This window comes from Ciona robusta, unplaced genomic scaffold (genome assembly GCF_009617815.1).
Source record: "Ciona robusta unplaced genomic scaffold, ASM961781v2 AP042741.1".
NCBI classification, from domain to species: Eukaryota; Metazoa; Chordata; class Ascidiacea; order Phlebobranchia; family Cionidae; genus Ciona; species Ciona robusta.
In genome coordinates, this window is record NW_028323120.1 from 168,049 (window position 1) to 228,996 (window position 60,948).

The following is a 60,948-nucleotide window of genomic DNA, read 5'->3' on the forward strand; positions in this document are numbered from 1 at the left end:
TGACTGGTTTGTAACTACATTTTAAGATTTCTTTGAATTTTGTAGTTTTTAAACACACTGCAGCAGCAGAGCATATATAATATAGCTCCTGAGTTCTGACGATATACTTTACTAAATCAAAGATCCCCTCATGGGTGCGATTGTAAAATCTTACACCGGTAAACATTCGTTACTTAAACAGTATATAAACACATCTATAAATAACCAACTGTCTTCTATATATTAAACATTTATACTGTAAACTGCTAAACATCCGAGAAAACACTATTTATTGCGATAATTCGTCAAATAACTCATCAAAACTGTCTACAAATCGTACAAGCGCTGCAAAACCATCCGCCTCCAGTTTCAAGAGAGGCGCCGACGGTGTCCAGGCCTGTTATAGAGGGCGCCATGTGTATTTGTGTTACTTGCAGCATAATAACCAACTGTCTTCTATATATTAAACATTTATACTGTAAACTGCTAAACATCCGAGAAAACACTATTTATTGCGATAATTCGTCAAATAACTCATCAAAACTGTCTACAAATCGTACAAGCGCTGCAAAACCATCCGCCTCCAGTTTCAAGAGAGGCGCCGACGGTGTCCAGGCCTGTTATAGAGGGCGCCATGTGTATTTGTGTTACTTGCAGCATAGACATCTTAACAATAATAGACTGTGAACCCGGGCGCTTATTAACAGACAAGTCACACCCTTGACTGAATTCAGTTAAATGCTACAGCGCGGTGTCGTATTGAACACCGGTATGAAAAGACAGCGCGCTAGTTTGAGTTTGGTTTTATTTGGTATACTGTAACGCACATATTGGTATTATTTATACATCTTAGACCGTTGCCTCTATTAACTTTCAACAATATTTGGTATTATTTGTACATCTTAGACCGTTGCCTCTATTAACTTTCAACAATATGAATTGCTGCATACCCGGCTGCGTGTATACGCACAAGTAAGGTTGTCGTAACAGAGCACTGCTTATGCTAAGTCAAAAAAGCATAACTTTGGCTTTATTTAACATAAAAGACGCAGTAACCTAAAAAAACAAAGTAAGAGACGTTAATCAGACATAATACAAATACAGTATACTGGTTAAACTAACACTGACTCTTGTAAAGCCAGAGAGAACGGTATATAACAGTAAACCGGCTTCGGTCGCACGGGAAACAATAATAAGAAGCGCCAGTGTTTTCAACAGAACAACGATAACATAGAAATACGGGGTTAACCTAAAACGCAGTGATCAAATTAAATTCGTTCAAGTAAAAAAGATCGTTGTTTTCGATTCAACGTCCCGAGTTTGGTAAGAGTCTTGCCGAAAAAGAACATCGACGAAAACTAACAAATTTTTACTCGGTATCACAGACCCTCTAAAAGGGGACAGAAGAACTGCTGCACAAAGAAAAGTAAGTAAAATATTATTTTTAATTTACTTTCATTTCCTCAGAATTTATACTTCCATAGTCCTCAATGATATTTATACCAGTGGTACACTCCTTTATCGACACTTAACCATGCACGTTTAGCTAAGCCTAAGGACACATATTTATCTTCGGTTTTAGGGCTTTTATTTGTGAGGTACACTTTGCGGAAGAAGACCTAATAATGCACAACACCAGAAAAACCTTAAAAACTGATGCACCACTGCAAAAGTTAAAACATACAGAGTATAATACTTAAAAATAGGTTTGGCATTACTTTTTAGTTCACTAATTTGTTTCAGACACCAAAAAACAACCATTTTCCAGCAGCCACTTACTCTTGTTATCCGACATCATTCGGTGGACAGTATTCGAAAAGCATATTTGAAATTGTCAGATAGTAAACAATCAATAAATTAAACCTTTTAAGATATCTTTTAGGACAATGGGTTTTGTTCGCAGAAGCAAACTGATATTGGAGTATTTTGAGAATTAAAACGACATTGAGGCAACTTTAAGGTTAAACGAGTTATGTTTTGATTAGGCTTGCCATTTTTTAAAAAAATGCAAATCCGGGACTCATTTTGAAAAGTGCAAACGAACTTAATGTAGGCCTAATAGAAAAGGATTAAATGCAACTAATTATTTAATGCAGGCAAATTACCAATTGTGTAGGCCTATTTCACCAACTTAAACAAAAGAAAAAATAATATTTATGCACAAATGAATTAGGACGTTGTATGGTATTTTTCTGTGCTAAGCACCTTTTTCAAAAATACAGTGTTTGATCTTATTTTTTCATTAAATTCTGTACATGTTAAATCAACGTTAATTTTACAAGTAAGAAGAGCTTTGACATTCTGTTCTAGCATTTGGCCTCTGTCATCAGACCAAATATTATTCATAATGGAAAAAAATTGCTCAACTGGTGCTGATGTCCCAGGTAAACAAAGCACAAACTCGACAAGTTTTTGAAAGTTTATACTTTTGTTTTTAAAAAAATTGGAACAATTGGGTTAACTTTTGTTCAAGAGATGCATTTTCCCACGATTCTTTATTCCTCTCCCTCTCAGACATGTATTTTTTCACCAAAACATGTTCATCGAAAAGGAAGTCGACGTTGATCATTTGCTTCTGAAACATTTTGTTGATGTTTTCGGCAGACCCACGTATAAGTGGCCAGGATAAGTCATCACTCAAGTTCATCCAAAGATGAGGTACCACATCTTCATAGATATCGCTATAACCATTCAGATATGATTCACATTTTTCGTAGAAATCTCGAACTTCTGTAAGAAATACCCTTACATCTATTTCTCCTTCTTCCTCAAGCTTTTCCAAAAGACATTATGCTCGGTATGGGACAAAGTTATTTACCTTTTTTTCATGTAAGTTGAATTTCAACTCCATAAAAATATTTGCCACATCTACAGCACTAGTCTTTTGCCTTCATCTTAAGCATAATCTTATTAAAGAACTCCAACTCTCCGTGCACAAATGTGAGATAGAGTTCTTGGGCTGGTTCTGTTTTACTAATGATGGTTGGGCAACGTTCTTGTGATTTGAAGTAGCTCTTCAATGCTTCAAACATTTCAAGAGTTCTGTAAGGTCATGAACCGAGAGCAGGTATTCACTTAGTATTGCAGCGGTTTCTCCAGGAACAGATTTGAATTGCGACAGCTTCACTTTAACGCCAGTTTCAGGTAGAAAGTATCGAACTACAATGGGAACAAGTTTTACTTCTTTCCTGTTGGATGCATCGATTGTAACGGTAACAAAGTTAACTAGATGCAACTCCTTGCGAAGATCGTCTGTGGACATGGGGGCAATAACGTTAACAACTATGGATTCACACTTTGTTTTGCCTAAGGAAAATTTGGATTCAAACAATTTTGAAACCAACTTGGAAGTGCAATCTGAACTTTTAAAACTTTGCTCATGAGTAGCGGTATGATAAGCAAAAGTTGCCTCTTTAGCAGCTATAGCCAGCGCAGCATTGGTGCCAGTAGTTTTGAAGAAGGAAGTCACACAAGATGAGGATGCAGCTGCTTCAATAGAAGCTTTGTGCTTTTTGGTAGCTAAATGATCTTTAACATCAGAACGGCCACCGTGGCTGGTTGAAAACACGGATAGACAAATATTACAAAGCAATTTACCATGACCTTGGTTTCTTAAATACGAAAATTCTCGCTGTAGATCAACTGTAAACTTACATTTTCTTTTGGGCATAATGCTAAAAAAGTACAAAATAAATAGCACGCTGCAGAACCGGTTGATTTGTGATTGCATCACCACACGTAGGCATTCACCGGCAAATAATGCTGTTTGCGACGTAAAACGTGTGTGACGCAACATGCGTGTAACTCTTATAACAGTTTTTTTATTTAAACATCTTAAATTAAACATTCCGGGACAAGGCCTTAAAATCGGGACTTTCCCGGCTAAATCGGGACTGTCCCGGCTAAATTTATTTCATTTTATTCTTTCTACTCAGCAGAGCTGTTTCATTGGACCTGGTCATTTTGTGGGTAGCATGTGGAGGACATATTGCTCAATTTCAATCAGTCGATCTTAAAATATTACCTCTGAAAGAATTCCTAGGTTTGTGTTGCTGCGTGATAAAAATAAATACTGTAACGTATTCTTTGTTGTAACGTATATTCGTTGTTGTAAGGTATTCTTTGTTGTGTCTGTGTGCGCATTGAGTTGCATATAGCGGACATCCGGGTTCTGCATAATCTGGAATCTGAATAACCTTAGTTTTCTCGGTCATTATATTTTGGACACGCTAGCGGGCGGTCCGTTGTAAACCGCAGCCTAGAATACCGACTAAAATTGGATCGATACAGAGAAGATTAGCATGGCCCCTGCGCAAGGATGACACGCAAAATCGTGAAGCGTTCCATATTTTACCCCTATTTTAGGCCCCACCCAAAATTTGGTGTTGTACTTTTACTAATAAAGCAAGAAAAACAACAATTCCCGAGGGCTGTTTCATTTTTTCCATCAATTGTTGTTGCACCTCTTGCTGTTACAGTTGTTATTTTTCTAGTTATTGTTCGAATTCTAAAAAATATAATAAAATTTTTATTTTTCGGGGGGAGAGGGTGGCAAAAAAAGGAGAAGAGGATGTAAGATAAGGAGGACCAAGAGCAAAACGCCGTTGGAGAAATCATGTGACTTCGATCAATTCAGATTATCCCGTGTGTCTGGTATAGCCCAGTTCCACCGGGGCGCACCCAAACGCATTTAAACCGCTTATCTCGAATAAGTAATCCGGAGGACCTACAGAGGTATCGCTTCTCGGCTCTTCTCGCTAAGATCAAGTGTGGAAGAAAAAATCGTTTTCTAGTTATTATTGTTCGAATTTAAAAAAATATATATAAAATTTTTATTTTTGGGGGGGAGAGGGTGGCAAAAAAAAGAGAAGAGGAGGTAAGATAAGGAGGACCAAGAGCAAAACGCCGTTGGAGAAATCATGTGCCTTGATCAATTCAAATTATTCCGTGTGTCTGGTGGTATTAGCCCAGTTCCACCGGGGCGCGGTGCGCCAAAGAGCAAACGCATTTAAACCGCTTATCTCCCTCGAATAAGTGATCCGGAGGACCAGCAGAGGTATCGCTTCTCGGCTCTTCTCGCTAAGATCAAGTGTGGGTTCTTCTTCAAAAAAGAAAAAATCGGTTCTTTTCAGAACCCAGAGATATTTTCAGATTCAACAACGAAGCGATCAACCCACTACACCAAGATCTTGGCCACCAACTACACCAGCAGCCTCCCGTCGACTCGTCACCACCTGCGCACCTCCCTCCGACTCCAAGCGGCAGACAGTGGCACCACCAGCACTCCAAGGGTCCACGGGCAGAAGAGTGCACCCCCAACTGCTAGGAAGAGCTAGGCATTGCCCGCTGTGGGCCTTGTGCTGGCTGTCTGCCGCTGATTGGCACGTTAGGGAGTGTGCGCTGAGCACGATAGGGAGGCTGCTGAAGCCGAAAAACCCGCGCCGGGGACTTTAGGACTTTAACTAAAATCTGTAACACTAAAATTGGAATACTGGATTACTATTGGATTACTACCGGACAATAACCTGATCTACAACAACCAATTGGATTACAGAACCAAATTACAATCTCAACTACAAACAAAAAGTGAGTCCCGGGCCGGGTTTCTATATTACCCAATTACTGTTTCTACAATTTTAAAATTTTATAGTATTTTACTAATTTTTCCGCCCCGCTAGCACTTAAATTGACACTCCCCCCCCTAAAAAAAAATAGATAACCCTCCACCACCTAAACCCCGGTCACCCCCTCAGAACTAATTGGAACCCGGATCTTTTCCCTCTATCAAATTTCCGGTTCAGTTTGGCTTAATTACCTAAAACCCGTCTTTATTTTATCCCTTTAATGCCCCTTAAACCAAATTATTTAAATTGAAATCCGGCCAAATTGCCTTGCTGAACCACCATTTTTGTTTTTCTTATAAAAGTAAATTTTTCAACAACCTAAAATCATAAAATTAAAACTGTTATCTGATTAGTCTAAATTCTGTTATTGACAAAAACCCCCATACCAACCTTAATCTTATCATTATCTTCACCCAGTCTGCTCAATCTAGTTCTTTTTTTCTTTTCAATCAATAAGGAGGTGTTTTCTTTTGGTCTGTTGTTTTATAGTTTATCGTTGTAATAGTCTGTGGCCTAGTTTTCCTTGGCTTATTTCTGGTCTGCTATAGTTGGTGCCTCTAAAATATAATCATATCGAAGAGTGTTAGCGATTATCAATAATAACTCACCCACAAGTACTGCTGTGCATCCACGCAGCACCAAGTCTGCCATCACGTACAGTGCGCTTGCTGCCTTGTGTTTTTGTTTTGCAGACACCACTGGACGATAGATGGCGACTTCGTCTTACTCCGCTTCATCGGGGAATGTTCAGACCGAGGTGCGTTGCGTCTACCACGGAAAAGGAGACTTATTGCTGGAATGCCCAGTTGCCCATTGCCCTAGCATACACCCCACAGTTGCCACAATCACAAAACACTTAAAAAAACATCACACACCTCAATTCGAATACATAACCACTAAAAATCTCACAATAACATATACATGCACTCAATGTAGTTTCTCCACCACCGGTCTCACACAACACCACATATCCAAAATATGCAAAGGCGTGGGCGCTGTTTAGGAAGGCAACAAGGGTCGATTCTGCTGCCCTGCATGCGGTACCAGGTGGGCTCTTTTGTGTAAGGCACGGCAGCATTTTAATAATGTCCACTCGGAGTATGACACCCCTCCAATTGCCGCTTTCTCTGGCACTCTCTGTAAGCTAAAACCCCGGAACAATTGCCGCTTTCTCTGGCACTCCCTGTAAACTAAAACCCCGAAAATTTACCATTATCAATAAGGCCCTAAAATACTCATGCCCTCTCCCCCCAACCAACTACTTTGCCCTTTGTGGTCGTGCTCCCTCACGTTCTTAAATAAACCCTTTTCAAGCGTGCAGCATCTGAAACGGCACATGGCGACGGCCCATAGGGCTAGAGTCATGTTCCAACTCAGGTGCGGCAGGTGCTTGGAGCCCGTTGCCACGGCGGAAACCCTCCTCCTGGCAAAGGGTCACTGGGCATCTTGCCAAGGGAAGCGATCACCCTCTTCACCTAAGGGTGGGCGTAGTTCGCCCACTCCTCCTGCTAATCTACCCTCCACTTCCTTACCAATCTCCACTTCCAACCTCCTCCCTTCCAATTCTCCTCACTAAGCTCCTCCCCCCAAAGGAGCACCCTCGTCCCTACGGCCCGTAAAGCTCGAGTCCCCATCCCCTCTGTCCTATGCGGCGGCTGTGAAGTCACCTTTTTTTATCATCCCCCCGTTAATTTTTATAGACCTTACTTCTCCAACCCCCTCGGGATGTTCTGGCGTAACCGGAACATCCTCCGTCACCGCACCCTACAACAAGTCGTTCGAGGCTTTGTCCGAGAGCGACTCGTCCCCCATCCTCGGTCGAAATCGCCGACGAGGACTTCCCTTGAATTCCTCAGCGAGTTCCGGCTCGCGGTGGTCTTCCCCGATCCTGGGTAGGTCGTCTCTTCGACCCGTCCCAGCCCCCCTTACGCTTTGCCTTTCTCCACCAGTCGCTGGTCCCGAGGCTTTGTCCGAGAGCGACTCGTCCCCCATTCTCGGTCGAAATCGCCGACGAGGACTACTTCCCTTGAATTCCTCCGCGAGTTCCGGCTCGCGGGGGTCTTCCCCGATCCTGGGTAGGTCGTCCCTTCGACCCGTCCCAGCCCCCCTTACGCTCCACCAGTCGCTGGTCCAATGATTTCCTGTGAGGACCGCAGCGCCCCCCCTTCCGTTCGCTCGAGCTCCCCCAGTCCTAACTCCGCAGCTTCCGTAAGCTCCGTGGAGGCGCACTTGTCTGACTTGTTAGACAAAGTGTCTTCCGGAGAACTACGGCCGCTGTCCCCTACCCTGCCTTCTTCAGGCTTTTTTGGCCCTCTGTTGCCACCCACTCCCCCTCCCCAACCTACCCCCGCGGCCGAAAAGGCATCTCCTTCAGGCCTTTCCTACCAACCCTGCAGAGGAGTAAAAATCGCGTCCATTGCACGGCCATCCCCTGCTTCACAGAGGGTCGGCTGCGGCGCGGACCGAACAGGGCCTTCGCTGAACCCTAATTATCAGCAAACCTCCCCCGTCTACTCCGAGTTTTCCCCCCATAGTTAGATCCCCTAAATTCCCCCGGTCGGGCGCCAAAGTAAATTCCAAGTCCAAACCCCCCGGCGTCCGACCACGCCGTGCCAAGCCAATTAAGCCAGGGACCGACGAGTCGGCATCACCCGTTGATGTCGACACCCTAACCCCGGAATTTTTTACGAGCGAAAGTGGCTCGTAAGTATTTTAAATATTGACGAGCGGGAGGGATTCAATTTTTTTCAATTTAACCGGGATCTGGAGTATTGGACGTAGTTGCTTTCAGGCTCCCAGAAGGGAGGACGCGCGAAGCGTACGTCCTACAATCGTGGTGCGGCGAATCGAGCGATGAAAAACCGCAATTCCGGTCGTAAGGATTTCGATCCCCGGCCGGTAGCAGGGGCCACAAGTAGTGGAGGTGGCACCGAGCTCGGTTCGCGCCCACGATACCGTAAGGGGGGCGCACGTCTTCGTGCCGACTTCTGAAGGGACATACATGAACGGGACGGTCCGTAAGGTACTGGATGGTTCGAACGCTGAGCGTCGCTGCGGGATTCCCCTCGATATCATAGAGCGGAAATTTCGCAGTGATCTTGCCGCCGACCCAGAAGTCCGGCAAGTATCCATGCCCGGCTGGATGGACCACAGACGGTACGCGGCCGGCGCGTCCCCGTCCCTAGTAACCCAAGCTGAAACGGATGTTGCCATCACCAGTGAGGAAGTTGAGGCGGTCCTCAGTGGCCTAAACGTTCAGTCCGCTCCGGGCTCGGATGGCCTCTCCTATCGATTTTGGAAGGGCCTCGATCCTAGTGGTCGATTGTTGTCATGCCTTTTCGAAATCGTTAGGAGGCATGGTCGTATTCCGGGCGCGTGGCGGACTTGTAGCGTCACCCTGCTCTGTAAAGATGCTCAGGGTGACGTTCAGGACGTGGGAAACTAGAGACCGATCAGCATCTGCCGCACTCTGTACAAATTGTACGCGGCTGTGATCGCCAGACGTATTCAGACTTGGGCGAAACAGGGCGGGGTGCTCTCGCGGCTCCAGAAAGGGTTCATGCCAGTTGAGGGTGTGTTTGTGAGCACGTCTTCATGTTGGATACCGTCCTTTCCGACGCCAAGCTGAGGCGCAAGAATCTTCTTGCCGTCTTCCTTGACGTTCGGAATGCGTTCGAAAGCGTCCGGCATGAATGCTTGCTCAAAGTTCTTCGGCACTTCGATGCTCCCCATTACCTGGTTGAACTCGTGAGGGATATTTACACCGGTGCGACCTGACGTGTTAGATCTTCGGTTGGTGAAACCGGTGATATACCCTGTGATCGAGGTGTCAGGCAGGGCTGTCCCCTGTCTGGCATTCTTTTCAACCTGGTAATGGAGGTGCTAATACCGGGGCTCAGTGCCGGGAATGATGGCTACCGGATGGCTTGCTTAGGTGGTAAGCTCTCTCAAGTCCTGGCCTACGCTGACGATCTGGTGGTAGTCACGGAAAACCGTGATCAGATGCTATGTCAGCTGTGTGTGTGTGAGGAATTCGGCCGTTGGGCAGGCCTTGCATTCAATCAACGGAAGGGTGGCCTGATCGGCTGGAGGACGTTGCGGGGAGGGAGGAGGGTCGCACTGGAGGATCCTCTGCTCCTTAACGGATGAACACTACCCGATGAACACTATAAATACCTTGGCGCCAAGAGTGTTCCCCGCACCGGATCCCAGCTTAGGTGCTGTGTGGCGCGTTTGCCCGGAAAACGGCATCACTGTCCGGGTGCGTAATTCTGTGATTACCTCCGGAGACCGACGGAAGCTCATCAGATCCTTCCACGATTGCTCTAATCAGCAGTGGAAGGAGCAGTGGATGCAGCATCCCAACCAGGGGAAGACCGCTGCAGCGCATATGGCTTATGCCGATGCGAACCGCTGGGTGAAGCAGCCGTCGGTTATGGAACCTCATACATACTTCTTTGCATTGAGGGCGCGCTTGAACCTGTTACCCACCAGGGTTTCACGAGCTATCTATAGCAGGGACCAACACCCGGATGTTTCATGCTGTCGTTGTAGGGTGGCAGTTGAGACCCTCCCGCATTTGCTAAACCATTGTCCTCCCAATATGAGCATGGTGCTCGGGAGGCATAATTTGGTACTGCAGGAGGTTCTGAACGCGGTAGACAAAACCCAGTTCAAAGAGATATCCGTTGATCGGACGGAGCACATGTCGAGAGATATCCGTTGATCGGACGGAGCACATGTCGAGAGATATCCGTTGATCGGACGGAGCACATGTCGGCGACAGGTGAGGCCTTGCGGCTTGACATAGTGGCACGGCGGAAAGACGGTTCCGTCGTGGTCGCCGACGTGACTTGCCCGTTCGATCAAAAGGCGAACTTTGATGAGGCGGCGAAGCGGAAGCTCCTAAAGAACGACAAGCTTTGTTGCAATATCGCTGCCTCCACACGGAAACCTGTGGAGTGTCACGAGATAGTCGTGGGTTCCTTGGGGAGCCTCGCGGAGGGTCTGTCCACCTCCCTTCGAGCTTTGGGAATAACCGGTTTTGCTCGCTTTAAGCTCGTCAGGAAACTGGCGGTGCTTGCCATCAAGGGTAGCCAAAAGATCTGGTGTTCTTGGCGAGCTGCAGTCCCGGCAGAGTAGGCGAGATTGTGAGCTCTACACCGCTTCACGATTTGACGAGTTCTTCTTGAGTCGTTCCCCAACGGCAACGCACTCCAAATTTAACGACCGCATGGCGACGCCACTGATCTCCCAGTCATCCGTGCTCCGAGGGCACTTAAGGGGAACCGATTCACTGATGCTGCAAGTTGGCGGGGGCGCACTCACCAATGGAAGATGAGGGAGCCCAACGATACCTCGAACTACCGCCCCGTCCCCACGCACCGTGTTCCTTGTGAATAATTATTTTCACTAATCCAGGGACGGGGCCATGAACTGAACTATGTCTGCACGCTGCTCCGCCTCGCCTCGGCCACAAATAAATAGTCAAGCCGGGGCGTACTACCAATTGATACACAACACTATTTTTATACACTACCTTGCACTGTCCCACTTTTTGTAATTATCACCTTTTACCTTTTATGCCGCTCGCTGAGCTCCTTGCACGGATGACCAGACAAACTTTTATAAAATTATAGCATTGTTTTAATTGTCGCGGGGTATCAGTGGCGCCCCCTTGCGGCCGTGAAAGCCCCTTTCACCTTAATTCGCCCCTTAGTACAAATTTTTCCCCTTTGCCTGTAAAAGTGTGTTGCCGTCGACTCGAACTCGTCTTTTTTACCGCCTCTCTGTTACTGGACTATGACCAGCTTCACATTATATTTTTTTGTTGTGTAATCTGTTTTTTTTTTCATATAAACCATTCGGCTTAAAATCACCAATCCCCATCATCCACCCTGGTCACCCATTGAAACATCTCTTTTTAGTCAATTATTTTTTCAGATTACCCCTTCCAAATTGTCATATAGTTTAACACCCCGTTTGCCAAGTTGGTCTTTCCCCCATCCCCTTCTGTCCTTCCGGTAATCCCATAACATTTTATTCTTAATTCGGCCCCATAAATATCTTAATCTTTAGACGAAGTCCCCAGAGGTCCCCCCCCCTTCTTTGTCATGGACCGGGCCAGCCCCCCTATTACCACCAACATACCACTATTTTATTTTTTCTTTCTTTTTATTAGTATTTATTTATATTGCCGCCCAACTGTCGTGTCGTGGCGCAGGGGGGTTCCCTCTATCGGCCCAGTAGACAACCGTCTAAAAAACAGGCACAGGCAGCAGGCACTTATCACCCGGTACCTCCGGGTACCGGAGGCTGGTTTTCAGCACACTGTACGTTATGGCCAATTTTATTTATTGCATTTTATCCGCGTCGTGGTGTTTGCGTGGATGCATTAATAAAAGATGAATTCCAATACTATAGGCGCCAAATCCATAAATACTATAGGCGGTGGCGGAGTAGTCAGAAATACTATAGGCGCCAAATCTGCGGTGGCGGAGTAGTCAGATCTACCTGAAATTCTAAAAAGTTTGGTGACTATAATGACTACTACCATTCACCAGTGTGCATGATACTATAAAAGCCGTAGTGGCAGGAGTTTAAATCTTTGTTATTTAATTCCTTGTAATTCTGTTGGTGGCATAAATTTAATTCCTTGTAAAATTTAAGATGAGTTTTCTTACTTTGTTATTTAATTCCTTGTTATTCTGTTGGTGGCATGAATTCAATTCCTTGTAATTCTGTTGGTGGCATAAATAATTCCTTGTACAATTTAAGATGACTTTTCTTAGTACAAGTTGTGTTGTGGAGCTGAGCAAGCAACCAGGTCTACAAAGCTCACAAACATGGTGTAGAACTGGATTGCACGTTCCCAAAATGTATTGGTAAGCCATCAAGTTAGATATATACAAAAGAGACATAGTTTCAAACATGCAACTTTTGTAGTTGCTGTCGGTTTGATATTAAAACTACATATAATAAAAAATACTCCGCAATGAAAAAAGTTCAAGATGGAAATCTTTTAAGCGTTGATGAAGGCACACACCGTGATATACTTGTAAGTGTACTTTTAAATGCATCAAAAACAACAAATTATTTTGTGTTATACTTTCAAGATTTGTACAAAACAGAAAACAAAGAGATGAACAAGTGGCAGAAAATGTTCTTTTTGAATCAATGTCAGAATGCAAAAGCATCTCCAAATTTAAGACGTTTTCACCCAGATGTTGTACGTTGGGCGATTGAACTGTATGCACGTTCACCTGCAGCCTAAACAGTCAAACTACGTCAGTATAGGTACAAAACTATAAATAACCCTATTGATTTATATAAACCCTATTGTATATATAGAGATTTATTGATTTATATACATATAATTTATATGCAACTTTTTCGTTGAAGGAATATGGCTTCCAATTCGCCCGGTATAAATACCCTTGCTCTATATGAGATGAAACATCTTGAAGAAGCTGTTGAGGGTTATGTAACTGTAGATGAGATGAAAGGTACATCTTCTATTGTCTGGATTGTACATTTTCATGATTAATTAATTTTTCTCCCAACCTGTTTTACTTCAGGAAAGTTTGGTACTGAAGAATGGAAAATTAGTGGAGTTTAGATTATGCTGATCGGAAATGTGAGGAAAAACTTGCAACACATATCTAGGGAATTACCATAAAAGCTTGTAAATTATTAAATAATTTTTCTCCCAACCTGTTTTAGTTCAGAAAAGTTTGGTACTGAAGAATGGAAAATTAGTGGAGTTTAGATTATGCTGATCGGAAATGTGAGGAAAAACTTGCAACACATATCTAGGGAATTACCATAAAAACTTGTAAATTATTAAAAAACACTCATATTTTACTTCTTGTTAACAGTGTTTTATATACGATCCTTCAAAAAAGAAGTATCGGTACCCATCTTTTTGTGGCCCACTACTGTAACTCCTGCTTACCAACTAACATCCTTGCCGACCAAGCCATTGTAGCAGGTGGTGCATCCATAAACAGAAAGTTTTTTAAAATAATAAGTGGTGGAACTTATTCAAGGTATCAACAATTACACCTGTCCAAACCCTTGCCGACCAAGCTATCTTCCTTATATGTTCAGATACCAGTCATCTACATAAGGTAAATCATGCAGTTACAGTGTGTCATTTAAGAATTAACAATATATTTACATTTCAGACAACAAGAAATGCTCTATTCAGTTCAAAGCCTGGAGGAACACAAGCTGGAAAGGATATTCTGTGGAGTTATATTGTAACACTTCATGAGCAAGATCACAAAACTCCTTTACATAAAACTAAACTGACTAATGCACATTTACCACCTAACTTCATACAGTAAGGTTTGTATTTCTGTAATATATTCAAAAACTTTTATTAGATGAAAGTCATTTATGCTCAGGATGTTTTAAGCTGGACTGCTGGGCAAGCTGTAAAGCAGGATGTTGTAGGTGCTGATGGAACATCAGAATTTGTTCGGTTGTTTAATAAGTATGTTATCTAAGTTTTAGGCCCTAAATACTTTAAATTTTCTTTTTATATCTACCAGATGGTTTGAAATTGTAACTTGTGGGTCCGATGGTCCTGAATTTGTTTAATAAGTATGTTATCTAAGTTTAAGGCCCTAAATACTTTAAATTTTCTTTTTATATCTACCAGCTGGTTTGAAATTGTAACTTGTGGGTCCGATTGTCCTGAATTTATAAAGTACATGAGAGATTGGAGGGTAAATCTGATTGATAATTCTCAAATGAATATGTTGGTTCTTGAATTCTACTATCTAGATTGAAAAAATCTCCAAAGAAAAAGGCGTTATTTGCAATCATATAGTTTATGTCGCGCTCAATATTTGTAAAAAAAGGTTTAATTTTTTTGGTAACACAATTTATATTTTTCCATGGGATATTATTTGTCCTCCAAGCTTTATTGTATTTTCGAAGGTTGTTAGATTTTGTAGTGCTCTATATTTTGGTTTTAATTTACTACTTTCCCATGTAAAGTTTTGTTTCTTTAATTCTAAAAAAATGTGTCTGATTACTTTATATAGAGAATTTGGTTGTGATGTATTTCGAAGCGCTCGTTTATTAATTTTATGGTTGATCCTAGTTGATAGCGTGACCAACTGTTCTATATTTTCTAATTTTGTTAGTTCAGATATTCTGCTTAGTTTTGCACTAATTAGTTTATTTTTTATTTCTGTTATGGCTCTTATTTCTGTTATGGCTCTTCCACCTTCTTCTTTTAATAGATATAATTTCTTACGTTCTATTTTCTCGAATTTTGATGGTGCCCAAATGAATTTAAAGATCTTTTTAATGAGAATATTCTGGTGTAGTTTTGAGAAATTTATGTGTTCGCCAGGGTGCAGAAGTTTTGGGATGATGAGTGTATTAATTAGTATGTTTTTCCCAATTAGTGTTAGTTTCCTTTTTGTGTGTGTGTTAATTACTGTTTCAGTTTCTTTGATAGCTTTTTCCCAATTTTTGTTTTGCATGTTCTGTTTGAAGCTAAAAGCAATTCCAAGTATTTTGACGTTTTCTTTTATGTGATTTTCCCACCTAATTTTTCCAAATAGAGTTGTCGGCTCGAAGATATTTGTCAGTATTTGTGTTTTATCTAGGTTTATTATTTGACCTGAAGCGTTTTGATAGTCTTGTAGTTCCCGTTGTATTTCTGTTATTGTATTATTTTCTTCTGTTAAAATCGTGAGATCGTCTGCATAGTGTTCTATTTTTGTTTCTACTTTGCCTAGTTTTTATCCTTTAATGTTTGGGTTATTGTTTATTTTCCTAGTTAACATGTCAGTTCTTATTATAAAGAGGGTCATACTAAAAGTGGACAACCTTGTCTTATTCCTCGTTTTATTTTTATTACTTCTGTAAAAGCTCCATTTATTTCTATTTTACTATTTGCCACTAAATTAGATAACACTGATGTTTTTTTCTGATGAAATAATCAGATAACACTGATGTTTTTTTCTGATGAAATAATCATTTCCAATACTAATGTTATTTCCACTGAAACTGCATTTAGGGAGTTTCTTTCATTGCGCCCACACGTGCTTGTTTTTGTGGTATAAATTCTCCAAGATTATTCGTTTGTGCTTCTGTTGATGAAAATTTGGTGCCGACATTCACACATGGTTTAAATGTTTTGCTTAAAGGGCGTAAATTAAATAATCTGTATTATGACGAACACATGCATAGGCAGTTGATGTAACTGATAATAAGATGTTGTTAACACAGTGTGGTCTTGTGTATCAATTTACAATGTCTCTCCTTATTCCTTGTGGGTTATACCAAAATTTTGTCAGACCTAAGTTTTTGCTAGAAGTCACTCATATTGCATAAGTGTGTTTTAATATTGGAAGAGCAAATTGAAGATTTGAAGAATCGGATAATTCACATTTTACGTTTGAAATTAGAAGCTTATTGTACGTCACAAACACCATTATTTTCCATTGTTACGTCATGTATTTTGGTTAAAAAAAGGTAGCAGTAATGCAAAAAACGCATTAAAAAACATACGGATTTAGCAAAGAGGTCATTTGTTTACAGAAGTATAGCCGCGAGCAGCGTTAGAAGCGATCAAACACCAAAATAATATTATAAATTAAAATAAGTAAACATTATAAGGGCGTGAACAAAGTTTACAGCACCAAAAGCGGGATGCATAGGGCTAACTTTTCATAAACGTAAACTTATTCGTATACCTAGTTTAACTCGTTCGTAACAATCTAACGTATTAAACTAGGTCAAAGCGTCTGATCAAGCGTCCACCGCATGTCATGTTTATCAGGCGCGTGTTACGTCGAGGTTACTTTAGGTCACTTACGCGTCAACGTGATACACAAATCAACTGCATTAGCTGATAAATATATTGTTTGTTTATTGGAGGGGAGGTAAAATTCCACCATGGTTTCATTACCATCCGGGTTCCGGTTTCACTGCTTTTGCTTCGGATGTACGGTGGACATCATTGTCAATCGTTTCGTGTCATGCCAGACACAACAAAGAATGTCCCCTGACAACATATACACTGGGTCATCTCCTTTTCTTGGTCTTCAGTTAATCAGGCATGCAGTTTATTGCACCGCAAATTCCAGTTTTCTTTGAACTCTTTTGCTAAATATTGGTTTGAATAAACTGTTCATGTATACTTCCTGATGTTTTTCCATGTAACCTGAACATCGATTCCGGACACTGCTGTGAGTTTTGCTTACATCCCCATCTCCCTCCATTGATGACCCCGCATACATTTCCCACTGTAAAAGATAGCCAGTAGTTGCCTCAGTAAGTGCAAAACTTTGTAACCCCATTTGCTTGATTTACGTCGGTTGTATTGTTTTTATGGTTGACCTTCCTTTGATCGCAATCGTCATTTCATCAAGAGATAATTGTTGTCAAATTTAGTGACAATGATATCAACAAGCCGACGAATTTTGAAAAGACGATCATAGTTTTCTTCGTGTCAAGGAATAAAATCTTCATTTTTGCAGTGCAGCATTGATCGTATCAGAAGAAATCTATTTCTCGACATTATTTTCCCATATCCACTGGTCAGAGTGACAGAAAACGCGGACCAGTAGTCATTGATATCGGGTTTGTGACATTGTCCCATGGTTAAAAGTAAAACAAAGAAAGCTTTCATCTCAGGAATGTTTGTGTCTTTCCAACGCTGCAGCCTCGATGATGGAGTAGGCGTTTTGTTATCCAGAGTGTGGGCAGCATATCTGTTTGTTTCAGTCTCCAACAACTCCCAAAACTCTGCTGACAAAAATAATTCCAAGCAATTTATGGGTGAATTATCATTCAGTTTGGCCCAATATACCCAGTTTCCTCAGAAAATGTTTGTAATACAGAAGTGTAATCGGTCCCCACATATATCCAATTTTCTAAGAGTTCTTCTGCTGGTAATACAACTGAAGGGTTCTTTTTCTTTTGCAGTCTTTCTTTTGATTTTTTCTTTTTAGCTGGTGGAGAAAGCACTTCACTGTCTTCTGAACTTGATACTTGGGATGATTGTATGCATCCTTCGGATGTTACTGCTACACTTGTTTGTAAAATATTAGCATCAGGAAAAGACTCAACTGAGCTAGTACGACTTAAAATAGAGCCAGCACTACTTGTTGAATCATAGCCTGCTTTTAAATGTTTACTTGCTTCATCAATCGTATAATTTTTTCGAGACATATTCGTATAACTTTTTCGTGACTTATAACTGTAAAAACAACTTCAAATAAACTCGAAACAAGCTGGGAAACAAAGAAAATCGCTACAGCGAACTTCCCCACGATTTTTTTGAACATAGTATGTGTTTTTGACTAATTATGGTGACCGGGGGCAAATAAACACAAAAAAAGTTTAACCGGTTATTACTCAAGATTTTTTAAGTACAAGGGTATGATTTTTAATATACAAAAACAAAGAAAATTGTTTCTTTCCAATGAGACCAAATTTGGGATTGATAATGGAGAAATGACCGCAGAATCGCCGTTTAAGTGTGGTCCAAAGCGACTCTATTCGCCATGGGCAGTTAAAGAGTTAACAAACCAACCTTTGGTTCGATACCTTGAATGGTTTTAGAGTTATAAATAACCATTACGCGGTTGCGAATATTTCAATAATTTCGACCGGAAACTTCACGCGGCGACGTCCATCAGATGTCAAATGACCATACGAAGTTAATAAACCAACTTTTGGTCCGATACCTCGAATGGTTTTGGAGTCTTCCATGCCCACAGTCACCCATCGCCGGTACTCGTCCCTGTTTTTTCTGCCAACGTTATCACTTTTGGCTACGACAAAATAAACATTTTTTCCATTGGGAATAAAAGAATGACAAGTGACTCTTAACTTCCTGGAGTATTTCAACGACTCTTTTTCTGCTGAAGAAAATCGAATGATTCGGTTTAAGTTTGTTGATGTCACCGGAGGACACCCAGACGGTCACACATTCAAGTACTAACTGAACCCGTGATTGCTTGATTTCCGAGATCGGGTACTTTCAATCTGGTATGGAGAGAAGCAGAATAATATTTAAACTGAGTTAGGCAATGATTATAAAACAAAATTTTCAAAAATACGTTTTTGGTATAAAATGAATTTTTAAATTACGTTAACAAGAATAATGTTTAAACTGAGTTAGGCAATGATTATAAAACAAAATTTTCAAAAATACGCTTTTGGCATAAAATGAATTTTTAAATTACGTTAACAATATATTAATCAAGATTCAAAACATTATTCTGCCTATCTCCATACCAGATTGAAAGTACCCGATCTCGGAAGTCAAGCAATCCCGGGTTCAGTTAGTACTTGAATGGGTGACCATAGTACACTAACATGATAGTTCAACTCCCTTTTATCTCTCACTCGTCACGCATGACAACTTATCTACACTGCCTTCTGTCTCGAATCGTACGGAGATTGCCTTTTCTTGGTAATGGAGTTTACAGGTTTATTACAAGAGCTAAGCGCGGACCGTTTAGATGAAGCAGAAGCAGTTTCACAGGAATCATTTAAATCAAGTCAGGAACAGGCTATATGGAAGAGTTTAGAGATATTCAAATTTACTGAAAAGGGCAAAACTGAAGTGAACAAGTGGATAGAAAAAATTTTGTTATAACCAAAAGTAAAAATAATTTAGTTAAACAGTATGCCCAAGTGGATGATGCAGGCTCTTTTTTTATTAACCCCGTCTTTAAATCTCCCAAACTTTTACTTGATGTTTTAACAAAAATATTATAAACCCCTTTAACAGCTGAAGAAACTGCCGGGTTGAACAGCATAGAAAATGATACTATTGAGTATTTAGGAGGGTATTTAATAAAAAAGGCAGCAAAAAAGTTTAATTATCCATATGTAACTAGTTTATTTACCCAGGATCGACCAAGTGGTGAATTTATTGTAATAATGGAAAAGTTCTCTAGAGCACTTAATTACCCAAGTACTGGTTTTTTAAGTCTTTTACAAATTGCCTACTTAAGTTGCAGTAAGGAGAGTTTTAAGAATCCTAGAACTATATATTTTAATTTAGTAACTTGTACAGTGTATAATCATTAATTTTTTAAAATTTTTATGTCTACACTGTGTGCACGGTTACAGGAGCAACACAATGAAGAAGTTCATTCTGTTTTAGTTTATATAATTGATTTGTTTGTGAGAGTTTTATCGTATACATTTGCTCAGCGTTTATTTCAAAAGCTTTTTTTCCAGTCAAACAAACGATGTAAAGGTTTACGTGGTGAATTAAAAAAGAAATTTTGAAAACTTCTCAGAGTCATTCATGTACTGATGTTGCTTGGCTGTAATTTTAGGTACATATATTGTAAAAGGAATTCATATTACAACACCATTGAAACAGCAGTTGCTGAAAAGTGACAGATTTTTAATAAAAGATGCATGGCAGTGGCACGTCAATATAAAAAATGAAACATAAAAAATAATTAATCAAAAACAAGCATTCTATATGTGTAAGGGATTTTGCTCATTATCCTTACACACAGGGTGTTGCCAGTGTTACGCACTGTCAGGATCTCATACTTCCCCAGAAAGTTTGATGAGAGTACGTATCCTTGTCAATATTGACAATGATGTTGTTCAGTGGGTGATCAGGTGTTGCACCAGCTGTGGATAAGGAGCATTTCCATCGTCATCTGGAACGTAAACTAAGGAGAAAACAAAATATTAGTGGAAACAGTGCATATGTCCCTGTCCGTAAATTGAGTCAGTGGCCATGTGATGAGGTTTCTGAATGCTATAACACATCCCCGGGGTCGTAGGTGTTCAGAAGTCGCATGAAAAAAGAACAATACAGCTCTTGAATAAGAGCTATATAAATGTGTGCCCCACTGCATTCAGCTTGACCAATAGTTTAGTGGCGGCTGTTATACAGTGGTTCAAGTTGATTTAGTAACGGGCTATGCATGTACGTTTAATGCGTTGTTGAAGCACCACAACAATAGCATCACATAGGTTTTGATTTTTTGAGGATAGGCTCTTTACACACAGTCCCCCCAAGCATTTTTCTTTCCATGTGTGGTGATGCCGCCTTTAATTTTCTTTATTATTTTTTTGGTGGTAACGTGTTGTATCCCATATGCTGACTGACAAATATCTGGATTTTGGCGGCGGCGTCCTTCACATCGCTAAAATATTAATGCAATCAGCTACATATATATTACATTGAGTTCTTTTAGTAATATACACAGGTAGAAATGCAGATATCTATGTGAACAACAATTTGGACACCATTATCCTTATCAATGCATTACGAAGTGAAACACGTGAAAGAAAAAAACATACCAGATTACCAAAGAATGCCTTCACAGGACATCTTGACTAAAGACATTCAAACGAACTTCTGGGCATCCAGACAGCAAAAACCGTTTTGCCAAAGCAACATAGTTCCGTGTGGAAAAGATAAGGCCTTCTAAAGTGGTTTGTGCCATGATCCGTTTAGGCTCTTGTTTGTAGTGTGTTTCAACCTCAATCTTAAAAAAAAGTACAGTTGCAGTAAGTTAAAAGGTTGTTAACTTAACAATGTTAAGTTCTATTTACGAACCTTTCATTGAATCAGGTAAACAAGAAAAACATCTTCCAACCAATGTTCCCTCTAATTATTTTCACTTATGTGCAACTTATATTTTTTCTGGGCAGAATCAAAAATGGTCAACTAAAAACTAGTGGATGAAATATCCATATATTATGTGGGGTTGTCGTTTGTCGGCTATCGCTATCGACTTTTTAATCGACACATTGGATTAACCTATTGCAACCAGCTAGCATTGTTTGGTAAGAAAACAAAACAATTATAGGAAAGGAAGCTTTAATAGTTTATTATCGCCAACTTTGCAAAATCGAACAATTATTTACAAAAAGGTAAAAAAAAACATTTCGCAATTAAACAACTTTCTCCCTTCTGTCTTTGAAATTTTTCCACTCTTTGTGAACAGCATTTAAATCCACACTTCTTCCATCCAATAGGAAAAATTTTATTCGCATCAGCAAATCTAAATGAGTTTCTTGCAATCTGTTCCTTGATTTTATTTTGATACTGTTCATAAGACTAAACCCCTTTTAACAGTCAGCACTTGATGCCTGAAATGTCCCGCAAATATCAAGTAAGTTAGATATTGTACCAAATTTATCACTACTTTGCAAACCGAAAGAAACCATGTCCTGAAAGCAATTTATTACTTTTGAGTCCTTCTTTTCCATAATTATGCACTTAAAATTCTGAAACTGTTCCAAGATACTAGACCTATCCATATCTTCCATTAAATTTGGACTTTTGATCAAGCTGCTGCAACTGATGGCATTTCCATATCTCTCAATTAATTTATTAAGCGGATCTCTGCCAAAGCTAAACTGTGTATTTTTTGACGTGACTGTATTAAAATCAAAAACTGCCCACTCTTTATTTCCTTGTTTTGGAAATCTTTTGCACATGTGCTCACACAACAGTGTAATGAATTGAATAATTGACTGGCTGTTAAACTTTTCATCCTTTCCAAGCAGTTCTGAAATCAAATCCTGAACCTTTCTGCCCCAATATATTTCTTCACCTAAGTACTGGTTTTTCAGTTTTTCTATTTTTGCTTTGGCTAAATCCACAGCTTCGAGGGTAGTTAAAGTTGTTTTTTGAAAACTTTTGGTTAACTCTGATAAGTCATATAACACATCATGAAGAACAGCCACATTTACCCTGTTTGTCTTGTCTGTTAGCCTTTTTAAGCAGTACTTTGAAATAGGATCATTATTCTCAGAAACTTTATTTTCAAAGTAAAATATAAGTGCCTCATAATTCTGCATTAAGGCTTTGACAGCAAAATATCTTGAAAGCCACCTTACTTCATTCAGAGGTTTAAATGAAACAGCTTTATGCTGTCACATTGGCCATTTCTCGAAATTGTGCTTTTTTGTGGAGGACCGGCAAAATACTGTGTAAACTGTACGTAGTAATGTTTCAATTTCTTTGACAACAGGAACTCTTTTCCAAGCGTCACCTATCCCTAAATCTTCTCTGTGTGCAACACAGTGTTGTTCAGTTAGATGAGGAATAATCTGTTTTAATTGCGCTGCAACACCATTACATCTTCCTAACATAACTGAAGCTCCATCTGAAGAAAACATCACCATTCTCATTAAGTCTAGCTTGTGGAAGGAATAAAATTCTTTTATTGCAGTCACAATTGCACAGGCAGTACATGAAACTAAGTTTAGAATACCACCAAACATGGTTTGATGAACATCAGATGTTGTTTTTCTGTATTCAAAATATAAAATCAACATTTTGCTTACTGATATATCAGTGCTTTCATCTACTACCAGGGTGTGGTACTTTGATTCCCTTATTTCTGTCAGTATTTCCGATTGTACAACTGCATTTATGTTTTATTAACATACTTTGCCATGTGATCATTAATTTTCTGTACGACATTCATGGAAGTGTTCACGTTAACAGCATGTAATACATTGTCTATTAAAATCTTAACTTCATCTGGTTTTGAAATCAGTTTTTCTTTGATATTCTGCCTCTCCTCCTTATCAGCAGCACTTTCCAAAAGCAGCTGGCAAACATTGCCTGAAGATTGACATGCTTTTCTGGTTTGAAAAATACTTGTTGCCTGTTTATGTAATTTACTACAAACATGTCTTTTTAAATAATCCAGCTTCCAATCTATCCAGGTTTTTCCTTTTGAAAATTCACCAATAATTTTTGCCTCAGCACAAATTTTACATTTCAGACCTCCCAGCTTCTTATATTCAAATATTTCCACAAGTTTTACATGAACTGTACCCTTTCCTTTTTCAATTTCTACAGATGCTTGAAGCCATTCTGGTTTAAATGCCTGGCAACTCTTTTTATTGGGAGGATTACTCTCAGTTTCTGCAGCTCGTTTAGTTTTTCGGGACATTTTTGCCTTATAAATTAATATTTTGTCTGCACAAACATTAAACACATTATATTCTCATTTTATTGACAATAAAGAATAATTTTTTACTATATTACCAAAATAACTATATACAGACTATCTTTGCTATAATGCAAACTTACTACGGTTTGTTTACCTAGCACAACTCTCGTCTAAGTTCACTACCAACTGGTAAAGTTTCCCCACAGCAAAACAATAAAATGCGCGAATTTAAGCGAGCAGCATTAATCACACACCAAACTCCCTCATCTTTGTTTCTTTATTATCGTGGCTGCTTCTCGGGTCTACTGTCTACTCCTTGCCCCTTCTCTTTTCTACGCAGCATTTTCTTTTCTCCGCTTTTCTCATTGCGCAATCAGGGTCTAGACGATAAGGAAACCCTATTTCGAATTAACCGCTAACGATTGTTTACTGAGTCTTAAAAGCGTAAACAATTAAAGATAAACATAAACAAAATAGGTGAACAGAACGAATACATATACACACAACGAAATGGAGACATGAGGCAGCTGAGTGACGTAACAATCGCCCGGTTCCATAGTCTGCCACGCATGGACGGTCGCGTGACAATGGACGAAATAAATAGACATGAACGGGGACTAGAAACACAATATCATCTAGTTCTAGTACCAAACTGTATTTTACCGACTCAGCAATGTCAAAATATAAAATTCAATATCCACGAAATAACCAGTGTACGCGAGACATAATTAACTACGCGGCAAAGGTTCAGCACTGCGCAGCCGCGCAATTGCGCAGCTTAGAGGGAACACTGCTTCCAACCAAGTTAGCCGTGAATCACTTGTTGATGTAATAACATTGTGATGCCCACAATTCATTATTTCAAACCACCTGTTTAAGATGCAGAAATTGTAAGAGATTTTTTTGATTAAATGTTTCACACTGTCAGCCACCTTGCAAATAACAATACAAACTCAGCAGTTCCATCAGCATGATAAAAAGATTTCAAACATTGTCCTACATTCCAGCTTAATACTTCTCTTGCCAAACTGACTTTCATCTGTCAAATAAGCAATCATAAGAATATAAGATAACACATATAAAAGTATAGACCAAAAGTTTTACCTTTGTGTAAGAGTTCAGTTCCATGTGGGCACACGGCATCGTTTTAACAACATGGATGCAGTATCCTGTTTGTACAGTTGCTGTATATGTGTCCATAGAATATCTTTTCCATTTTTGTTCATGTACTTGCTACCACCAAGTTTGGAAGAGTACAAAGAGTTACGAGCAGTCTGTCATACAAAAACCTTACAGTTATATGCATACTTATCAGTTTTTTTGTTACTTAAACTTACCTTTGGTAAATGAGAAGGATCAGAGCATAACAGTATTGTTTTTTTGCATCATATAGATTATTTGCTAAATACGGCTCATTAATGTTGAATGGTGAAGAGCATATTAGTTTATAAAACTTCCTATTTGATGGATGACCATCACAGACCACAGCATGAATCTGCACAATTCTGGACTCGCATTCTCATAGTAAATTCCAGAACATAACTGTAAGCACATGAGCTTCTGCTGACTTGGTTGGATATCTTGCTAGAGGGTATGGAAATTTCACTTTTGGCTGAACGAAAGTAGAATACTAAAAAACATAAAATAAATAACAGGATTAAAATGAACAATGAGATTTAAAAGCATGAAATTTAGTTGCTACACATACCTAAAATATGACTTGCTAGAGTTGATGCACTACTTACCAGCTGATCCCCATAGTCAATAAAACCAACAAGCTTCCCATTACGAATGGCTAAATTTTCTTTGACTGTGAATAACATAACCCGGTTGTTAAAAAGTACATTTACTTTCATCTCATCCATAGTGATATATGCTGCAAGGTGCGAAGTTTGCTTCATTACCCTATCCATTTCTTCAAGAGCTTTCTTGTTCAACCCAGGTGATGGTGATATAATATTCCTTAACATATGCTAGTTTACTAGTCATGTAGATTATTACACTTTAAATGTACATCTAAGTTTAAGTATCATGACCATAGTAGATAATACCAACAGTATAAATAGATCCATGTACCTGTAAGCTGAAATCGTACCGCGTGAAGGTAATAATAAAACTCCGCTTCTCTGTAATTGTAGATATGCAGCTGGAGATTTTGTAAATAGCTCAATAGCCCAACGTACCGGAGATTTTGTAAATAGCTCAATAGCCCAACGTACCGGAGATTTTGTAAATAGCTCAATAGCCCAACGTACCAAGTCAGGGTGAAAACTATTTAACAAAATGATATATAGTTGTTGGCCTGTTGCAAAATAGTATCACATTGCATAATATATAAAACTTACCGATGGCCTGTTGGTGTAGATTATTACACTTTAAATGTACATCTAAGTTTAAGTATCATGACCATAGTAGATAATACCAACAGTATAAATAGATCCATGTACCTGTAAGCTGAAATCGTACCGCGTGAAGGTAATAATAAAACTCCGCTTCTCTGTAATTGTAGATATGCAGCTGGAGATTTTGTAAATAGCTCAATAGCCCAACGTACCGGAGATTTTGTAAATAGCTCAATAGCCCAACGTACCAAGTCAGGGTGAAAACTATTTAACAAAATGATATATAGTTGTTGGCCTGTTGCAAAATAGTATCACATTGCATAATATATAAAACTTACCGATGGCCTGTTGGTGTAACTGCTGCATTTGTTCTTTGCTGATCTAAAAACAGTCTTTGCCACTCATTAAGATCATTTTTATTTGTTGCGAAAATTGTCTAAATATGACAGATTAAAGTAATATGGTAGAAGGATTTTAATATGTACAGTAATATCATTCCTACATGTTCGATGTGTAATTTTGGCATTACCTTAAAAGGTGGGTAGATCAACTTGTTCTGGAACTGTACTGTCAGTCCTATCTGGTTGGGTTTCACGAACTAATGCAGTCTGTTGAATGGGCAAGGTGGGTAGATCAACTTCTTCTGGAACTGTACTGTCAGTCCTATCTGGTTGGGTTTCACGAACTAATGCAGTCTGTTGAATGGGCTTTAATTATAAAGACTTCATAAGTGTTCAAAAATATAAAAAGAACGTTTTTTGTTCAGATATTTGTTGTATATTCAAGAATGGTACCTCATTGATTTGAAATACATTTGTATCTTGTGTACTAGTTCCTGGGCATGCGGTCGCGGTTGGTGCTGAAGATTTATTAGTGCATTCACTGCAGGTGGTAAAACCAATATCATCACAAACTGTTAAAACACACAATATATACATGATATGATAAAGATGTTTTTGTGCTTTTCTTACTCACATATTGCACAATTAAGTGAGCGGGTCGTGTAATTCTCTATGACATGGCCATTTTTCCAAAATAGAACTGGATGGTTGTTGGTTGCACATTCTGGTATTTGTGTGTCATGTAATCCAATGTATAGAGATGGAGGCTCTCTATATAACCTAAAACATAAAAGCAATTGACATAGTCATGTTTGTTGTAACATCCTGTGTTAAATATTTAAAAAAAAACATACATAAAAGGTTAAACAAGGTCTGTGATGTTACATCAAGTTGTAATTTGGCAACATCTACTGGCCACCCATAAATATTTACACAGCAAACTTCAACTTTGGTTGAACAGGAGAATATCACTCTGAAACACAAAACAAAGTTTATAGTGGTAGCCAATGTTCAGATATAATATTAAATGATTGTGGTATAAATTACTTTATTTTTTATTATTTTTTGCCACAGAGGAGCATTAACAACTAACCATTCATTACATCAGACAATTTTTTGGCTGACGTTTCCAAATCTTTAAGGCTGGTGAAGTGGCGCAACGTGCGCTTCATAAGTCAGTTTAATAGAATGTCTGCGGAGACAACAACGAGGGAAGAAAACCCGGATGTCTGGGAATCCCCAGTACTGTAACTCCAACCATTCGGGGAGTCACTACAATAGGCCCCCCCGATGGCAGACATGGTTAAAAAAAATATTAAAGAAGACACACGAGTACAACAACACAATACGTCGAGCATTGACTAAGACAAAGCGTAGTTGTGGTCGCCGAAAGACGGCATCGGAGTCGTGTCAGGTGCCGGGTCGACGTACGCGGGCTTTAGTCGGTCGATTGAAATCGAGTCGCGACGATGCCCTAGATCAACCACGAAGTATTTTTGGTGTCGACTCACGACTTTGAACGGCCCATCGTATGGTCGTTGAAATGGTGTACGCCGAGCGTCATGTCTTACAAAGACAAATGAGGCGTTTGCAAGAGCTGGGTGGGTAAAAGTTCTCGAGTTACCATGCCACAGCGGAGGCGGTGCTCTTAGCTCCTTCATCTTCGACCGGAGATGCGGTAGGAAAGATTGCTGGTCGTCTGAGTTTATGTCTGTCGGTGGTTCGAAAAACTCGCCCGGCAACCGGAGGGTCATGCCATAGACCAACTCAAAATATTAAAGAAGACACACGAGTACAACAACACAATACGTCGAGCATTGACTAAGACAAAGCGTAGTTGTGGTCGCCGAAAGACGGCATCGGAGTCGTGTCAGGTGCCGGGTCGACGTACGCGGGCTTTAGTCGGTCGATTGAAATCGAGTCGCGACGATGCCCTAGATCAACCACGAAGTATTTTTGGTGTCGACTCACGACTTTGAACGGCCCATCGTATGGTCGTTGAAATGGTGTACGCCGAGCGTCATGTCTTGTGGTCGCCGAAAGACGGCATCGGAGTCGTGTCAGGTGCCGGGTCGACGTACGCGGGCTTTAGTCGGTCGATTGAAATCGAGTCGCGACGATGCCCTAGATCAACCACGAAGTATTTTTGGTGTCGACTCACGACTTTGAACGGCCCATCGTATGGTCGTTGAAATGGTGTACGCCGAGCGTCATGTCTTACAAAGACAAATGAGGCGTTTGCAAGAGCTGGGTGGGTAAAAGTTCTCGAGTTACCATGCCACAGCGGAGGCGGTGCTCTTAGCTCCTTCATCTTCGACCGGAGATGCGGCAGGAAAGATTGCTGGTCGTCTGAGTTTATGTCTGTCGGTGGTTCGAAAAACTCGCCCGGCAACCGGAGGGTCATGCCATAGACCAACTCAGCCGGTGAGCACTGAAGGTCTTGCTTCACTGTAGTTCTGATGGCCAACATTATGATTGGCAGCTCATCCGACCAAGTGGGCGTTGTAAGTCGTGCTCTGATAGCAGCTTTGAGTTGCCGGTGAAGGCGTTCCACCATACCGTTGCTTTGTGGGTGATACGATGTTGTGTGAGACAGGCGACAGCCGAGCAACTTTGATAGGGCATTCCAAAGGCTGGATATAAACTGCCTGCCTCTATCGGAGGTGATTGTAGAGGAATACCAAATCGAGCAACCCAGACATTTACGAATGCTTGGGCACAGGTGGCTGCAGTGGCGTCAGTCATAGGGACTGCTTCTGACCATCGTGTAAAACGATCCATCATAGTAAATAAGTAACGGAAGCCGGATGACACCGGTAAAGGACCAACAATGTCCACATGTACATGCTCAAAACGACGTCCTGGTGGTTCGAATAGGCGCTTCGGAGCCGTTGTGTGTCTGTGTATTTTAGACGTCTGACAGGGAAGACAGGTTCGAACCCACGACGCGATGTCGGATCCCATGCGGTGCCACGTAAATCTCTCGGAGATTAGTCGATGGGTCGCTCGTTTGCCTTGGTGTGCTAAGCCATGGAAAGCGTCAAAAACCTTTCGACGCCAACTCGATGGGACGAGGGGTCGCAACCGACCTGTCGAAGTGTCACAGAGCAGGGATGAACCACTCGGGAGAGTATGTTGCTGTAGCGTTAGACCTGTGATGGCAGTTCGGTAAGCAGGTATTTGGGGATCGACGCCCTGGGCGGTAGCAAGGTCGTCATAGCTAATGTGCGGTAGTTGCTGGACAGCATTAATATAGGGGTTTCTGGACAGAGCGTCTGCCGCACGGTTGTCTTTCCCCGGCAAATGTCGTATGTCCGTTGTGAATTCGCTTATAAGACCTAGGTGCCTGGACTGTCTGGGAGTATAGTTTGTCTGCGAACGTAAAGCAGTGGTAAGGGGCTTGTGATCTGTATAGAGCGTGAAGGCTCTTCCTTCGACGAAATGTTGGAACCGCTTTACGGCCAGGTATGCACCAAGAAGCTCGCGGTCGAAGGTACTGTATCTGGTCTCAGCTGGTTTTAGTGTATTGGAGAAAAAAGCGATTGGTTGCCACGTTCCATTGATCAACTGCTCCAGCGAACCACCAACAGCGCGATCGGAAGCATCGACTGTGATGCAGAGTTCAGCTTGCATATCCGGGTGAACGAGCATGGAGGCTGAAGCCAAGATGTTCTTTGATGTACGGAAGGCTTTATCCATCTCTTGGGACCAATGAAATTGCCCAGCAGACTTGCGCAGCGCCTGATGTAGCGGATATAGGTGATGAGCAGCGTGAGGAACAAACCTGTGATAATAATTGATTAAACCCAAGAATTCTTGCAGTGATTTTTTGTCTTTTGGTGGAGGAAAGTTTCTGATTGCTCCCACCTTATCGGCCAGGGGGCTAATTCCTTCTGCATTTACTGTATGACCAAGAAAAGTTAATTGGGATACTCCGAATACACACTTTGTTTTTTGTACGGCGAGGCCATTCTGGCGCAGACGCTGAAAAACTTGTCGAAGTAAACGCCTGTGCGATGCCTCGTCAGGTGAGGCCAACAGTATATCGTCGAGGTAAACAAAAACACCCTCGATGTCGCGTAGAACGATATCCATCAGACGTTGAAATGTCTGTGCAGCGTTGCATAACCCGAAGGGCAAACGGACGAATTCAAAAAGTCCAAATGGGGTTATGACGGCCGTCTTCGGGATATCCGCGGGTGCAACGGGAATGTTATAGAAGCCTTTAATAAGGTCGATTTTAGAAAATACTTTCATACCTCGCAAATTTGCTGAAAAATCTTGCACGTGTGGAATCGGATATCTATCTGGTGTAGTCATAGCATTTAGAGCTCTGTAGTCACCACACGGGCGGAAGGTACCGTCATCTTTTGGAACCATGTGTAATGGGCTGGCGTAAGGACTCTTCGAGCGTCGAATTATACCTTGTGTTTCTAAAAAGCGGAATTCCTTTTTGGCCATCGCGAGTTTGTCAGGGAATAGCCGACGTGCTTTTGCAAATGTCGGTGGACCTGTTGTCGCGATGTGATGGCAGATACCATGCATACTGGTGTTAGTGTTAAATGTTGGAGACAACAAATCGTTAAATTCACGTACCAGAATACCTGCAGGTTCTGGTTGAAGTGCTGCGTGTAGGCCCAGCGGTTTGCTGGTAGAAGAGCGGAGTCGCACTTGACGGCTGGAGTCGAGATCAAGAAGTCGTCGTCCGCGGAGATCAATAGCCAGGTTGTTGCTCGACAAGAAATCAGCGCCGAGTAGTGGTTGCGAAACATCCGCAAGGATAAATGTCCATTTAAAGGTTCTAAAACCCAGGTCCAGCACGAGGTCCTGGGTGCCGTACGTTTTGATAGTCGATCCGTTGGCCGCAGCAAGGTGCAGCGCGTCCACTCCTCGATAACGTTGACGGTGATGTCGTGAGGCTGGAGAAACGCTTACTGCGGCTCCTGTATCAACAAGGAACCGACGTGCGGAGGTTTTGTCCCATACGTACAAAAGGCGGCTAGTTTGACCAGTGACACTCGCCGCTGTTAGTGGCTGGTCGGGGCGTTTCCCGCCCAGCTGCACGGTTGTCTGCATTGTTTTGCCTGTTTTCCCCATCGACGATGGTAATAGCAGAAGTGTTCGGTACCGGCTTGAGTGGTAGGCTGTGGTAGTGGTCGTGTCCGCGGGTTTAAGGCGGTGATTGGGTGTGAGGAGGTAGCCATAACTTCCTCGGCTGCAAGGGCCATCTTCTCGACATCTGTAAAATCACGGGCAGCCAGGATAGCTTGGACGTTCACTGGAAGTTGGCGAAGAAAGAATGCCATGAACAGGACATCGTCCTTGGGTGCCGAATGTAGCGTTCGCATATACCGATAAAGCTGAACTGGGGTTCGGTCACCAAGGCCGTTTAATTCAAGAAGTAGGCGCTTCTTCTGTTTCTCCGTTAACTCGTAAACTGCCAACAGTTCCCTCTTAATAGTTTCAAATTTGTTCTGGTTTGGTGGTTGGTCAAGAACAGTACTAACCGCTGTCGCCGATTCGCTGTCAAGGGCCGAGACAACGTAATAATATTTAGTGTTGTCGGCTGTTATGTTACGGACATGCATTTGGGCCTCTACAGTGTGGAACCAAGCGGCTGCATTTAATTTCCAGAATGTTGGAAGCTTTAGAGAGACTGCTGCTAAGTTGGAATCTTGATTCTCCATGCTAAAAGCAATATTTGATCTACAAATATTCTTCGGGGTCACCAATGAAGTGGCGCAACGTGCGCTTCATAAGTCAGTTTAATAGAATGTCTGCGGAGACAACAACGAGGGAAGAAAACCCGGATGTCTGGGAATCCCCAGTACTGTAACTCCAACCATTCGGGGAGTCACTACACTGGGGTATGGTGGCATCTTTTCAAGAAATACTCTTTTTGCTGGCAATTTTCTGGGTGGCTTATAATATGAGCTTTCCTTAGGTAAGTTATAACAAAGGTAAAGCTCCAACTCTTAATTTTGTAACTTTCTTGGATCTGTCTATGTCACTTTCATCAAAATGAGCCTCGCATATTGCTGCCCTTTGAATAAAAACATATTATATTACCTGGAAGCTCAGTCTTTTCAGTCTTTCCCAGAGCCTGGCTCTGGTCTTTCCTAACTACGGTCATACATTTTAATTCATATTATATCTTTAAACGCTTGGTTTAATTCTTGCACTGCAGGAAATCATTCTATGATGGTTACCAGTACCACACTCATTTTTGGTTACTGACACACCTGCCTAAAGGTCTACAATACGGAACAGATATATTAAAGACTAATATTCTATAGATAAAACTGATACTTTTACATTTCTCTGTGTAACATATTTGCAATATTATCGCCTTGCGATTCGTCGCGGACAGAAAGTAAAAATGCTCGGAGTTGCTTCCTGTGTTCCTTTTCCTGTTCGGTTTTGGCGGTTTCAACCCTATACACGGTAAACAGCCCACGTTTTTCGCCTTTCGCTGCTTTTCTAGCAGACCAGGCACATTTTGGAACAGCACAGTGAGAGGCAGGCATGCTAATTATCTGTTGTAAACTTTGGTGGAATTTCTTTTTGGGGGTTTTGTTTTTCATCATGCTCCAATCTTTGGATCAATCTTCTTTAAGGCAACCCCCATGGTACGGGTTGTGTCCTTACGCACACTTTTCTTCAAATTAGAACTTTAATATGTTTAATTAAATGTTATTTATTTAATTTTCACATTGTATCGTCTGCAGGGTGTAACGGTCACGCCTTTTATCCAAAACAATATTTCTTTCTTTTTTTATCAATAAGCGTGTTTTAACAACTGTTGTTTTACCGTTACTACCTGTCTTTTCGCTTTTGTCAACTCTCTTGTTCTTCGCTATCGTGACCGAAGAGACGAAATAAATTTCATTCATTCATTCATAATCCTCTTGGATTGCCAGGCTAAAATATTGCATTTGTTGTTTGGACCAACGAGAAATATCAGATATGCTCCTTGGCTACCTCCATCACGTAAATTTCCAAATGCTGCATCTGAATAACCACCAGCTTCAGTTTACAAGGATCACCCAAAGGTGCGAACTTAATCTTCATTTCTTCATTACCTAACTTGCGAATAATCTTATTGCAATGTAAGATGTCTTTAACGGAAGCCTTGTTAAATTCGTTGCTAAAACACAAACATCGAATGATATGTCAGGTCTAGTGTGTGTACTAACCCATAGCAATTGACCAATTCTGCTTTGAAGTAACTCTTTTTCTGATATAGTGACATTAGCATTGATTTTACTTCGGCGATGAGTAGTAACCTCAATGCATTTCAGGGATTTTATGTAGGAAGATTGACCTACATTTGCTCCGGTATTTCTTTCGGCTTTGCTTCTTTGTACAGGATAGTGTGCTGCAATACATATGGACAATCAAGTAACAATTTCATATTAATTCTCTAAATTTGCTGGTGTAGGTAGGTAGTGTAAAATGTTATGATTTTACTCGGTACCAGGGTGGTAGGTAGAGTAGAAATGCAATGATTTTACTCGGTACTAGGGGGGTGGGTGAGTGTGAAAGTAATGTTTTTACTCGGTACCGGAGGGAGGTAGGTAGTGTATAGAAATGTAATGTTTTTACTCAGTACCAGGGGGTAGTAGTGTAGAAATGTAATGATTTACTCGGTACCGGAAAGGGGTAGGTAGTGTACAAATGTATGTTTTTACTCGGTACCAGGGGGTAGGTAGTGTGTAGATATGTAATGATTTTACTTCGGTACCGGAGAAGGGTAGCTAGAATTGTAATGATTTACTCGAGGTACCAGGGGGTGGTAGGTAGTGTAGAAAATGATCTATATAGTTTTCCAAATTAACTTGATGCATCAAGACCGTATATTAAACAGTCGTGCTGCGTAACTATTTCATCTAGCGTAACTGTGTTTATAATTGAGCGACACATCTTGCGTTTTTCCAACAAAGCAGGGAGGAAACTATCTGCGTCCGCCCGTTCACCGAACAGACACCACTTTTCAGTGTAAAACGTTGTTACCTGCTACTGCCTTCGCACATGTGTTTCGTGCTATAAAATCCCTATTTTATGTGTTGCGACGGCAGTAGGAGCTGCTCTCTTGCGGTCCTCACGTTTGCCCTAGCCTGATGCCGCTCGTTTGTCCGCAAATAAAATGAGTTGTCGAACTAGCGTTATGGGGTCGTTAAGTTGCGATGGGTGCTAGCGTGAACGGATCTACAGCACCTCCCGCCACGATGCGTTGAGATGGGAGCGACCGTAAAACCCACCATTACCGCACCCACTACAGTAGTGCAGAAATGTAACGAAACTTACGTTTTTTTTTGATTTAGGCAAGTAACGATATTACATACATATCGATGTTTCGTTTGCGCCCGATTTTAGTGAATGGTGTTTTGCGTGTTGGTGGGCGATTGTCTTGTTCTTTGTTACCACCGTATGATTGTAAATTTCCGATAATCCTTCCCCGGTGTTGTGGTAGATTTCTACCATAAGAGAGAGGGACATTCGGGTGCACAGCATGTGTTATCCGCTGTCCGTGAGAAGTTTTGGGTTGTACATGGTTTGTCGAGCGTTCGCCATTACATTGCTAGTTGTAGGGCATGTCGGCTGTGGAAAGCGAAAGTCGGTAAACACACCCGTATTACACCTGGCAATCCTCCATTCACCAACACTGGAGTTGACTACATGGGTCCTTTCCCTCTAAAATCCGGCAGAAATACCCTGAAACGATATGGTTGCGTGTTTACGTGCATGGCTTCACGTGCCATCCACATTGAAGTTGCTCATTCTCTGGACACAAGCTCGTTCATACAGGCTTCGCGTCGATTCCTCTGTCGTCGTGAGGGTTCAACAAAGAAGTTGTTCAGTGACAATGGTTTGAATTTCGTAGGTGCCAACAAGGAATCAAAAGATTCCGTATCAAAATGGAATCAGGCGCAGATACACGAATGTATGCTCCAACGAGGCATTGATTGGGAGTTCAACCCACCCGCCGCAAGCCACTAAGGTGGAGTGTGAGAGAGAATGATACGTTCTGGTCCGAAAGATCTTACGACAGTTGACGCACGAACGACCACTCGATGATGAATCAATTCTCACATTTATGGTAGAGGTGGAAGGTATTTTGAATCGAAGACCGCTTACCGCTTTGGCGCAATCCCCATTTGACTTGCGTGTTCTTACACCCATGAGTTTGCTCACCGGTTGTATCGCTGAGTCCTACAGTCCCGGTCAATTTATTGCGGCTGACGGGTACCGCAAGTCGTGGAGAGCTGTTCAACATTTGGCTGATCGATTTAGGAGACAGTGGACGAAGCAGTATTTTTCCGTTTTCGACGTCGTACTTGTTGTCGATGAACATGTTAAACGTGGGCAGTGGTTGAAGGCGATCGTTATTGAAGTCTTCCCTGACCAAGAAGGAATAGTGCGACGGACGAAGATACGAACGGGAACTGGAACTTATTTAATTCGCGATGTGCGAAAACTGTGTTTGTTGGAGGCTGCTGCATAGTCAGCCAGATTCGTCCTCGGTCGTTTGGATCGCGTTTGTGCTTGTGTTGTAATACTTTTGTCAATGTTATTTTTGCTGCGCGCCCGTCCTTTTGATAAAGTTTATTTTTGAGGTACTACCGCTGTTTCTCGCGGGCTTCGTTTAAGCCCTGGAGGTTAAAATTAATTGGTTTCGCACATGCATACACCCGGTACCCTATTGTAATGGCAAGCAGAAGACTTGCAAAGTTGACGTGCGTGAGAATGTCACGAATACACGTGCATATACCTGCCTTGGGCAGAAGAGTCGAACAAACCGACTAAATTGAACGCGCTGCGTGATGCACGAGCGCTTGCTATGGGGAAATGGCCCATTGATCGGTTATTGCTACGGGTAAAGACCCATTATTGATATGGACGAAAGTGGACTCCACTGTACATTATTGAATTGAAAATGATTCTGTGGCAGATATCTTTTGGGGCCGGTGTGTAATGTACAGTGTCGCCCTAAATTGTCGTTTATTTACTCCCCATTGTTTTCCTATGCGAGCGCGATTATTTTCTCTTTTGTTTCGTATGCATGGTTGATTTTCGTCTCGTGTGTATTTGACTTTGTTCGTCCTCAGTTCTATTTAACGACGGCTGCACAGTGCACGTCTCCGTCCACGCTTTATGTTATTTTAAGAGGTACACGTTCATGCCGTCTCCGTCCACGCTTTATGTTATTTTAAGAGGTACACGTTCATGCTGTTTTAAGTTCAGTTCCTATTTTTAACCATTCTTTATTTTCTATTTGAATAAGAGGCTAGGAATAGAAATTGTTATTTGAAAGGCCTCACAATTGGAAAACGTATATACCCACCTACCCCTACACTCTGCGTCAACGACCGTTTGAAATACCCCTTGATTTCCCTCCCTTATACCCGAAGGTTGATTTGTTTTTACTACTTAGTTCTCGGTCGCGTGCTGTCATTGTTGTTAATGTCGTTGGTTGGGGATTAAAGTTGTTCCGATGGAAGCCTCTTGTTAATTTATTTTTTAGTTAATTTTTCCGGTGTAGCGTGGTTGTTAATATCGTTGGTTGGGGGGATTAAAGTTGTTCCGATGGAAGCCTCTTGTTAATTTATTTTTTAGTTAATTTTTCCGGTGTAGCGTGTCGGCTACACAGTTAATTATATCAAACCACCTGTCGTACAAAGAGTTAAGGAATATCAAGCATTCACAACAACACACTAATACTGTAAGTTGCAACAAGTAGAAATTTTAATTGAAATGTAGGGACATATGTGGTTCATTTAGTGGTGTAATATCAATAATATCGGTGCTTATGTAGCACACAAGAATGAAATACTAGCAACATACCTGTTAAACATTAACACATAGTTTGCTGTACCTTCAGCATTTGGCATTAATTTTAGACATTGTCCAACTTTCCAACTTAATGTGCCTTTTGCCAATCCAACTTTCATCTATAAGAAATCAAACATTAAAGGTTGCCCACTTAACATGTGATAACAATTCTGAAGTACATACTTTAGAAAATGGATTAAGTTTGACGTGAGCTTCAGACAACCCTGTGGTGACCCTTTTTCAGTTTCATACAGTTGTAAAATATGATTCCATAATATATCATGTCCATTCATATTCATATACTTCGTACCAGATGGCCTTGATTGAAATAAAGAGTTTCTCGCTGTCTGAAATTCAAAATAATACTGTCGTAAACCATTTAGGAGACTATTCAAAGTAGGTCTCTGGTTTTATTCCAATTAACTTAGGTAAGCTGTAACACATTTAAGTAATAGTTAATATAACATAGTTCACAGTTAATGCAACATAGTTCTCGATATACAAAACACAACATACTCCGACCATGCGCTGCTTAGAATGAAAGGTCAGACGGATGACGTAGGAAGAAGGCGCAGCGATATAGAAATAATATAATAACAGAGGGAGGCATTTTAATTCGAGTGGAACGGCGTAAAATAGGGGAACGAGAGATACTGGGCGAACTCGACGATGGTTCAGATTGTCTCTCGTCTGTGTTTGGACTGGTGTCGCGAATTGGCAAAGTCTCTGTTGGTGGAATTTCTTCTGTAGAATTAGGAGGATCTACTACGGGAATATCCAGAGGATCTACAACAGCAACTTCTTCTGCCTGGGAGAGGTGCCAAATCAGAAACAGTGTCTTCTCTCCCATTTGGATGTTGTACGCGAGCATATGTAGGATTCACATCAAGTAGTAGAACCGGGATCTCCTTTGTTTCGTACATGTCGCCTAAGTACTTGTACTTTTCGATAGTAGCCAAGAAGGGACCGTAGTTCCGGACATCGATTTGCGTGCGTGTTTGAACATACGCTCGTGGGGCGTTTTGTTCGTAGCAGTGCACGGATTGCATGGAGCGCGTTGTCTAATACAGTCTCCCATCTCTCTTCAGGCCAACATTGACTGTGTAGAAGAAGCTTCACGGTCCTCCAGATTGTCTGGTTCGCTCTTTCACACTGGCTGTTACCTTGCGGATGATATGGGGTAGAGTGGCTTGATACGATGCCACGCTCTATGAGGAATTGTTTCAGGTCGCTGCTCATGAATGACGATCCTCGATCACTATGTAAATAGAAGGATAACACCAAAAATACAAAATAGTTTACCAAGGCATTCTTTAACAATATTGGTTGCCATAGAGGAACATGGAAAAACAAACGGGTATCTACTATACTCATCTATGATTACTAAGAGATAGGGGTTACGACCCCGAACCGGTCCTTTAAAATCCATGGACAATCGCTCCCATGGGCTTGTAGCTTTAACCAATGATTGAGGTGTTGGATGGTAGAATCTCGGCTTCACCTCCGCACACGTGCGACAACGCTGCACAATACATTTAACTTCCTCCGTAGTGAAGGGCAGGTTGTGATTTCGAATAAAATGGTTAAGTCGTGATATACCTGGATGGCCAAGCTGGACGTGGAGAGTGTGTAAGTTTATTGGAGAAGCAACCGATGAACATATTCTTGACATTGCGTCGGGTGCCACATGATTTCTACCTGGTCGATGAATAATAGAGTAAATCATTTGAGCTAATTCAAGACGCCATGCTGGAATTTTAATGTTCTTAATCTTTCCTCGATTCTTTTGGTCGAACATATAGCACACTGAGCGTTGATCAGTAATTAAGGTGAAGAACCTCCCTTTTAAAAATTGCGACCACTTCCGAATTGCTTCAATGATAGCGAGTGCTTCTTTCTCCACGGCAGTATAATTATGTTCGCACCGGTTCAGCGTGCGAGAGAAATAAGCTACTGGACGTCCTCCTTACGATAAAATAGCTGCTATCGAGTATTCCGAAGCGTCCGTTTCTACTTTAAATGGGACGTCATGGCGAATAGCACATAGACTTGCCTTAACCAGAGGTTTTTCTTCAGAATTTGAAATGCTTCGAGCGTTTCACCTCGCATAGGAAATTCATTGCAAGTCAATAAAGGGCGTATCTTCTCGGAGAAAAGGGGTATCCATTTGGCGTAATATGCAAAGAGTTCACGGATCCAATAAAAATAACAGAAGAAAGATTCGACAGAACAGTTTAAAAGAAGTTGAGGTGGTCGTGGATGAGGCCTCTTGCCCTTGGCAGTACTGCCAATGGAGGCTCTGTCGGCTGAATAATAAGTTAGTAGGGTGGGGCAAGACAGGGGTTTCTTTCTGATTAAATTTATCAATCAATTTGGAGGTAAACGACACGCGACAAGGCCTGGTGGAAAAGGTCGAGCGACTTGCCGACTACCTGGTGGAGCTGTGCGCTGAGCAATCCGAAGCAATTGTTCGTTTGTGAAATAACCTGTCCGATTACGACAGGATCCCACTCAGTTTGCGCGGCGACATCGAACCAAGCTGAGTCAGGTAATTTTCACGACTCAGAAAGGTAACCCCAGCACAACGTCCGGGGCATCGCAGGACTCGACAGCCTGCGCAGGGTATATTTTTTAGCGTTAGGAAACCGGCTCAGTGACCCGATTGTATCCTGCTACTCTGATTGCATCATGCGACGGCTTTGTGAACGTTATCCCAGCTCGAAGACAGAACGGATGCTTGATTCAAAATCCGTACTTCTGTTATCTCTTCACAGCTGGTGATGAACAACACTAAAATGCAATTGGTTTCTGTCAACCAGACTACAGTGAAGCATAGTGGAACCGCATAGAAAAAGAGCAGGAGGTGGCAACTGTCGTGCAAGGCGTTCGACTCTTCGCGCCAACTGTAGCAGCTCCCGGTGGCGAGGTTAACCAGCCAGGTGTTCCGAACAGAAATGCTGCTTCCCATGCCTTTAGTATTGCCGGAATCCATCTCAGGCACGGCCAACAGTCGTGGAAGAAGAGGTGCAAGCTCCTTCATCTAGATGCCACCGACCCCTCGTAGTACCCTAGTGCAGACCATAGGCCCCGACCAGTCCGCAGAAATAAACCTCGAACGATGCCAACCATCTGCGGTCAGTGTACAGAAGTTCGAGATAAAGACAGTCACACACAATACTTTGGGAGTTGGTACTGCCAGAAATCGTCGTCCATGACGAGAGAATCGTGGTTGCATGCAGCAAAACAAAAGCGCGCATTGCACATTTCTTCTTCGCAGCTCAACCCAACGAAATGAAATACACATGTTTCGTTTCGGCATAACCTGTCTGCGTATCCGTAACAGGGACCCTGTCAGCTTCTCCGTAACAGGGATGTTTGTGAACCAATATCTCCAGTATGCGTATCCGTAAATGGATGATGATTATTAACCTCGAACATCATTCATTGTTCGCTGAAATATAGCAAAAATATGAATGTGCAATTGATTCAAAATCCGTACTTCTGTTATCTCTTCACAGCTGGTGATGAACAACACTAAAATGCAATGGGGTAACTCTCCCATAGAAATTTATAATTATTTCGCCGCTAGGTGCGTAGCAGATCAGTCTAATTTCTACGAGTTTGTTTGAACTACATGCGCTGTTTTACATATACGATGGATAAATATCAGTTATGGACAGTTATCAAGTTAAAGGAGGAACTTAGTAAACGGAGAGCTAGAACTACTGGACGAAAAAAAGATTTAATTCAAAGGTATACGAAATATTTAAATGAAATAGTTACCAAAACATGCAAATGGAATATATTCATTACTAACTAGTTCTTAATATGTCAAATTAGAAATTTGCACTTTGATCAATAGAGAAAAACGCTAAGGAAAACATACCCTCTGTGAAAACAGATATATATGATACGTATCCTACTGTCTTTATTAGCTTCTGTTGGACATGTCAGAAAAAGTAGTAATATTTTCTAGACTTGTCGATTATGACAGAAACAACAACTTCAGCCAGAGTAGTGTAAGAATATCAGCGGCAGAAGAGGATGGTGATATACCAGATTGGCCAGCAAAGGAAATATTTGCGACGGTTACTGTTGATTGTTGCAGCAGGCTTATGCCTTTAAAGAGTCCGGCCCACGGTTCTCATGGTTGCGCAGTTTTTTGCATAAGAATAAAGTTTTATGTCTACTGATGCTAAATTCACAGCCAGTTTGTGAAAATTCGCTTTAATTTAAAAGTTATGAACGTTTAAAAAATCAAATTTCAAAGTTGTAAAAAACGTCACTCGCGGGCACTGTGACGTCACAATGCAATATTTCGTTTATGGGGAAAACCCGGCCTATCAGCGGTTTATCGTTTATTGGTGCAATTTTGATAGATAAGCAAATCAAAACGTTTTTTAAGGTATTAACAATACCTATGGCTTCAGCAACTTATTGGAAGCTATTTCCTAGGGATCAGTGTATAACCAAACAAAATAGCCTACCAAGCTTAGTGGAGAATTAGTTTTCGTGACTTTCTAGGGTTCAGATTTTAAATTCTTTTTGTTTCTTCCCTATATGGCATAGACTTTATTTATATCTGTATTTAAAGTTACCATATAGGAGTTTACCATGTAGGAGTTTACCATAAGCCGAGTAATCATGCCTGATAGGTGCTGTGTTTAAAATAGCAAGACAAGAATGACTGTAAAGCGATAAGTGTATATAATATAGATATGTGTGTGTTTTCATTTTCAAAAGGAAGAGTGGGGCTTAGAAAAAAGCAAGCAACATTACATTGGTATGCTGGTCATCTCATATTTGTAGTGCACATTTTACTTCAGATCGCTTTACTATGATATGTTCTAATTAGGATATGCAAGGAAACTTGTTCGGATCAAGTAAGCAGCATGTATTTGGAGAGCGCAGAAGAACAGATCCACAAGAACTGGTACAAGTATTCTTTATTCAAAACAATGAAAATAATCCAATACGTAAATATGTATTTCTTGTAATGTTGAATGTACTTAATTTAAAACAACATAACTCTTGCATGAATCACATTTTGTATGAAACAAGACCATTCAAAACTGAATGATGAAAAATTCTTTGTCACTATAATGTTGAACTGTCACTATAATGTTGAACCTTTCTGTTTTCCTTTTCCAGTCATTTCCGTACCTACCGAACAAAGTTCTGATCAGCTGTGTGGCGATACTATCTAAACAAAATAAATGCCATAAACATGTGATTGACCAACTTTTTGGTATGAAGGCCAACAATAGCCTAAATACTAGACTAGAGTAAATTGATTTCACTAAATTTGTATTCCATGCTCCGGTCTCAGTCAAGAATATCATATGTCCAACACATATCTGTTTACACAAATTTCAACAAATTCAGGAAAAAAGACAGTGCAACACTATAACCAACAGACTTATTAAATGTCACATTTTTTTAATAAATGCTATTCTTGGTCAACCCACCAAATTGTGTTGTTGATTTGCTCAGCATCACTTATTTTCCATGGTCTTGGCCTGTCTACTTCCCCAACACTTGCGGGAAGTACAGGTTCAAACTGGAAAGGCTCAATACCTATTGCTAGTGGACTAGGATCTTCGCTTATGTCACTTCATCAGATGAAATACTTCTATCTGACTATACATCACACACTGACACTTTTGCATTATTGTTAACTGACAAATTTAAATAGCGTAACACTGTAATACACTTACAAACAATTTTAAAAAATATTAATTTTAAACTAAAATCAGGCCACGGCATTACCTACGCATATTTCTTAATTTAAAAGTAACAGAAAATGCTATGTCGACGGTACACTCTGTTTTGCTGCAAACAGCAAAGCCTAAATCAGCTGATCGATTAGAAAAGATCGTGACGTAATTTACGTCATAGTGCCCGCGAGTGACGCAACAATAGGCGAATTTTTTGGCACTTTTTAAAACGTTTTTTTGGCCAAACTAAATATTTTTTTCACAAAAAAATACCACAGATAGTATTTATTAAGTGTAAATTTTCAATTAAAACCAACTTGTATAAGCGTGGTCCAGACTCTTTAACAAATAATTTTATTAGGGTTCAGAATTCTGTGATATAGTATATGTAGTACAGGGTTATACTTGTCACAATTTTAGCTTAATTGTAGCTTATACTGGTGGTAGCTATAAATCCAAACCTTTTGTTTGGCATTTAAGACAAACTGCAATTAGTACATACATAGTCAGTTGAGGCAAAGTTTGAAAAATTCTCTAGGACCACTAAAATGAGCAGGAAAGTGCTATAAGAAAAGGGACAGCTAAGCATTGGTTGCAATTAATAAAATATATACTGAGTATTTTTTTGACTAATGTGTTAAGCATATTTATTTCATTAAATTTAAAAGGTAATGTGTGTTTGTTCTTTAGGCGTACTTTGTGTACCGAGGTGCTATTGATCATTTACTGAACAATGACATTAAAGCTCTTCAAAAAGGTCAACTATTGCTGGAAGGTCGTCGCATCATTGCTTGTAGCAAATATATAAAAGATGGACAATATTATTTTTCTGGTATGGTTTCGGCTTCAATGAAGAAGAAAGTGACCTACTGCTGTAAATAAATTAAAAGCAAATTCCAAGGGGGAATTGCTAAACAGTGCATGTGAATGCCCAGCAGGCCAAGGTCCACATGCTACCTGTAAGCACATTGCAGCTGTGTGTTACTTTTTAGTTGTTGCCAAAGAAAAGGGGGAACTGTTAATCGAAGACAGCTGTACCAGTCAACTGCAACGTTTTCATCATCCCAAACGAAAACATCAAGGTTTGTGTGTTTAAAATATGACTATTTACTACAGTTTCTAAATGAAAAGTAAATGGTTTCAGTATGTATACCCGAAGTAAATAAATATACAAGTAAGCTATCGTTTAAAAACCATACAGTATTATTTCTCATGTCACGATTTATAATCGTGGACGAAATTGGATTGTAAATTTAAATCTGTACTGTATTTATAAACAGTTTTATGTTAGGTCTTTTAAGAAAAAGTTATCTTCAGGGCCTCCATTGACCATCGAGGAAACCACCAAGCTAGCAAGAACCACTGGGTATATGTTTGAAGATCCAAGACCAGAAAAATATCGAAATGTACCAGAAATTTATCAGAATCATGTTCGCAAAGAAGAAAAATATCGAAATGTACCAGAAATTTATCAGAATCATGTTCGCAAAGAAGTTATTGCTTATTGTGGTTCAACGGGAGCAAATATTACTCTTCGTTATTTGTTTGGAGGAGCTGATCTAATCTCTGCTCAAAAAGATCATGATTACACTTGGAAAAACCATTTCTACAATACTCTGTGGATAGAGCAGTGAAGGTATAAGTTTGATATATTTGTTTAAAGATAGTGATGTATAATTTAAGTTTTATTTTAGGTCCGTGAAAGTCAAGCAAAAGAAATTGAGCAAATTACTCGACTGCAACATGAAAGTAAAGAATGGCATTAACACCGTAGGTTTCGCCTCACTGCTTCACGATTTGGAGAGATTGCTGCTATCACTGAAAGAAGGAATATAGTAAAACTGTGCGAGTCGATGTGGGATGCAAAGCCGTTGACTGTGCCTCCTGTGCTACATGGTAAAATGTATGAAGCCGTGGCTATAACTGACTTCGAAAAGAAATTTAACATCCAAGTGCAGAGATGTGGATTGTTCATCGATATTGATCAGCCTTACTTTGGAGCTTCTCCAGATGGGTTGATTGGAAAAGATTCCATTCTTGAAGTAAAGTGTCCCTTTAGTGGAAAAGAGCAGACAATTGTGCCAGGAAGTAACTTTTCATTTTTAGAAAATCAAAATGGCAGTGTTGTATTGAAGAAAAACCATAAATATTTTGCACAAATTCAAGCTCAACTTGGCATAACGAAAAAACAAAAATGTTACTTTGTGGTTTACACATTTAAAGATATGTTAGTTAAAGTCATTCCTTTTGATGTTTATTTTTACCGTTCTATGAAGCAAAAAGTTGAAATGTTTTGTATTGAACATTGGAAACCATTTGTTTCCAATAAATTATGTGTAAAATATTAAATATTTTGAATACAGTAATAATAACTCAACTCATTGCAGCTAAAGTATATTATAACCACTAACCAGTGGGCTTCTCTAAAACACGCAATCTACGCAATCTACGCAATCTTCTCTAAAACACGCAATCTACGCAATCTTCTCTAAAACACGCAATCTACGCAGTCTTGCTTTGTCAAATAAGTAAACCAAGTTTTTTTTAATAAATAATTATATTAATTAACTAAATAGGTCCTAAAATAAAGCAATCTATAAAATTAACACATAGCGCCACCTTTCGGTCAATTCACGCATTCTACACAATCTAGGATATATACATATTCTGCACAGGCTAATTTTATTTAAAATTTTCACAAGTTTTTTTTTAATTAATTTATCTTTCATTTAACTATAGTATACTCAGAATATCAACTTAATCTATAGAACAACAGTCAACACAATCTATAGGAGTCGCAAACAGCGCCACCTATTGCCACGCGATCTAGGACCCACGCTTTTTGGTGGGCGTGTTTTGAAAGTTAAGACTTTTGACAGTTTCTCTAATTAGACATTTGACCTAATTGCTAAAAAAAGCCTAACCACAATGTTTTTTTTAACAGAAGATGTTCACGTTTTACAACGCTATAGTATATATAAACAGGTAATTACGTTTTGTTAGGCATAGTTGTGCGTTTGGCACATGGATTTGCCAAACCACGCGATCTGCTCCTAAACTCGTGAAGTACAAATTGATTTCAGGTAAGCAAGTGGCAGAAATTGTTTTTTTGCGGTGCCTTGACAAACTGCACAAAAGAACCACTAACTCGAAACTTCGGCATTCCCTGACTGACCCTGCAGCCTCACCACCAATTGTTATTTTTATTATTGTAAAAAAACAAGGCAGACAATATGAACAAGAATCCATTTATTTACAAAACCTGAAACATGGCAACAAGGTTAAGCAACAATAGTTTACACTGCAGTGGGGTATTTTTTTCTTTGCCCAAATTTCTTTCCTGCTGTAGGTTTTGTGTTTTTTGTTAAAAGTAAACCATTAGATGATGTAACCATAGTACAGCATTTCCGTGGTTGATATTTAAAAAAATTAGTGATGTACTTTTGTTTTTCCTCTTGTGTTTTGGAATTCCATGTACTAAGACAAATTTGAAAAGATTTGTATGGCCCGTCGAGTACATATGGACCTGTCCCGTATATAGATCTTTTTACATCCATGTACATCACACAAACAATATCATTAATAATTTCAATAAGGTTTGGCAGTCTTTGTTTTTTCCATTCAGTTGAAATTTTTAAAATGAAATTTGCTGATTCGTTGTTGTTATTTGTCCAAAACTTGCCAGTTTGCATTTTTTGTGGCCATACATTATTTCTGATTTTTTTTAAGATTCGGTTTTGCATATATGGCAAAGCCTTTGGGCAGTGGTTTCTGCAAAAAGTGACAAGTTCATCTGCTTTGTCGGCAAATGACATTTCATCTGCAGAGTCTGAAATGGAGGTTATCATATTTTCCAATGTTTTTCTGTCCTTGGTTGCAACTCCTACTTTATCTCGAAGGTATCTTGTGATATTTTGTTTTATATGGTTGTAACATAAAACATGTTTTGAATCAGGGAAATTGTTTTTAAAAGCTTGGTGCAGAGCAGTTTCGTCATCCGTTCCGAAAGTTAGGTGAACTGAATTTCCAAGTAGAGAACGCAGATGAGAGAAGAAAAAGGAATAACTTTGAAGAGTGGAATCCAAATGAAGATAGATGGGGCCGAAAAATATTGGATGGTCATTTGTTTTAGAGGTTAATACAGCCAGATTTTTAAATACAGTAGCTGTCAAGTAAATTTTGCCTAAATTGTATGTTTTGTCAATGCCAAGTATAGATTTTCCATTCAAACAAAATCGTTTCACATCTTGTGTTATTTCCTGTTTGTAGAGAATTGCTGAAAATTGATGTGATTTGGAGCATCTTACCACTTGGACGAAAGAGTGGGATTGCAGCATATTTAATACATGAAGGTATTCATCCGCGACATTTGTTCCAGAATATAAACTTTCCTTTTCTTTTTGTGTGTACTTTAAATTGTGTAATTGTTGTTTGTTTCTGGGACGTTCTGTTTCTGCTGCCTCGAAATCTTTCATCATTGCTTTAATGTATGCCTTTTTTGGTGGTAGTGTTTTTATATAACTGGCCAGTCGTTTTTTTGTTTCCGTGCTTGTTCTAACATAGTTGGTTTCTGTAGATTTTCTGTTTCCATGGTTAAGATGTCCAGGAAATTTTCCCAGATATTCATATATCGCAAAGGAAGGAATTTTGTTTTCTATCCAGGTTACTTTTCTTGAATATGACTTGTCCTTTTTTAACTTCGTGTAGTAACTAACCATGGTAATTATGTTTATTTCAGTTGGTTTAGGTAAAATTAACTTATATAGGGGTTCACCATTTTTATAAAATTTAGTATAGTATTCTGCCTTTTTCTTGTAAATAACCGTTGAATTAGACTTTGTAAAATATATTTTGTTGCTTGACCCAGTTAGCCATGCTCCACAATCATCACAATATTGTGAAGGTTGGTTGCTTTTTCTTCTTTTTAAATTGTTGGTGTTGTCAACTAAATAATATACATTTTCTTTTAATCCAACTGGTACTTGTTTTATTCCTGTAATTGTTTTGTTTAGGATGTCCAATTTGTTTCTGGCTGTTATAAATATATTGTTTGGTATTTCCTTGCCTGAATCCGATAAACTGCATGAAGTTTGTACTTCTGATTGCTCAGCCATATCTGAAAAAAAATCTGAACTAGCATCATCTGTCTGTTTCGCTATTTCTAGTGATTGTTCTGGAATGTCTTTTTGTTCAGCAGGTTTTGGTAACTGAGTTGGGCTATAGGTAGGTGTATGTGTGACTGTGAGTGATGCTGTTGACTGCACTGTACTAAAGTCATCTATTTGTTTAGGTAAATAAACTGGACTAGAAAAGTCTACCTGTTCAAGGGAATGGACTGGACTAAAGCTGGTTAGTTTGGGTAACTGTAACGGAGGAGATAAATTTGACTGTTCCGGTGAATGGACGGTACTAAAGACATCCCACTGATCTAGTGATTTGGCTGATTGGACTGAACTGGAGCTGTCGATCTGTTTGGAAGCACGTGGTGAGTGTTTTGGAGTATTGATGTCAGTCTGCATTGATAATTCTGGCTCTGAATCTGAGGAAATTTGTATTACAGGTTGTATTGTTTTATCAGCAGTGGGTTTTAGAAAAACAAAGTGATTTGGTGTGTATGGTTGTTTATATAAATTTGTTGTTGTCCACATTATGGTGCCTACAGGTGTAGAAGAAGCGTCGTGACCTTGAATTTTTCTGGTGTATGCAGAGCATCGAGTATCTTGTGGACCAGTGCTTGGCATAAAAGAGTGGAAAGAAACATGGAAAGCTGAACTAGCAGCATACATGTGGATGCAATCAGCATACTCCATCGGTCCTGTACTTCGTACAATTTCTTTGTAGTTTGGTGTTATTATTCGGTCATCTCTAATTTGATCGATATATTTTGGATGATTTACATCATAATATTCCGGATTCAGAAGAATCTCCAGTAAGGTGTGGCATCTTACTTGAACATGATGGCGCTGTGACCCAAACAACATTTGGCTGAACGCCCTGTAGAAACAGTTCCCATCCCCCAATGCAGATATTGGTTGGTATTCAATTAAAATATGAGGACATAAATCTTTTATCAAATTTACAGTTACTGGATCAGTTATTGCTTTGCTTTTAATTTTTTTTGGCAGTTTTAATTTGTATGTCATCATCATTAGGTATTCTTGGGTTGCATATTGCAAAGGTTTAATTGTGGTTTCTGTTTGCTTAAGCATTCTTTTAATTGATTTATCATATCCAAATCCACCATTATCAAATGAACAATTTCTACAATAAAAATTCAACTGAGTACTACACCAATCTTGCTGCAATTCTTTCTCCATTTGTAAACATGCAAAGTGTACCCATAGATTGTAATTATCGCATTGAATGCAATCAGTAATGCAATTTTCTGAACATTGAACACACTTCCACATTTTTAATTAATGGGTGCTTTGTAATATTTTTAGTCTGCGTAAAATTTCAGAAATTAGTGTCACTTTTTAGTGCATGCTGTTTTTTTGACCATTGAATAAAAATTGTACAAAGTTGTAGTATGTAGCATTGCTCAGATCCACTTGAAAGTGAATTTATTTTGAAACAAATGAAAATACTTGAATGTTGAATACAATATAGGTAGCCAAGGTAAGTAAAAAAACTTTGTAGTCCGTGAAGTTTCAAAACACACACCATGCCAGTATTTGTGATTAGTAACAACCCCACAAAGAATTGTGTGCAAATAAAGAAATGCTATAGTAATGGAGCCAAAACCTTTTAAAGTTGACGTTTGATGACGTTCAACTGCAATTCATACTTTAAATTTGTCTTTAAGTGTTTACCGTGTTGTTTTGTGGAATGAGTTGATATTTTAAGCATACTACAGTCAAATGACAGATAAAATTATTTAAAAAGATTGGTTAAATTTTTAACAAAATTAGCCTGTGCACGTGTGCAGATTGTGTATATATCCTAGATTGTGTAGATTGCGTGACTTGACCGAAAGGTGGCGCTATGTGTTAATTCTATAGATTGCTTTATTTTAGGACCTATTTAGTTAATTAATATAATTATTTATTAAAAAACTTATTTGACAAAACAAGACTGCGTGGATTGCGTGTTTTAGAGAAGATTGCGTAGATTGCGTGTTTTAGGTGTTTTAGAGAAGAATTATGTATATATCCTAGATTGTGTAGATTGCGTGACTTGACCGAAAGGTGGCGCTATGTGTTAATTCTATGGATTGCTTTATTTTAGGACCTATTTAGTTAAAAAAAATAGGACCTATTTAGTTAATTAATATAATTATTTATTAAAAAAAAACTTGGTTTACTTATTTGACAAAACAAGACTGCGTAGATTGCGTGTTTTAGAGAAGATTGCGTAGATTGCGTGTTTTAGAGAAGATTGCGTAGATTGCGTGTTTTAGAGAAGATTGCGTAGATTGCGTAGATTGCGTAGATTGCGTGTTTTAGAGAAGCCCCTAACCAGTTTAACAGTGAAGTCCAATGATATTCTTACTTCTTAGCCAGACTGTTCTAATTGTTTTTATTTACAATACATGGTCTAAAATTTGAAATTTGAAAACAAACATAAATAATTCTCGATCCAATAGCAGTCATCTGAGGGCTTAATGGGTGTCCAAGAATTTTATAAGTCTTGCTAAGACCAATCAGTCTTTCAACATGAATCCGGTGGGAAGCAACTCTTCGATCATGTACTCGTTGTGTGGCATCCAACTGGTGCTTGCCCTTCAGCATTGTCGGCGTGTTGACACAAACATCAAATGGTGCGAATAAATCCTGGACTAAAATCCCTCTATCAGCCATAATGCTATCTCCTGGTATAAAAAAATTTGGTGCATTTTGATAAATTTTGCAATTCTCAATAATTTGTCGATCGCTCACAGACCCACCATAAGCCGGACTCACAAACGATACCAATCCATTTGGAGTAATTCCAATCATTGATTTTAATGTGTTTTTGTTTTTGTAAGTTGAAAAAGTGCTGCTTTGAGAATTTACATTTGTTGGTTTCTCGATTTCAATCTCAGTAGCATCCAAAATCACACGGGTGGTTTGAAATGACTCCCTGAACGATTTTGGCATGTGTTCCAAAACTACTTCCTTTGTAGGCCATGTATTCAATTCTTGCAGCTGGAAAAACATAAAATTTATCCAAGTGTAAAATATTTTTGATGCAACATTGGCTGATATGTTATACAAGATGGCAATTTCTTTATTTTCCTTGGCTTGTCGTAATTTTAACAGTGTTATAAATAGTTGTTCTTCTGGTGACAGGTTTAAGGGTTTATAATTTAAATCGACAGCAGCTGGTCCAAGTGAGCGAAAAAAAAATTGAAACTGATTGTAGTTGGAAAATCCAGTGTAGTAATGAATTGCAGTATCATTTTGCTTTAATAAATCTAAACGAAGAAAATTCAGTTGTTTTTGTTGTGTGAGTATTGTGCATTGACAATCAGCATCAACAAAAGTAGCGGCACTGCTTGACTCATAATCCATAACTGATATTTCTTCACATTCACCAAAGTCGCTTTCTTGTACGGTTACAATCTGCTCGGCACTTTCCAAAAGTTCATCAAAATTTACAATCACATTCTCTGAGTTTGAATCATTAAATTTGGTCTGTTGAATGGATGACTTTAAAGAATTTTTTGTTTTTCTTTTCTTTACTTGTTTCTTAAAACTGAAAACTGTTGGAATTACACCATCTTTCAGTTTTTTCTGCATCATTGCTGAAAGACAGTTATTGGTTATAGTTTCTGTCAATCAAACTTTAAAAACAAATATTTAAACAATGCAGTACCTATTAAGGCTATTATTAGCGAGAAAAGTTAGAAAACAAATTAACATTAGGTATAGTAACTAATATCACAGCACTTACCATCGCACAACTTTGGCTTATAATCAGTTTTAATAAAGTGATGAAAACATACAACATCATTCTCTGTAGGATACCAATCCGTGTCCGTTGCCTTCTTGGCGGCCCTTTTAATTGCTTGGATCCATACATTTCGGAGTTCTGTGTTAAGAGGAAATGTACGTCCGCCAATTCTACTTCCGCATTTAGGGACACAACAGTTGGTCGGCATTATAATAATTAAATTCTTAAAACCTGTTCTGAACAAACTGTAAAATATTCTCTTTCACCGCAGCCACAGACAGCACGAAAAATTTAGACTGATCTGTTACGCCATCTAGCGGTAAGTGCACACAGAGTGAATCACCCCATTGTAAGTCCAGGAATACAATTTCGCGAAAAGCCAACCGTAGTTGGAATTAACAGTTAACATTTTATCAAAAAAATCATTTATCAGAATGATAAATATGGGGAGAAAAAGGAGAGCACGAGGCTCGGTTAGTTGTTGGTTATGGTATTTTTGGTGTGACAAAAAACGTGGATCACTGTGGGTCCGGTTCCCCGGTCTAGAGCTGAGGTTCCGGTTTCTAAGAAGGAGGCTGACCCTCCTCCTTAAAGGATCTTGGGGCGCAGTGATACGCCCTTCAGATCCTACTGTGTTAACCTTCGCTGTTACTCTGTGGAAGAGAGCGCACGAGCGAAAAGGTGAGAGAACAAAGGTACTGCATAGGGGTACATATGACATGTGAATAATTATTTGGCCGCTAGATGCTCCCCTCTCTCAGGATCTGGTTTGATGTTCGCTGGGTCTAGTGGAGCTCGATCCTCGGCCGTCAGATGTCGCTGCTCCCCCTTCTTAGGTGATGGCTTCCAGTAGGCTGTCGAGGGCGTCTTTGTACTGTTGTCTCTCCTTCGTTGAGCTTCCACTCTGTGTCTGAAATAAATCTGTGCTTTTGTCTTGTTAATGAGTGTGTTTATGTCGAGCGTTTTCTGTTCGAATTTCGCCGCATTCCGTTCTAGCCAGATGTTATAGCGTGAGTGCGATAACAGTAATGTTATGGCGAGTGTTTCTCGTTTCGGTCTATCTCTTAGGTTGGGTATGTCCGTGTCGCGATATATGCATAGTCTTAGGTGCGTGTTTAGCAGCGTGATCGTGGTGAGGCGTTGTATCGTTACAAGTGCAAAGGCCCACGCCATTTTTATATCCTTGCATTTAGCGAAAAGGTGTTCCACCGTTTCTAGTTCCGATTTACAAAGCGGGCAGCCACGTGTTTGTCCGATCGTCGAGGATACGTTTCTGTTTGATCCCAATGCTAGGTGGTTCCATATTAGTTTTGTTAAACTCGATGATATGGTTGGGTAATATTTTGTTTAAGCTATTTGCCCACACGGTTCCGTGCGAGAGTGGGAGTGTAGGATGGACGGTGGCTCCTGCTCGTTCGCGCACACACACGTCGTAGTGGTGCTTGGTAGGTTTTACGTAGTCTTCTGCTTTTAACTTGTATTTATCTATGGTTAGCAGCGTGTCTTTGTAGTAGCCTATTGCTATTGCACGGTGTGGTACGTCGTTGCGCATTGGTGTTTTCAATCGGGCGCTAAGCGTTTTACCGATGTTATATTCGATTCCCTTTAGATATGTAGGTAGGGGGTCGTCCGCTATTCTACTTCTCGCATATTGCCGTAGCGTATATGTGAATAGCATTTCTGCCATCGTGCCTATATCTGTTATATCCATTCCACCATCTAGGTATTTTTTGGCGATCTGTTCTATCGTAAGTCGTGCTGGTGTTCTAATCATTGCATAGCTAAGAATCCGCTTGTTTATTTCCCGTCTGATCGCAGGCGGTATTAAAAACGTTTTTGCTACCGCGGTGATTCGTGGCATGATTGTCGCTTTTAGTAGGATCGATTTTCCAGTTAGTGTTGTTTTTTCTTTTGACAGTTGCTTTAGTTTCTCGGTTATTTTTGCTTTTGCTTTAATCCAGTTTATGCGTGTGATGTTTCCGTGTCCAAACGTGATGTTAAATATGTCCAGAGTCTTATTTGCGTTCCACGTTTTATTGGTTCACCCGGGTTGATTTCGGTTAATTTTCCGAGTGCGATTCCTTTTGTTTTCGTCCTGTTGAGCTGAAGGCCCGAGGCGGCGCTGAAGCTTTCTAGTGTTGTGAATGCTTTATTTACCGCGTCTCTGCTACCAGTTAGATAAATTCCTTTTATTATGCGGTCGATGTTTATTGCGTTTGTTAAAGGTTCTAAAGCTATCAAGAACATTGGCAGGCTTAGCGGGTCGCCCTGCCTGATGCCTCGTTTAATTGCGATTGTATCTATGCGGTCGATGTTTATTGCGTTTGTTAAAGGTTCTAAAGCTATCAAGAACATTGGCAGGCTTAGCGGGTCGCCCTGCCTGATGCCTCGTTTAATTGCGATTGTATCTCCTAAGTTGCGGTTGATCTGTACTCTTGTGGACATGTTTTCGTACATGGCGTTTGTCCACGATAGGAATTTGGGTCCGAATCCTAATTTTTTAAGCGTTTTGCGGAGCATTCCGTGGTCTATACTGTCGAACGCTTTTTTAAAGTCTAGCGATATCATGAACGTGTCGTGTTGCTCTTTACCGTGTTCGTTCAGGTCTTGTAAAAGAATGTTTAAGTCGTGTATGGACTTACCGCGTATGGCGAATTGTTCCCGTTGGACTAGTTTGGATATCAGCGGTCCGAGGCGGTTCGCCAGTATCTTGGTGATTAGCTTGTAATCTACGTTGAGGAGCGTGATCGGCCGGTAGTTGGCGGGAACATTTTGGAAATGAATGAAGTGACAGTTTAGCTGAAAAACAATCATAATAATTAAAAATACCTTTGAATCCAGTAGTTTATTAATATTATTATATGATACATTTAAAGCCAACAACTTATGTATTGCAGTCTTATCATAACTAAAGCCAACAACTTATGTATTGCAGTCTTATCATAACTAATTGAAAATAGATATACATAATACATAACCTACCTGATTTTGCATTTCCACATCCAAGAACACAGAGCAAATATCTGGCATTTTAACAATTATTTTTTTTAAATGTATAAAGACTGTAGGAGTCTGGCGTATTACATGGTAAAATTTCGAATGGTTATACACTGTACTATTTTACCTTCTCTTAAAATACATCGACTTATACATAGGCTAGTAATTTACTGAATTCAATTATCACAATTTTATGCAGCCTTAAATACTTTTCCAGTAGCCAATATACTTTACCAGAAAGTATAGAGGCTAATCTGGCCTAAACGGAGCAGTACAACCTGTCCTGTGCGAAAAATAAATGCGTTTCCTGCGAATTTTAGCGGCAAAATGCTGAACTCCAAAGCGCACTCAAGCGTGTCGGTGGTGTGTGACGTCACGACCCGTTTTCGAAAAAGTCAAAAAATCGCATCTTAAAATGGAATTAAAGTATTAAAATCACGATTAGGTATTAGAACTGCAACGAAAAAGTCAAAAAATCGCATCTTAAAATGGAATTAAAGTATTAAAATCACGATTAGGTATTAGAACTGCAAAATCTAAGCAAATGAATTATTTATTTAGTCATAAATTGTGTTTCCAATCAAGTCATCCCTACTGTTTAATGTGCCTTTAACGATTTTCTTTACCAATTGACAATTGTATGGCATGACTGGTAATCCATTGTGGATTCTAAAGAGCAGGTGTTTTGTTGTGAGGTAAAAAATTCCTCGATATAAATGAAGAAGGTACAGCAATGGAAATAATTTCAGGCAACCTTCTACTTTTTGGTATGTGTGACCTTTGTTTTCACTAACTATTTTTTGAAAACATTTTTCAATTTGCTTGGTAACTTTAACAAGCTCTTTGCTGGGTTTGAATTATCCTCCTCTATCTTTAATTTCTGCTAGCTTTCCAAAAACAACTTCTGCTGTGGGATTTGTATTTGGCCAACAGCCATGCTTCAGCACATGAATGGCAGTAAATAGATTTTGAAATACTCTATCTTTAATTTCTGCTAGCTTTCCAAAAACAACTTCTGCTGTGGGATTTGTATTTGGCCAACAGCCATGCTTCAGCACATGAATGGCAGTAAATAGATTTTGAAATAGCCCTTCCTATAAATCCTGCCGGCGGTGTGTGACGTCACGACCCGTTTTCGAAAAAGTCAAAAAATCGCATCTTAAATTGGAATTAAAGTATTAAAATCACGATTAAGTGTATAGAACTGCAAAATCTAAGCAAATGAATTATTTATTTAGTCATAAATTGTGTTTCCAATCAAGTCTTCCCTACTGTTTAATGTGCCTTTAACGATTTTCTTTACCAATTGTATGGCATGACTGTTATCCATTGTGGATTCTAAAGAGAAGGTGTTTTGTTGTGAGGTAAAACATTCCTCGATATAAATGAAGAAGGTACAGCAATGGAAATAATTTCAGGCAACCTTCTACTTTTTGGTATGTGTGGCCTTTGTTTTCACTAACTATTTTTTGAAAACATTTTTCAATTTGCTTGGGAACTTTAACATGCTCTTTGCTGGGTTTGAATTATCCTCCTCTATCTTTAATTTCTGCTAGCTTTCCAAAAACAACTTCTGCTGTGGGATTTGTATTTGGCCAACAGCCATGCCAGCACATGAATGGCAGTAAATAGATTTTGAAATAGCCCTTCCTATAAATCCTGCCGGCGGTGTGTGACGTCACGACCCGTTTTCGAAAAAGTCAAAAAATCGAATCTTAAATTGGAATTAGAATGGCAGTAAATAGATTTTGAAATAGCCCTTCCTATAAATCCTGCCGGCGGTGTGTGACGTCACGACCCGTTTTCGAAAAAGTCAAAAAATCGCATCTTAAATTGGAATTAAAGTATTAAAATCACGATTAAGTGTATAGAACTGCAAAATCTAAGCATCTTAAATTGGAAGTAAAGTATTAAAATCACGATTAGGTGTATAGAACTGCAAAATCTAAGCAAATGAATTATTTATTTAGTCATAAATTGTGTTTCCAATCAAGTCATCCCTACTGTTTAATGTGAATTTAACGATTTTCTTTACCAATTGTATGGCATGACTGTTATCCATTGTGGATTTTAAAGAGCAGGTGTTTTGTTGTGAGGTAAAAAAATTCCTCGATATAAATGAAGAAGGTACAACAGCAATGGAAATAATTTCAGGCAACCTTCTACTTTTTGGTATGTGGCCTTTGTTTTCACTAACTATTTTTTGAAAACATTTTTCAATTTGCTTGGTAACTTTAACAAGCTCTTTGCTGGGTTTGAATTATCCTCCTCTATCTTTAATTTCTGCTAGCTTTCCAAAAACAACTTCTGCTGTGGGATTTGTATTTGGCCAACAGCCATGCTTCAGCACATGAATGGCAGTAAATAGATTTTGAAATAGCTCTTCCTATAAATCCTGCAATATAAATAACAATTTCACTTTTATATTCACTCAATTGTGTTAAATTGGGGATGTCAGTGTAATCATGGTCAGCTGCAACAGAAACTTCAACTAATCCATGCTTTCTGGTCAAGCTTGCATCACTAATTGTAAAACAAGCTCCATCGATTTGACACGAGTCTTTAACAACATAAAGAAGTTCGGTCGGGTTCTGTGAGGTAGCATTTCCAGCATTTCCTTTAATGCGGCTTCTCAATAATATTTTTAATAGCAGGATTTGAACTGCAAAACAGTTGGATTGTTATTGCAGCCACCATGAAGATATTATAAATCTTCTTTTTCAACAAACTCTGTAAATATATTCCTTTAACAAACAATATCACCAAGAAATCCAACAAATCCTGTTTTCCTGCGTGTCTGATGCATGAATTTACCCGAAGTGTCTTTTGGGTGACCATGGCTTACTCAATACACGGCCTAGGAATACACCGAAACTGCTTAAAAAATAAGAGGCCTATTGACGCGAATAATGCCCATTATAATACATTTGTTGCGTCACGGTTTTATAAATGGATTTCCTTCATTTTGAATGCAGTTTGCAGTTGTTGGTAGGTTTAATACCAGTTCTAGGTTGTTTTAACTTACAGTTTATCACAGAACGTGTCGCAGGGATATTTTCTTGTTTAGTTAAAATCATACCAGACATATAAAGCAGCGCAAAAGGTTTATTAGTATATAAATATCAGTTTATTAAGCATAAAGAGAGACGAGCAATCAGATTCAGTTTACCAACACAGAAAACCTACGTTTTGATTATTTTTAATTTAGTAGACAGGCATTTGGCAAGTTTTATAATGCAGCACACCTTTATAATTTTATTTAGATTAAATTCTAAGCCACCAGAATTATTAAGCAAGCTATTTAAGCATGGTCAATAGGTGTTCCGTAGTTGGATAAAAATATTTGGATAAGGGTACCCATCTGTGCATGTTATGATCATGATGAAGAAGTGGCAAGAAGATCTTCAGGAAGGAAGACTAGTCAAATTAAACAGCGACAAAGGTCTAAAGTTAGACACAACACTTGAGTACGAAGGGAGGCTATCGTGAGTTTGTTTGTATTAAACAGTCTTAATTTATGATGTGCTGTATGACCCATTTTTTGACCTCGAGTAAGAGAGCCTCTGTCCTGCTTTAACAAAAGAAACCTCGAGTAGAAAATGAGTTATGAGCAGCAGGACATAATCAAGGCATAAGCACCTTGAGACAAAGGCTAATATGCTTGTGGTTATCCAATATCCTATATTGTTTTTAAGGACCGGTTTTAAAAGTCCACAACGGACATATATCAATTAACTTACTTGTTGTTTTGCTAGATATGCATAAGCTTTCTTAAAAAACTTCTGTTTTAAGCCAAATACTATTTTCACTCAGCGACTGAGCCAAATTAAACTGTCGGTTAAACTTACTTGTATGCCACACGTGGTTAAAAGTAACTCCTATCTGTTCAGTCATGCTTAAACATTTATAAAAAATATAAGATGTTGATATAAAATAACCCGAAAAATAAATTTATTTAAATGTTATTTAATGCAAAAACTACAGTTTTTGCAGCAAAATCCATTCATAAACATCGAAATCCCAGACAGCAAAATCCATTCATAAAACCGTGACGTAACAATGTATTATAATGGGCATTATTCGCGTCAATAGGCCTCTTATTTTCTGAGCAGTTTCGGTGTATTCCTAGGCCGTGTATTGAGTAGGCCATGGGGTGACGGGAATTCATAATATCGAACAAGTTGTTGATCAAACGAATAAATTTGACTGTACCAGCCTACTCCTTGAATTGAGCCAGTTTTAATACATTTGTGCAAAATTCAATAGCATCTACAACGCTTTCACTTAAAGGGCCTAAACACACCCCAAAGTACTTCGCTTTAATCGATAGAGTGTGTTTTTCTAATTCCAACGACACCTTACTTGTTTTAATCGGTTCTGTATAACCAAAGATATTCCAGCTCAAACACCGTGAAATTCAAAAAACTGATTTGAAAGTTGCGTGGCGAAAAAAATTGAGAAGTGTACTACACACGTCACAAAATTGTTGAAGCGTGGCCGCTCTCATTCAGAAAGGCGAGAGGCAGTGTTTTCAGCGAAAAACGAGAGAACAAAAAAAACGCAAAAAAAAGCACAAAAAAAACGCAGGTTTCGCTTTTACGAATGAATCAGTCACGTGACTAGTACGTTCCTACGTCACAATCACGGAGCTCGTAGTAAAAAAAAGATAGCGCTAGAGATCACTGTTTGAGGACGAATATCTCCGCCTATACTCGACCAATTTTAATAAGCAAAGTATTTTTGGAATCAATAAAACGGTCGCTTTATGAATTTACCATAAAAAATAAAAGTGACGTGGGGTGTGTTTAGGCCCTTTAAAGTTTGAGCTGCAATGTTATCATCTTTTGCTGGAAGAAATTAATGAGCTTTACGTAGTTTGTTTCCAAGATGAAGGCCTTCACTACTTTGTAATGACTCAAGTTCTTTAATATACTTCCAGCAAATTTTTTCTTCGTTATGATCTATTAGTACGTAATAGTTTCAGCATATGGCAGGCATCAAATATTGCAGAAATGTTTTTTCCACAAAATTCTTTATACATGCTGAAATGCATCGAAGGACCGTCACAATAACAGCAGCAATTATCGCACCAGTAGAAGATAACTTCTCAATGCATACTTTATTAAAATTAGCTCTTTCCTGCCCATTAAGGCTGTCAATAAAAAAATACCGCAATGGAATTTTCCAGTTAAAATTAAGGCAAACTGCCATAAAAACTAAAACATTTTTTGCAGGTGGGGTGTGGAGTCTGTAGTTTCTAGCCCATTTCCCAGATCAATATACCCTTGCACTTTCTTTCCATTCCAGACAATATACACTACCCGCTCCGTTGATCTCACTTTAGGCATTTTTCGACGTGTTTGGCATGTCTAATCACATGTATGACTTTTGATCGGTTGATGTCTCTTTCATAGAAATGGTCTGAGCCTATGACGGATGAGTCTGATATTTTTAAGTTCTCCCGCCGTATTTTTACTTCCAATTTTTTTCGACGCTGCTTGTATTTTGGGAAACTAAAACCCAAACGTAATATTGGCTAGCTGTCAAAAGTATATTCAGTATAACATATGTTTTGTTTGGGCCAACTTTAAAAAGTAAAATGTTTGGTGTATGAATGCCTTTTAAACAAATATACCTTTCCAAACATTTTAGCTAAAAAAACGTAACTTAAACAAATATACCTTTCCAAACATTTTAGCTAAAAAAACTTAACTTAACATTGGTTTAACTGTTAAACTGTGCATTTACACTAGGCTAGAATAGTTCTACACTTAACTAACTCAAAAGAAACCTGTGGAATGTTCGAGGATACATACTTCTTTTTAACTTCAGACTCTTCGTCATCACTGCCTGAACTATTTGATCTGGGTTGGCTTTTCGAAAACTTTCTCTTATTGCAGCCAAAAGCAATACACTGTTGACCTCTTTGGGGTCTAATCTCGGACATAGCCCTAGAAATACTTGATAATACTCAAATATGAATTCAAAAGCTACTGAATGTCAGATTATTAAAAGTTTGGCGCTAGTAAAGAATCCTCCCCCTGCGTTATCTGCTAACCGCTTAACATACAAACAACAATATTTTTAAGTTCTCTCGCCGTATTTTTACTTCCAATTTTTTTCGACGCTGCTTGTATTTTGGGAAACTAAAACCCAAACGTAATATTGGCTAGCTGTCAAAAGTATATAGTATAACATATGTTTTGTTTGGGCCAACTTTAAAAAGTAAAATGTTTGGTGTATGAATGCCTTTTAAACAAATATACCCTTCCAAACATTTTAGCTAAAAAAACGTAACTTAAACAAATATACCT

At 39.5% G+C, this 60,948-nt stretch overlaps 5 protein-coding genes, 3 long non-coding RNA genes, 1 other non-coding gene and 2 pseudogenes across 9 annotated transcripts; 6 read left to right on the forward strand and 5 right to left on the reverse strand.

Moving 5' to 3' along the window:
- Nucleotides 1–4,222: 4,222 nt before the first annotated feature.
- On the forward strand, nucleotides 4,223–4,332 carry LOC149724103 (U6 spliceosomal RNA). Its single transcript, XR_016386883.1, has one exon. It is a non-coding gene; the product is annotated as a U6 spliceosomal RNA (small nuclear RNA).
- Nucleotides 4,333–6,751: 2,419 nt separating this feature from the next.
- LOC149724104 (uncharacterized) lies at nucleotides 6,752–10,329 on the forward strand (annotated as a pseudogene).
- An 11,182-nt stretch (nucleotides 10,330–21,511) lies between these two features.
- On the reverse strand, nucleotides 21,512–24,024 carry LOC149724105 (E3 SUMO-protein ligase KIAA1586-like; annotated as a pseudogene).
- A 4,209-nt stretch (nucleotides 24,025–28,233) lies between these two features.
- Nucleotides 28,234–28,683, reverse strand: LOC149724106 (uncharacterized). The gene has a single exon (XM_089893341.1). It carries the CDS (start codon nucleotides 28,681–28,683, stop codon nucleotides 28,234–28,236), a length of 450 nt encoding a protein of 149 aa, XP_089749467.1.
- Nucleotides 28,684–30,904: 2,221 nt separating this feature from the next.
- LOC149724107 (uncharacterized) lies at nucleotides 30,905–32,066 on the reverse strand. The gene has a single exon (XM_089893329.1). The coding sequence runs from the start codon at nucleotides 31,898–31,900 to the stop codon at nucleotides 31,241–31,243; it is 660 nt and encodes a 219-aa protein (XP_089749455.1). The 5' UTR covers nucleotides 31,901–32,066; the 3' UTR covers nucleotides 30,905–31,240.
- A 2,385-nt stretch (nucleotides 32,067–34,451) lies between these two features.
- Nucleotides 34,452–35,213, forward strand: LOC149724108 (uncharacterized). Its single transcript, XM_089893342.1, has 2 exons — nucleotides 34,452–34,506; nucleotides 34,687–35,213. Exons 1-2 carry the CDS (start codon nucleotides 34,452–34,454, stop codon nucleotides 35,211–35,213), a joined length of 582 nt encoding a protein of 193 aa, XP_089749468.1.
- Nucleotides 35,214–35,310: 97 nt separating this feature from the next.
- Nucleotides 35,311–35,718, forward strand: LOC149724109 (uncharacterized). The gene has a single exon (XM_089893343.1). It carries the CDS (start codon nucleotides 35,311–35,313, stop codon nucleotides 35,716–35,718), a length of 408 nt encoding a protein of 135 aa, XP_089749469.1.
- Nucleotides 35,719–40,592: 4,874 nt separating this feature from the next.
- On the forward strand, nucleotides 40,593–44,206 carry LOC149724110 (uncharacterized). The gene is made up of 3 exons (XR_016386772.1): nucleotides 40,593–40,799; nucleotides 43,454–43,845; nucleotides 44,081–44,206. It is a non-coding gene; the product is annotated as an uncharacterized LOC149724110 (long non-coding RNA).
- Nucleotides 41,689–42,279, forward strand: LOC149724111 (uncharacterized). The gene is made up of 3 exons (XR_016386771.1): nucleotides 41,689–41,829; nucleotides 41,902–41,979; nucleotides 42,198–42,279. It is a non-coding gene; the product is annotated as an uncharacterized LOC149724111 (long non-coding RNA).
- On the reverse strand, nucleotides 41,978–43,114 carry LOC149724112 (uncharacterized). The gene is made up of 2 exons (XR_016386774.1): nucleotides 42,515–43,114; nucleotides 41,978–42,249 (listed from the first exon to the last, which is right to left on the reverse strand). It is a non-coding gene; the product is annotated as an uncharacterized LOC149724112 (long non-coding RNA).
- A 6,056-nt stretch (nucleotides 44,207–50,262) lies between the features above and the next one.
- On the reverse strand, nucleotides 50,263–51,900 carry LOC149724113 (uncharacterized). Its single transcript, XM_089893332.1, has 2 exons — nucleotides 51,638–51,900; nucleotides 50,263–51,488 (listed from the first exon to the last, which is right to left on the reverse strand). Exons 1-2 carry the CDS (start codon nucleotides 51,843–51,845, stop codon nucleotides 50,272–50,274), a joined length of 1,425 nt encoding a protein of 474 aa, XP_089749458.1. The 5' UTR covers nucleotides 51,846–51,900; the 3' UTR covers nucleotides 50,263–50,271.
- Nucleotides 51,901–60,948: the final 9,048 nt, after the last annotated feature.

Bases quoted from the DNA above. Each gene is read 5' to 3' on its own strand.
- LOC149724107 (XM_089893329.1), bottom strand. From the start codon at position 31,900: ATGGAGAATCAAGATTCCAACTTAGCAGCAGTCTCTCTAAAGCTTCCA.
- LOC149724113 (XM_089893332.1), bottom strand. From the start codon at position 51,845: ATGCCGACCAACTGTTGTGTCCCTAAATGCGGAAGTAGAATTGGCGGA. The intron at 51,489-51,637 runs GTAAGTGCTGTG...ACTGTCTTTCAG, and splicing joins TAAGCCAAAGTTGTGCGATG to CAATGATGCAGAAAAAACTG.
- LOC149724106 (XM_089893341.1), bottom strand. From the start codon at position 28,683: ATGTTGGCCATCAGAACTACAGTGAAGCAAGACCTTCAGTGCTCACCG.
- LOC149724108 (XM_089893342.1), top strand. From the start codon at position 34,452: ATGGGAGCGACCGTAAAACCCACCATTACCGCACCCACTACAGTAGTG. The intron at 34,507-34,686 runs GTAACGAAACTT...GTGTTGTGGTAG, and splicing joins CACTACAGTAGTGCAGAAAT to ATTTCTACCATAAGAGAGAG.
- LOC149724109 (XM_089893343.1), top strand. From the start codon at position 35,311: ATGGTAGAGGTGGAAGGTATTTTGAATCGAAGACCGCTTACCGCTTTG.